We start from the raw sequence: 67,934 nt of genomic DNA on the forward strand, positions 1-67,934 counted from the left end.
AAACTTGAATAAACCAATTAAAACCCAAAATCATAATATATATGGGTTATGAAGAAACTAACCTCGCATGTCTTGAAATCGAAGCAAACCAGAGTGGGATTAAAATTTGGGGATTAAACGAAATGATAAAATCGTTTTATTTATGGAGGAAGATGAAGTCGGTGTGCTTCAGACAATCAAAGGATTTAGAAGATTGGACGATTTCAGAAAATCTAGGGTTCTTAGACATTGTTGTTTGAGGGGTTGGCTAGAAGAGGAGAAAAATGGGTCTTTTGTTCTTTATGCTAGATTAGGGTATGACAGCGACGATGTGATTCGGAAAGCTGAGAACGGGAGGTGTTTTACATAGGTAAAATCAAAAGGAGGAAAGTGTGAAGAAGATTAGTGAGAGAGGATTTAGGATTTTGAGAATTAGTGAGAGAGATCGAGAGATTTTGAGAATCACCGCAAAAGTTGTTCAGAGAGAGGCTGCTACTTTTCATGAAAAATTAGGGTTGGGAAACTGAATTCAAAATGAGTTTGGTTCAAAAAGTAAATCGAAAAAAATATTTGACCGGTTTGATGGATTTGTTTGGTTTCTGGGTTTTCTATTGGAAGAGGGCATATATGACATTCACTATCTTGAAAGGTTGTCACATGTTGAAAGTGTCTTGGAATGTAATTTCAAAGTGATAAAGTGTCTCAGAAAGTAAAAAATTCTATTATTAATACGTTAACGAGGCTGTTTGGGTCACACAGGAAAGGAAGTATTCCTAATCGAAAACTTGGAGGATGTTTTGTTTGAGGAATCGTTCGTCGACAGAACATACACATTTAGCGGTTTGGTCCACAACCGCCTTAACTGTTTTCTTGATATTTTATTCAAGATGTCTTAAATCGAAGGCTTGGCACAAAGCTACCAAATAAGTAATTTAAGTAAGTGTGAGAATATTACAGCTTCTGCAGTCTTGCAGATAAATATTAGTCCAAGAGAGTTAAACATTTTGTTTGTATTGATAAGCGCTTTCAACATGATTTGTCACATGATTAGCTAAGAACTTAAGCTCAGAACACTAAGAAGCTAGCCATGGCGACTTCTGCGCCTTTTAACCCGTAATCAAGACTAGGGTTTCTCCCACCGGATAAATTAGAAGGCAAGCCATTGTTGTAGAAAGTATTGACGAGTTCTTTGAATTTCGAAAACATTATATAACGCCCCGACGCCCATGGTTAATGGGCCATCCACGCCCGCTCTCTCGGCCCGGGGACCTCATCCTGTTCTAACGGTCGGTGCATTAATTTTTTTGAAGCTCGAAATCATTGTTTACTGACCCCTGCAATTACCACATGACCTTTCCCCGTGCTTTGCCTCACTTACACGGTATCGCGAATCACTACCCGATAGGTCACCCATCGTTCCACTATTCCAGCTCAAGCACGCTTAACTCTGGAGTTCTAAACGGATATGTGACAAAAAAAGCTAAGTGAAATTTGGTGACATAGGTAGTCAAATCAATTCTCTTAAGCATTTCCATATATCACAACTCGGGATGTTACAATTCACCCCTCTCAAAGAACGCAACGTCCTCGTTACGCCCCACGACAGGTCTCAAGACGCCTCTTGGGTCAGAACCGAGATGGCTAACCAGCTCTGATACCACTTATAACGCCCGACCCGTCCACGGCTAATGGGCCACCCACGCGCGCTCTCTCGGCCGTGGGCCCCATCCCGTTCCAATGGTCGGTACATTAATTTTTCTAAAGCTCGAAATCATTGTTTACTGACCCTGCAATCACCACATGACCTTTCTCCGTGCTTTGGCTTCACTCACACGGTACGCGAATCACTTCCCTATAGGCCATCCATCCTTCCACTACTCCAGCTCAAGCACATTTAACTCTGGAGTTTTAAACGGATGTGTGGCAGAAAAGATAAGTCAACTTTGGTGACATAGGTAACCAAATCAATTCTCTTAAGCCTTTCCTTTTTTTGAATTATACAGAGGTATCCTGGCCCCACATAAGTGATCCAGACTAGTCACGTGTTGCCACGTGTCGGTCCTCTGTCCCTGGCGATGCCGAAATGTTAATTCCCCAGTGGCCGGGATTCGAACCAAAAAGGTGTTTTCACCTCTTTGTCGGGAACCCAAGCAATGTAAATAGTCCCTCCCAGCGCGAATCGAACCCGGGTGACGGAAGTTACAGCCGCAACCCCTTTACCACCAGAGCTGACTCTTAAGCCTTTCCATATATCACAATTCGGAATGTTACACATTAGTTTCATGATCAAACCGCGCGCGGGCTAGACGAGTGGTGTTCATGGACACACCTATCGATGTCCTTTGGAAAGTCCCACCGTGGATAGCTTTGTTCCGTGATACATTTATTAAAGGGTATCATTGACACTGTTTGTCTCTCCCCCAATCATTTTAGTCGTGGTTCTAATCACCTTGATTTGCAGTCCTAGCCACTGTGGTGATGTTCGCAGCGCGTAACTGTTAGTTCCAACAAAAAAATGTTAGCAGATCTAATTACAAAGGAGAACTAAAACACATACTTTAGAAGCAAGAAAATAGTTGCTTCAAAAGCAAGAAACATACCGATCATGGAAGTATATGTTTCTTTGCACGTGGGTGTAGTTATTTTGTGTTCTTTTTCTCTCTTGGAAGTGATGCATGACATAAAGCTCGGGTCGATGGAGGTTGGTGGTCAGACGACCGAAGGTGGTCGATAGGTGGTTGGATGGGTGTCTTGGTGAACTGAACGAGAACCTGAAAACAGAGAGAAAACAAATGAGATGACGATAAAGACTACTAAAACAGAGAAAGGTCAAGATATAATATGGAATGGTCGAAGATAATGATGGATGGTCGATGGATGATTGAGACAATCTCAACTTGCGTATGACACTCTTTAAGAAGGTCAATGGATAAGGATTGGCCACTCAATCTGGTGGGTTGATTGACTCTCTCAATCTGTCATGTTCAGTGGCTGCTGAATCACACAAAAATCTATGAATCACGAATTAATCACAGGAACACCCTTTGATAAAAACGGAAACAACTTATATTTATTTTGCTTGATTGAAAGGTGAATATTACATGATGACTGTAAGAGATTATATGCTCAGATACAATGGTCTAACTCAAGAAGAAAAAAAAAACAAATCATAGGAAATGAAAAACTAGTCGTCAAAGAGAATAATAGGATTTTGGCCAAAATAGGGGATGATTTGATTGAATTTGGAAAGCTTGGGCATTAATTCATGATATCTTAGGACGTCCATGTTCATCGGAAAGAGATTCAGAAGGCTGTGGTGGAAGTGATGAAGTTGTTGGTCTTCAGACCTTGCAAATGTGAATGCTTTCAGAAACGGCAAGTTTACAAATGTGAAGATCCTTTTAATCCCACAGTTGCTGGTTCATGGTAGGATGGTGTCTGACCCTCCTAAATGTTTAGATGTGTCTTCTATATTCTTAGATATCTCTCCTGGTCGCCATTGGAATTGTTTGAACTCATGAACTTCCAAATAAGGCAAGTTGAGAGATCATTTGACCGGTTATGGGAAATGGTTCATAACATGAAATTTCCATGGACATTTCTTCTGGTTGTAGGCTTGTTGGAAAGCTAAAAGACCCGTATTGTGGTTCACATTTGGTTTTGGGGGAAGAAGTTTCATGGTTGTGCTGGAATCTAAACTATACTAAAAGGAGAATAAACTCAACAACTAAGGTGTCCACATCAGATTAAATAATCCACCAATCAGAAAGATTTAATTAGCCACGTCACAAGAGCTTTCTCTTTTTAAAACAAAAAAAATGGTCTTTTTTTGGGCTGAGTTTACATTTTTAAATATCACAATTCAAGCCCAAGCTTACTTTAGTCTCGGAAGCGTTGGTTTTCATCTTCTCCGACTCTTCCATCTGCACTTCGCCGTTATGCCGTTAGGGTAACCCACTCTTCAACAATCTGTTATGATCTTAAATCCTTTTTAGTGGTTTCTTTCCTCACCAATCTGTTATGATCTTAAATACTTCTTTAATGGTTTCGTTCCACATCCCCTTCTTCTCCTTTTATACAAAGCGTTTCATCTGATCTATACTCCAACCCTAATTGAAAATCTCCACTGAAGAAAGCTACAGCCACAGCGCGCCATGAAATCCACCGGAAGTCTCCCGTCTCCACCGACAAGTCTCCCGTCTCCACCGACAAGTCTCCTATCGCTGTGTATATCAACGACGTCCCGGGGCCAGCCGATTGCAAAAGGTGGGACATTTAGTCTATAACAATGTCCCTAACCGCTGATTGAAGTTTTCCATTTCAACATACATTTTTTTTTCTTGACGCAGGAAGCCCAAACTCCAAGACAACTGGGAGCATCGATGATGGAAGTTCATGTTCATGCGCTCAAGCTCCATCGCGGATTTACTAATGCTGTAACTCTGTAAGTCATGAGTTTGAGATTACCATTTACTTCCACCGTTCCACGTATTGTACAACCTGATGTCCTTAGTTTACATGAAGGTTATTTCGTTAGAGGACACAAAACATCGGCATCTTCCCAGATCAAACCAGTCGCATATGGTTCACAATTCTGATTCTTGCTTCGGTACGTCTTATATGCGTCTTCTGAATAATTCAATGCTCCTGCCAGAGTTATAGTTGTCTCTTATTGGAATATGAATAGATAATATCATAATCTATAAATGTGATCCAATTAGGATCAACTAATTGTTGTCTTATTTAAGTTTTTTCTATTATTGTGGATTTGTAATGATTTTTACTGGCTGGTGTTGTTTTGATAGATTTGATGAACTAATGAATAGGCATGAGCACCTTCTTATCATGTGCTTACAGGAAGAAGGGACGGTGGGCGTTTAATGATGACGGTGTGGTACTACCGTCACCGTCCACCTCAGTAGAGAAGTCATTGGCATATTTCAATTCCAATGGTCTTGACGTTTGGTACGTGACTACTTTTAGGTAACTTATCATTTTCCCCTTTTGATCTTTCTCTAGCTTCTTTTACAAGTCTAGGCTCTCTATTCATTTAGTTCAATAAAATTTGTTCTTTCTTTGATCCTCCTCAGATGCTCAGGTTCAAGCTAGATTCTTAAGCTTGCTATTGGCTACGGGAAGTATGTCAAGTCATCCTATTTGAAAAGGTGATTTTCTCTGGAATTAGTGTGTTTATATGTACATAATTTTTCAGTGACAGGACTCTTTTTTTGGGTCCAAATCATACATTGAAATTGGAAGAGCTTGGCATAAAACTTTTATGGTCGTTGCATCTTGGAGCTAATTTGGTTTCTCTAATCTAGAAAACCACACTACTTGATTTGACATAATCACGCAGATGTACAATATATTTTATTGGTTTTTTGTCAGTTATTTCTTTTTAATTTCGGGCCATCTCTTATGTAATCCATGATATATTGATTAACAACAAAAATGAGAAATTTGTGACATGTCCATTGCTAAGCCAATGTTTTTTTTATTTATATAAACTTCTTATTTTACAAAAGAGTGTTTATTTTTTGTTGAAGATGTCAAGTGAACACCAAGGCCGTAGTTAGTGTTATAATTTTCACCCTCGAAACTAAGGTTATAATTTTGTCACATTACTTTGATTTCTTTGTTTTAAACTATACCAAAAACTCAAGATTACATTTTATAATTTGCGGCTGTATATGACCTAACCCTTAAACATTATTACTGTTATATAATCCCTAAGAAGAGGCGGCTCTGTATACAATAAAGAAAGAGTATAGAGAGGAGAGGGAAATAAAGAAATACAGAAAAAGCATGTCACAGACGTCGAGGTAGTGTGTTTCTCGCTGTCAGTCCGTATGATCGGAGATTCGGAGCTGAAGGCAAATATACAATTTGATTGGGCAATGAGATCAGACTGGACAGCCAAAGGAAAAAGCGGAGCAGAGCGGAGCTGGGGGGGAAAGAAGCCGGCGAAGAAGAAACAAATTTCACTGTCAGATCTGGTCACCAAATATTAATATCAGAGTATAGGAAGCCTCCATTCTTTTTTTGCTTTCTGTGCAAGAATCATCAGAATGTTAAGCGCTATATTCCCTTATGAATGTTATTGACCATTGTACCTTGTATTAAAGTTTTGTATGAATTGATTAAAACGTAATGAATAGCTTGTAATATACCCAACATTTGATGGAAGTTGTAAAAATGTACATGATTTTAACAATCTATAAATCATTGAGATAATAATTTAGTAAAAACTATGACAAACCGTAACTAGTTATGAGGGTTCTAATGCTGATATTTTAGTAATAAAACATGACAAAATTGGGACTATGAAAATGGTCGTAAAAGGATACAGATTAGATGTTTTTTCAGACTTCATTTGTGACAATTTAATACTAAATTTCTGTTGTAATAAACGACTGAATTAATACGTAATCAGTCACATAATATGACAGTTTTGTGACATTATTTTTAGTTGGTAATTGTAACAAATTTGTTACTTTTTTATATTGTTGCTATTTGAAACGGAATGGTTACTGCAGTAATGCGTAGCAAACACTGTGACATTTTTGTTACCAAAAAAGATTTGTGACGACGGTATTGTAACCGTTTTAAATGGTCACAGATACGTCATAATATTATTATTGTGACGAAATATTTATTATTGTGACTCCAAAATTCGTAGTAATATAGCAATTTTCTTGTAGTGAGTTTGTCACAGCAATCCGGATTCAAGAGATTGGCTGAAGGAGCATTGTGATGCATCAAAACTGACAAATTAAAATGGGAATGCTTCCTGATCGACAAAAGTCCATGGTGAGTATCATTTTCAAAATTTTGTGTAGGAAAGTCTGAATTGTCGTTTATCATCCTATATCTAAACTTACACTTAATTATTTAGTTTTCTCAGCTACAAAAGTTTAATATGATTGACCTATTTTTCTTTTTGTATGCTGTTATTTTTGTTTCATGGTTTTCTTTCTTGAACGTGCCATCAAAACATATCGACAACATATGTGTCTGAATTGTATATGTTGTGTAAATGAGAGTTGATTGTTTTTTATTTCTTATCCAAGTTAAATCTAAAAGTAACTTTTGATGCTAATAAACTATTATTACATATGTGAGCCAGGGGTCGAAACGGTGGCTATGATGCAGCCAAAGACATGGTAACTGTCAAAGGAACGATGGATGTTAAAGAACTTGTGCCTTTTCTCGCCAATAGCTCAAATGAACCATAACATTTTCTTCCGGTCAAATAGATGAAAGTGCCACCCCTCTCGCCGTAAAAAAAAGAAGTCCCGACTACAGGAACTAAAGAGGGTAAGATTGAAGTGAAGTTTGAGAGAAGAAAACAGAGGGTGGCAAGAAGAAGGAAGAAGTTTTTGACGGCAGAGAAGATAGAAAACGAAAGATGTCGGAGATGGCAGAGAGAAGAAGAAAGAAGCCGGACACGGTGAGAAGTAAGGTGGCGGCCTGGGAAGAGGTGCTCTTGTGACGATGGTGAATAAGATGTAATATAGGTTCTTAAAATATTGTGAAGGTCAGACTTATCCGATAAGAAGTCAGAGTTGTAATCCAGGTTTAGGATATAATTACGTGAGTGAAAATTAGGTGTTGTACTCATCGTAACATGAACACGCTTTTTGGAATGATCACCGATGATAATCCTAACGGTTGCACTCCATAGCAAAACCATGCACACGCTGATAATGTTTGTAAAACTTGGGTCACAAAGATCCATTTCAGAATATAAAAATTAAATAAACCAGCTTAAATTAACCATGTATGATGTACTTTAAAACTATTCAAAGACCGTAGGAAAACTAATCACCCTCAATAAAATACCACAATAATCTACAAAACATTATTAGAAACTCTAAAGGGAAATTTAAGGAAAATTAGAATATGTAAAAACAATTCTGCGTCACACCTAATAATAGAAAAAATGGATTGCAACATTAAAAAAAATACCAAATAATTTCATCTTTAGTGTGTTAATTGTGCTACTTATATTTTGATTCTAAAATTGTATGCATATTTTATAATAACCCACAATATGTTCTAAAGAGAAAAATTAAAAATTTATATTTAATATTTACAACAACCATCAAGCAAATTATTTTTTTATGAAATACTCAATTAAACCTGATAAAAATATAACTACACAATATTTCAAGAAACTATATAAAAACTCAAACAAAACAATTAACATAGTAGTATGAATGACAAATTAAACCACAAACCTCCATTGATCAGTATGCATGATTTATTTCTCACACTCTCTTATTATATTCAAAATTTCCAAACTTTAATTCACTTTTTTGAAATTTTTTGTAAATATCGAACTTAAATGAAAGATGTGCCTTTTTTTCTTAAGGATGCGATGTAAAAGAATTTTTTTAGTAATAACAGTCTTTCATCCAATTCTAACTGATATTTAAAAATTTATAAATTTAGATATACTAATTTTAAAAGATTAATATTCAATACTAATATTTATTTGTAGAACAGAAATACACTTAGTGATAAATATTATCATTATATACATGTATGTGACATCATTTAAATATTTAATTTTAATAATATATATATATAATTATTTATGTTTAAGATAAATTTGTGAGTTGAGATAAATATGTTATTTTATCTTTTAAAATATTAAAATAACAAGGATATTATAAAATACAAAATTATGATTTGTTTTTCTTCTCCAAAAACTCCAGCTATATGCAAAATAATTTTCCTAAAAGAAAATAAAACAGAAGTATTTTAAGAATAAAATAGAAGCAGAATTAGAAACTGAAATCTGAGTCATGAATTAGCAAATTTCTTACTGAATTGCGAGGAAAGAGGAAGAATCTATGAAACTATATAATTTTATTTTTTTCAGAAATGAAAGATACAGAGAAGGTTGCTTTCTTTTTTTCTCAATTTTTTTTAAAGATATATTAAAAGAGTATATAGTGTAGATAAAGATGAATAGTTTAAGATAAATATTTCTTTTTAAAACAATCTTTTCTTTGTAAAACCGTTACTTTAAATATAAAATAAATTAGGAGTTGAGAAATATTCCAATTGGACAATTTAGTAAATTTATATATACATAAGTGTATTTTTCAAAAAAAACTTACACAATGGTGTAGTTTTACGGCGGCTTGAGCAAACCAAGCCTCCGCCATTTCAGAATCTCCTTGTTGAATGGCCTGTTCTCCACGGTCGGAATAGGCGGGTCAATTCCCTCCCTGAGAACCGTACTTGAGAGTTTCCTACCTCATACGGCTCGACAACCAACTCTTTTGTTTTGGTGTACCAGTTTTTTTCACTTTAACCTACTTTCACTTAAATTAAAATCTTACTGTAGTGTATTTCTCCAAATTTTCCCATTTAGTTTTTATCATAAACCAAAAAGCAGCATATAAAATTAATGAATTTAGGTATATTTATATTAAGTTTGAGATCTTATTTTGAGATAGAAAAATTTCCTGACTGAACGTTTATAATCCAAACTTATCGCTAAATATTGTTTCATATTTTATACACACAACTGTATCTAGAGAAAAGTAGAATATCTACTAAATAGAAAGTAGGTTAAATTGTTCATAATGAATAATAAAATACAATAAATTATAAATATATACATATATATTAAGTAGGTTTTTTTGTCCTTTTTATTAGATCATCAAAGCAAGTAATGTACCAAAAATTAAATCATAAGCACATTTCTTAAAAACAACCAAGATTTTAGTTAACTGTCTATACATCATTTATCGCCAAGTGATATGCCTCTGGTTACATATTAGTTTTAAACATTGAGTTGGTGATAGTGATACTACTAAGCTACTTCGAATAATTTTATTATTTCAAATAATGTGAAAATAACCTTTTTAAGTGTGAGAAATACTTTAGAACATAGATTTTGGTCTAAGCGAATGTCATACAATTTTGGTTATCAGGTACAGAAACAACGTTAATAAACATTTTTTAGTGTTTAAATAATCGAAATGCAGTAGTTAGACACCTTTTTAAAAACTATTTTCTGAATGCCTAAACAGATTTCTTAAAAAGTTATTCTATAAAAATCGTTTTGTTTAAATCCAATTTTTAGAATATTGCTTTTAAAAAATTAAACTTTCTTGAAAGATACTCAGTACATATTATGATCTTTCAACTCTTTGCAGTTGCACATACTTCAGAATAATATTTTTATAAGTTTATAAAAATAAATATTCTCAAATGTATGAAAATTACTTAAAACGTACATTCAAAAGACATAATCCGCGCGTAGCGCGGAGAAAAGATCTAGTTCACTTTAATAGGATGATACTCGCAAGCAATCGCATGGACCAGAGAATCTCCGGTTTGTAAATTGCACAACACATTGGTCCATGCAAACTTCACAAGTAGACAAAACCGGGTTATTGGTCGTCTGTCTTTTATTTTCTCATTTCTTGCTCACCTGCCATCTCCATTCTTTTGTAATAACTCAGCCAATACGAATCAAACTGCCTGCAGAAACGTAAATCTATTCCATTTTGATTCTTTTATTAAACAATAAATCTGGAGGAAGACCAAAAAAGAAAGAACAATGTAGTTGTTAGCTCTGCTAGACTTACAAAACTTTTGAAGCTAAAAATCAAATCATCACAACACGTATAACTCCCCTGCTTTTGCAGGCTTTAACAGTGTACAATCCTCCCTTCTTGTTAGAGCGGATCATGTTCTTGAAGCCTCTTCTTTTTCCATTAGAGCAGCCAGATTGTGCAGAACGGAGTAGATCTCTTCTTTACGAGGGTGATGCCACCCGTCTGAGACTGTGAAAGTTTCAACTTTCTCCCCGATTCCAATCCAACTACGAGCTTTCTCTTTGTTCACCCTTCTCTTCTTCATATCCCCTCTCAGCTTCTCTACTGGTTCCCAGTTTCCCTGATCTGCGTGAATGCTCGACAGTAATACGTATGGCGCAGACGACTCAGGGTCCAGTCTGATCAGCTCTTCCGCTGCTCTCTTTCCCAATTCTACATTCCCATGGATCCTTGATACTCCTAGGATCGCATTCCAGATATGCTCGTCCGGTTTAAAAGGCATTTTCTCCATCCTGCTCATCAACTCTTTAAAACAACCAGCACGACCTAGGAGATCTATCAGACATGCGTAATGTTCTTGGTCGGGAACGATCCCGTAATCAACAGTCATTGAATCAAACCACCTGACTCCTTCCTCCACCAGACCTGAGTGACTGCAGGCACTGAGAATCACAACCAGAGTCGTCCGGTTCGGATTAACTCCGATCTTGATCATCTCATCAACCATGCGCAAGGCCTTGTGGCCACGCCCGTGATGCGCTAACGCGGAAATCATCGTATTCCACAGGACACAGTCTCGCTTGTCATCACCGTAAAGATTGAAAACTCGCTCGCTGGACTCTAAACTCCCTGATCTGGAGTGCATATCGATCAAAGAACTAACAACAATCGCATTGGGTACAACATTCGTACGGATCATGTACCCATGAATCTGCTTCCCGTGTCTAAGAGACGCAGAGGCGCAGAGACAGCTGCTGAAAGTAAACTGCTCTGGTTTAACCCTCAAAGCAATCATTTTTCTAAACAAGTCGAGCGCGTGGTCCCCTGAGCCTTGTCTAACATATCCAGCAATTAATGCAGTCCAAGAAACTGGATTTTTCTCTGGCATCTTCGTGAATAACTCGTTAGCCGATTCCATATCACCTAGTTTGGCGTATCCAGAGATGAGAGTAGTCCAAATATAATTATCCTTCACTACCATCTCATCGAAACGTCTTCTAGCGCTCTCCATCTGACCACATTTAGCATAAGCATCGATGATAGAACACGAAAGCACCACATTTGATAAAAACCCAGCAACAAGAACCTGCCCGTGAGCTTGCCGGTTAAGCCCGAGCTCCCTCGATTTCACACAAGCAGTCAAAACCCCCGCGAAGCTGAACTCGTTGAACTTGATCCCAGATCTCCTCAGCTCTCTATAAAACCACAGAGCCTCGTTTAGATTCCCACTCTGAGCGTAACCAATCACCATCGTGTTCCACGAGACGACATCCCTCTCAGGCATACCGTCGAACACCACCCGCGCACGAGTCAACATCCCCGATTTAACGTACCCGGAGATCATATTGTTCCACGAGTACAAGTTTCTGAAATGCATTTTGTCGAACACTTTGCGTGCGTCTACGGGTTTACCGCATTTCATGTACATTCCGATCAGATGATTGGATAAAAGCGTGTTGGGGGTGGTCTTGAATCCGGTGATCTTCAAGTGGCGATGAATCCATTTGCCTTGTCTCAAGGACCTCGTGTCTCCGCAGCGCTGGAGGAGAGAGGCGAGGACTTGGAAGGGTAAGCGAATCCCTTGCTTCGTGAGGGACTCGAGACGAGACACCGCTTGAGAGAGCTCTTCCTTGGCGGCGTGGCTGCTGAGAAACGATCGCGCGACACAGATGGGCCGTTTCTGAGGGTTACTGATGGGCATTGGAGGGAGAAACCACCATGGGAGGAGGAGACTTGACTCCTTGGATGTCCACCGGCGAGTACAAGTCTGAGAGGTTTAACGGCGGCGAGATTCGCCGGTACGAAATCATATGACGAATGTTTCGGCCGTCGGATCGGATTAGAAAACCGGATCTGGTTTTGGGGTATTGGACCATACAAACAAAGACCATCCTTTTTCAGTTTTGGGCTTCTTCAGCCCACGGGCCTCTGTTTTTAAGGTATCTTGTATTTCGATGGAAATGTATTTATTTATCTCCTAGTCAAGACAAAACCAGGTTGAGGAATGTAAAGTACTGAAAATGTTGTATACTAGGTGGGGGAAGGATTGATGCCGAGTTTAATGAAACAAAAGCCTTTCTAGTGAATAACGGTAAGTCGGTAACGTTGTAGCCGGCCATGGCATCACCGGTCTTGGGATCGAACCAATTGGTCTGATCAAATCCGATACAACACAGACGATAGACATTTTATTGAATTTAATGGGTTTCCAAATCATAACTCATCTAGCTTATCAAGATATTCAAAAAGCTATTCAATTATGTATATTTCTATACTTTCTGTACATTGATAAATACTAATCTTCAAATTTTTATTGAAAACAAAAGCTATGTATTTCCGTTTATAATTATTTTTTTCTGCGAGCAGCTACAAATTTTATTGATAAAATAAAAGAATTCAGATGTCATTTAATTATAAAAACATATGACATCTTTTATGGAAACGAATTACTGCTACTTTTATTACAAGATGTGTTTCAAAGGGCATTGTGGGTCTGGATATATAAGAGCAGCCAAATCTGAAATTGGTTGGCTGATATATAAGAGCAGCCAAATCTGAAATTGGTTGGCTTTGGAAATCAAATCCATTGTTATTCCTTTGGAAAATTCTCCTAAACAGCCTTTTTAAAGTTTTTGTCAACTATTTTTGTGAAAATAAACTAAAAAAAGCTATCTTAGAAAATTTCTCTATTCTATTCTCCTTTCCTTATGCAGTATATGAATCTTTTAGCTTTCCTAATCATAGTAAGATTATCAATTCTCTTTATAGCTATTGGTTATAAATCAAAAAGGAAAAGGAGATAAAATTGTTAATTCTGATCTAACCTTAACCTATTGTTTCTTCTTTCCTTTCAAAATAATTTCATTTATCCTAGAAAAAAAGAAGATACATATATATTGGGACAAAAGTCCATATAAGAAGAAGAAGAAGAACCTGTTCTGTGTGTGTACTAAGAAGAGATAAAGAATGTGTTGAGTTTCAATTAGACAAAATTTTGTCTGTACAAAGAATATACAACAAAAACAAACATATCATCCTTTCATTACACGAGGCACCTTCTTTCTAGTATTCAGGGCTGTACAGGGTTATCAGGTGTTCTTCGTTACTGCTCTTTCTTGATTCGTACCATCTTACTGTTCCTGAAGACCCAAATATCAAATCTGCATTGCCACCACAAGAATCAAATATAATGGATGATATCCAAAAGTAAAATTAGACTTTATTTTTTGTTATTTTACCTGAAGAAGCTTGCTGTTCCTCTTCCTTGGTCCCATGAAGTATCATTGTGCCTGTGAGCACAGTGATGAATCCACATATCTCAGAGGCTATACTGGCTGCGTCTTGCCCAGACCAGTCCTGTTAGAAGCATTGGATGCCATCTTTACAAATCGAAATTTTAAAAACACAATTGCTGATGGAGAGACCCTGTATAGTTAATAAAACGTACCTTGAACATAATGGCACTAGCAACGATTGTGAGGGTTGTGAACATTACATAGTACACGGGAGAGACAATTGCTGCATTGAATGTATCCAACGCCTGCCAAAAGGAATACATATTAGAACGAATCATAGGCCAAAAGTTTCACTGGGCATTACAATGTACCTTGTTGAGATAAATTAATTGTATAACGACACAGGTTGCTGCAACCATTAAAAAAATCCATGTCTGCGGATACCCGATCTGGTTTACTCCTTCCATTGTTAACTTTATCGCAATTCCAATGGCCTTTATGCTCATAACCTGTTTAAAAGACATTAGAGAGGCACCAGCAGCAAGAAAAGAGCTCAAAATTAATTAAAGCTAAGCTGAAGCAAGCTTACAGTGAGAGCACCCATTAATGAACAGATTCCAATATAAACCAGAATGTTGGTTTGGCCGCAGAGAGGTTCAAAGTGGAGAATCAAAGCAAGGACAATCGACATGGTTATGGCTACGTAAACTAGAAAAGCTGGCTGAGTGGCCAGATTCCATATTTCTTGGACGGAATCAGGAGTCTGCTCCTTAGGAGCGTGAATGACAATAACAACGGAGCCGACGATGCAAGAAACACATCCAAGAACCCCCATTTTCTTAAGCTTTTCTTTTAACAAGAAATGCGCCAAAACAGCACTGATGATTATACTTAAAGCACCAAGGGGAGTGACAAGTACAGCTGGTGCATAAATGTAGGCCACAAAGTTTGCAGCTTCTCCAACAATCACTAAAACAATTTTTGAGCAATCTTGTTTAGACTATGTTGTGATCTGACAATAGGGCCGGCCCTGAGATTTTAGAGGCTAGAGGCCAATGTTTCATTCGACTTTACCCAGGACCGGCCTTATCTAACATATATTAATATAAATAAGATGAGAAAGACTCACTAGTGACCATGCCCGCCCACCAAAGAGGCTCGAGTAAGTATGTATAACCTCCATACCCTGCACCATCAAGTGAATCACAATTACATATGATTCCTTTTCATTCAAGATAGGCAAGTTTGTTTGTTATCAAGTGAAGACCTGCACGGGTCCCGTTGGCAGCAGCACGCTTGAGACCTTTCTTTTTAACGATGAAGCTGGAGCCAATGAAAACACTAGACGCTACTGCTAGTATCAACCCCTTCCCATTGTCCGACTCCATATTCTTTTTTTTCTCCGAATCGGAAGAGGATTCTAGTTCGGTTTCAGGATGAATCGCGGATTGGTGTTGGTGATAAAGAGAGAATGGATGACGAAAGATGCAACGCTGCCGTCGGCCGTCTCAGACGACTTGTGCGATTTGCTTGATGAATTTCAAAATGAGAGAGAAGAGTCTTTGGCTTCTATTCAACTTTCACACGTTTTACTCTTTGATTTGTCTACACACCTCGCCATCTTCGGTTTATTTCGGTTTAAGATAATATACCGAGTAAATTGATTTGTGCGGTTTGGTCTAATAATCAAATTCAATTTGATTTATTAATTGCTGTATTTTTTGTTTACTTTCGATTTGATTTCAAAAGATCGATCAATTTGATAAGTTTTACTTCTTCTTTTTTGCCGTCTGTTAAGTTTTAGTTATTTCAGTTTATATGTTAAAAAGTTTTAAACCAATTGGTTTATAAATACCAAACCAAACTGAGTGTCGGTTGAAAACAATATGTTTACTGATCGGTTTTGTGCTGTGAACCGATTTGACTAAACATCGGTTCGATTGGCCGACTCGTTTTGGTTTTATACCTATGACTTACTTCTCTTTCTATTTTTTTTCTTTATTGTATGAATAAGCACATGCGTATCATAAAGGCTGCAGCATTAGCCGCCGGGACTTTGTGAATTGATTTATTAGTACAATAACTACTTTCTAATTAGCCAACTAATTGATGACTCTGTTGTTCCTAGTGGACTAGTGAGAGAGTATTAAAATGCCGAAATAAAACTTTACATAACACCGAGCCGACTCTACAACATTTGTTACTCTTTTACCACCCATTTCAAATTTAATATTTGTTGAACTTCAAGTCAATTATCTTAGGCAGAGTTACAAAATTACAAATGGAACCAGTAAGCCCACCATAACTTCCTTTTTTTGTCGGCCTTAATATTAAAAGCTACTAACGAGCCAACAATTACAGACGAAAATTGAGATAAGCGTTAGTGAAATCCCAAGAAAAAGATGAAAATGCTTGTGCACCAAGCCTCGGAATCGGGTATTTGGATTTTCTTGTATTTAAGTTTAGGGGTTCGTACCCATGGGATAGTTTTACGGATTCAGATACTTAGATTACGAATTAGGATTTACCCCAAATAACTGATAAATCGTAGACGTAAAGTCTTTGGACTGATACAACGAATACAATTCATCCCAAACTCATTTCTCATCAAACACGTCAAAACTATTCCCACTCCCGTCAAGCACCCAACTATTATTTTCGTTAGTGTTATTGTTCTCTCCAGACCCAACATCAAGATTCTTAAGCCAACTGAATCTCTTATATTGATTCGAAAATCGTGACTTCTGGTTTTAGCCGTAGTTCTGTAATCGAGGTAGAGAAACTTGAAGACTAAACACAAATCCACCAAAAAACCCAAGAATCCATTATCCAAGTGATGGCTCAAAAACGAGCTTTAGACCCTTGAATCTCTTGGTTATTTAGATGGTTGTGATGTCTTGCATTTTGACCTCTTTTTGGCATTCATTTTCATCACATTTACGTTAATTTAGAACTTGCTTTTCTTGTATTTTCATCGATTTGATTTGGAGTTGATTTTGTTGACTTTTCTATTTTCTTAGTTTAGCCTGAAAACCTTAATGTATTTCTATGCAATGCGTTTACATAAAAGTTTACACCACGTTTACATGAAGGTTTACTTCCCAATAAAAATGTTATTCTTTGGCCAAAACGAACATATACGTACATACAAAAGGTTTACTTTCCCAATAAAATGTTACTACATCACGTTTACATAAAGCTCTTATTATATTTCATAAGCTTTAGGTCGACGGTCGATACAAAGGATATACTGGGTTAAAATGGTCGGCTAAAATGGAAGCTTCATACACGTCTCCTAGATTAAGCCTACCACATTCTACAATATTAACAATTTGTTGCGATAAAAGAATAAAAGGAATTGATACTTCTCGTACATCAAAGATCTTTAATAGAAAAGACACAAAGAGATATTACATATTTTATTTAAACATAGAGAAAAAATTACAGAGCTTGTTTGGCTGGAACGTAAAAATAGAAACATGGAACATCTACGTAGAATTAAACAAAGCAACATGCAAGGGAATATTATTTTTTTGGCATCATTCACTTCAAGGATGAGAAGGGAAATGAGGCCATTTCCCAAACTTAGGGTGTGGAATGTATTTAGGTGGGAAAGGCGGAAGCTTCGGAAGTGGTGGACACGGTGTCTTTGGAATCACCACTGGTGGTTTGTAGATTGGTTTGTATATGGGCACCGGCGGCTTGTAGATTGGCACCTTAGCTTTAGGCGGACACGGCTTCTTTGGAATCACCACCGGTGGTTTGTAGATGGGCACCGGAGGCTTGTAAATCGGTTTGTAATGCACCGGAGCTTTTGGCGGACACGGCTTCTTTGGAATCACTACCGGTGGCTTGTAGATATGCACTGGGGGCTTGTAGATCGGCTTGGGAAGTGGCGGACATGGTTTCTTTGGGATCACTACTGGCGGCTTGTAAATAGGAACCGGTGGCTTGTAGATAGGTACTGGCGGCTTGTAGATGGGCACTGAAGGTTTGTGTGCGATCTTTGGTGGGCACGGCTTCTTGGGGATCACCACCGGTGGCTTGTAAATTGGGAGGAATGGTGGAAGCTTTATCTTTGGGGGACAAGGCTTTTTGATCTTAGGAAATGGAGGAAGTTTAAGTGGTGGGGGCAAAGGGAACTTAGGCATATCCCACAAGAACTTCGAGAAGCAAAGTTCCGGTGAGAATTTAAGATTTTGTTTTATCCCCAAAACGTATTTTTCTCCATCCTTCGATAAAGTCACGATCTTAGCGGCCTCGAGGCCGTCGTTGGCTGGGCAAGGGTTTCCGGAAGCGCTGTGAAGCTGAGCATAGCAAGCTTCTTTTAGGTTTCCGTCTTTTCCAACCATGTCATCATGTGGAATATTGAGGCTAAACTTTCCTGTCTCGTCAACTTCTCCGCTTCCTCTTGTAACAAAGTGATCTTTTGTCTCAGCTGCCTTGCATTCTATGGTTACTCGGAGTCCTATTCACCAGTTCAGTCCAACAAAAACCGTAAGCTGAAGGGTTAAAGATTCCGAATGCAACGAACATTCAGATTTGAATAATAATTAAGAAGAATACCATATTCATTATCAAAAAGAAGTATAATATATTAACTTTTTCATTTTCATGAATCATCAAGCAATTATGTATGTGGACCGAGAAGGAACATTTATCGACCGGAATAACAGTAGCATGCACTCTGTACAAAGCATACATATCATCACGTGATAGGCAGCAATCATATGTTTATAGAGAGGTGTAATACAATACCTGAGTATGCATGGGCGCTCTTTATTTTTTTGTTACTTTCTGCGTAGCCAACGACATCGACGTCACGACCGAGAGAACGAACCGCGGAACAAAGAACAAGCAAAAATAGGAGGCAGAAAGCACCTCCCCCACGTCCCGGTAGTATCCTCATGATCGGATTCGTATTGAAGAAGGTATATGTTATTATTGGAGGAGATAATAGATGATATGATTCTGTGAGATCGTCTCTTGTCTATTTATAGGTCTTTAGGAGTTGGAGCATTTCTGAACATGGCACTGAACTCCATGATTTATTAATTAAGTTTTTCTTTTCTGCTAAAAGTTGCAAGTCAAATAAATACTTGGTGTGTATACCGTTGCCACGTGAGTGTACGAGTTTTTTTCTTTATCATCTTTGTAATTAGATTCGTACTCAGTTTAGGTATTTTAATTTATTTTGACTAAAAGTCCACTGATCATACATAAGTACGAGAGTATAAAGGTGTCTACGTACCACCAACCCCGAGTTAAATCCGATCACATGAGAGGATAGTATAATTTCCACACAAAAAAATAACAGATAGGGAGATTCACGCATGTCAACACTCAACACATTCCCTTTTATACTCATCACCTTAATTTGTGAAGAAATTAAAATGATAAAAGTTATATAGTTTGTGGTGAGTTAAGATAAATTAAGTTTGAGCACCAGGTGTCAGGCAAAGGCAATAATCTAGATTCTAGACCCATTTACGAATTTTTAACCGATGGTATACTATGAATAACTCGCTAGATAAACTAGGTCCATAACTTGTTGATTAACAAAAAAAAACGAATTTCTAACTAATATATATTAGAGCAACTCCAATGGTTTACCCACCATTGGAGTACTTAGCAATAGAATAATTTTTTTTTTGAATTGTATATCCAATGGTGTTATTCATTATGGAGTTTTTAGAATTTTTTTTTTAAAATTGAATTAAATCTTAGAAATTAAAAATTATTAAATTTGTAAAACATTTAAATTTAAAATTTTAATTTATTGAATGATTAAAAACAATAATTAAACTCGAACCAATTCCGTATTACCAGTACATTAAGGACTTGGCCCTTAATCCCATTAAGTAATGACTCTTTCTTACAGGATTTTTTTTAATATTTTTTTAATTCTTTTAGCTTAAGGATTAATGCTAAGGACTAGATTTTGACCCGCGCAACCGCGCGGGTGTTTGTTTTTACTTTTTTTATACATAAATTATTATTTTTAAACATTAGTGATATTTTTTTTAACATTAATCATATACTTAAATGTTTATATAACTATTTTAAATATAATAATTTTATAATTTACATGTTATAATTAATCATTTGGTTAAAACCGTATGTATTTTCACTTCTTATTATATATTTATCTTATTGTATTTGCATTTAGTTATCAAGCAAATTATTATATTCATGAGAAAACATATTTGAAAATTATTTTGTATTTAATTTATGCTAAATTATGACCCGTGTTTCAAAGCTGTATTTCTTTTTACTAATATTTTTTATACTTATTCATTTTAGATAATATATTATTGTATATACAAAAGTATAAGATATGTTAATTTTTAGACATGTATTATAAGGTTTGTTAATTTTAAGCCGTTCTATCATCATATTATATTTTTAAAATAAATAATTTATATTTATGAAAATAAAATTTATAAATTTATCAATTGAATATACTTTTATCATATTTATTTAAGTATAATAATTGTATTTTAACATGATCATGACTATAAAGTGGGTAAAATAGGATATAATTTATTTATTTTTCATTTTATAAACGATAACTTAAAATATATTAAATTATTGTTAAAATACTTTTACACAGATTTATTAGAATTTTTAAATATAATATATAAATATATATTATATTTAAAATGAAAATATATTATGATTAAAGTAGTTACAAAGATTTTATATTATAAGCTTTAAAGAAATACATGTTAATTTTTATACATGTATTATATATTTTGCTTAATCCATCTTACCAACATATTAGATTTTATTTTTGAACATAAATATTTTATACTTATGAAAATAAAATTTATAAATTTAATACAATTTTATTATACTTAGCTCTATATAATAATTTTCTTTTAATATGATTGATTATGATTATATAATATATAAAATATTACAGAATTTTTTATTTTTTATTTTATAAATGATTACTGAATTTATTAATGTATAATAATATTTCAAACTAATTTCGAAATTAATGAAAAATATTTAAATATAATTTCGAAAATAAAGATCTTGTAAAAATCTTTTAAAACAGATTTGTTAGATTTTTCAAATAAATATATTTATATTTTAAATAAAAAGATATCAAAAGATATTATGATTAAAGTATTTTAAAGATTCTATGTATTATTATTCTTAATAAAATACATTTAATAAGATTTCTAAGTGATGGTCCAAATAAAAAAAATCACACATGAAAGAAGTCATGACTTCTCTTTTAATATATAAGATTCTGTTAACATCCCACGTTGCGGGTGGTCTTAGTATAGTAAATATATGAAAAATGTAATTAAATATATACAGAATTTGAGATGTAATTATGTGAATAAATGTAGTTGGAAGTACGTCCACACCTCAAATGCTTAAATGGAAAAGTCATGTATTTACCACTATGGCTAAAAGGCCGCCGGCATGTAGAGCGCATGATCTAAGTAACAACCGTAACAAATCTTATTAAAAAAAAAACATATATAGTTTCAAACTGGTTAGAGATGATTTTTTGTAATCAATTAATAATATATGGTTATTGGTTAGAAGGTAGAAATGAACAACATTACTTTCTTATTGTCTTTTAGAGCTGGCAAGTCCCCTCAGCCACTATTCCTTCTAACAGAAAAAGCCAGCTCAAATGCATTGCCTGTTATTCTTCTTCCACCTACATATTCTCCCAACTACTTCATATGAATTGTGTATATATACACCATATTTATTATATAGCTTCACACTATTTGTTATCCTGTAATCATTCGAAACCCAAATGGATAATCGGTTTCACTATTGTCCATCAAATTCGGGAAGCATATCTTCTGTTCCAAGTGAAGCTAATTTGGTAAATGTTGGGCGACTATAACTCGTAAAGTACTACTACTATGTAAACAAACCTTATTTGGTAAATGTGCCCCATGATCCATAGCTTCAACATAACGAGCGACTATAGCCTTATAATGTTGGGCGGATTGACAATTTTCTAACTATTATGAATTAAAGAATATAACAAACGTTAAACAAACGTTTAATAAATAGCATAATTTTGTAGATGGTGTGTCTAATCAATCTCCTCCTAAAGGCTACCATAAATTGTTCATTACTTTTCCAGCGATCCACAAATCATCCACTAAATCTCTACTAAATAGCTTATTTTTATAAGTTTACATTTATAATGTTTGGTGGTGACATAAAAAAGAGTTTGTGACAGCAATATTCTTTCAACCAGGCCGCATCAATGGGTCGTTCATGCAGCATGCTCACAATAATGTTGTTTATATATAAACCGGGCTAATCATGTGAGGTGTTCTACTATATGTTTTTACAGCATATCAAAATGTAGACTGCATTCGTCTTTTTTTTCCATGGTGTATTAATCTTCAAAAATCATGTAGAGACAATCATAGTATGTGATTTGTTATTGAGCTGTAAATAATTTTCCTCCTTTCCGTGAATCAGCAAAAGTTTCCAGCCTTTATTCTTTACGTTTTATTGTCCAAAAGCAGTAAACAGGATCACCATTATCTAGATTTGATAAATATATTCAGATATAATGCGTTTCACAAAGTTGTGTTCGGTGCAAAAACTGCTTATAAGCTGCATTGCATTGCATGCTTCGAAACCGGAATTAGAATCAGAACTTTGTAGAAGCTTGCGGAATCTCGTTTCTAAAACGCTTCTAAAATTTTCTCTTTAAACAACGTTAGAAGCTTACGATTCCGTTTTGGAGCCACGCTTTTATTTAAAAAAAATGGAATGTACAACAATAAAATATAAAACCATAGTTTTTTTATTTATATAAAATAAAAAATTTAATAGTAATGAATATAGAGTTAGAAATATACAAATATTAAAACTAATACTATAAATTATCTTTATGCATTGGGATTTTTTTATATTAAAGATATAGCACATATTGAAATATATTGTGTAAATTATTTATGAAGTTTTAAAAATAATTAATATAATATTTTTTGTTAACTTAATTTATGTGTATTTTTACAGTTTTAATTTAAAATCATTTCAAAATTATTATAAATGAATAAATGCTTTAGTTCAAATTTAAATCATATAATTTTTAGTCCTATTTTTTAAAAAAAATCTTATATATATATATGGATATATGGATATAGGTTCCAACATGTACCCGCTTCCTAATATTTTAAAAAATCTTGCTTCTGCGCTTTTTTTATGTTTCCGCTTCCGTACCCTCTTCTGTTTCCATGCAGGCCCGGCTCAATAATATATGGACCCTTGTGCAGATTTTTATTTGTATAAGAATAACATACATAATTTATGAAAATAGGGTCCTAAAAGTTTTTAGAAAAGGGCCCTAACCCTCACCTAAAAATTGGAAAAACAAATTGGACCCAGTGCAAATGCACTCTGGGCACTACCCAAGGGCCGGGCCTGTTTCCATGTACATATCTTATAAGTGAGGATGAGAAGGTGAGTTACGGTATAGACTGCATAGATATGTTCAGGGCCGTGCCTGAGAATTACTAGCCCAGAAGCAAAATATTTTTTTTTGGCCCCTTACTTTAAAAAAAACATGAAAAAACACTAAAAATTGAAGTAAACACATTTGACCCTGGCCCCCATTAGATAATATAATGTATCATTTCCACTAGACCAAATATTATCCTATGTATTTTTGGCTCCTAAAATTAATAATCATTGTCCGGCCCTAAAACATATGCTTTACCTACCTCTATTCAGGCCCGACCCTGGATATGCTAAAAGGCTATATGTGCGGCTTCTTAGAGCATCTCCAATCCATCTCTATAATAGAGATCTCTAAAATAGAAGACAAAATAGAGATAGTGTTTTTGCTCCAATGTGTTCCTCTAAAATAGAGGAATGCTATATTTGTCTCTATAAATAGAAAAAATGCTATTTTTTTCCCTTATTTTAGAAATCTATATTATAGAGATGGGTTGGAGATGCTCTTATGCAGCTTTTTCTTGATCATAGCAATTGTGGCCAAATTTGCTTGTAAATAAGATTTCTTATATAGTAGTAGATTATCCTTGCCGTACTCCCCAATTCTCATTAGGTAACAATTTTTTTTAAGGTTCAAATCAGTCTCTTGCAAGGGCAGTATGCAATCATAAATATTCCAATGAAAAAATTAAAGAGAACATTATAATTGTCTTGGTTGTTTAAGCTTAATATACAATCTTTTCAGAATAGTAAGAATGCCAAGGATCAAATACATCATACATGGACAAATGCAAAAACGACTACCTAGTAGTTAGAGACTAAACGTGTATTAAAGTGTTGAATTTCGACAATAAAGTATGATCCATATCAATTTCTAGTAAGATGTGCCAACTTACCACCGACGCTTAGGCTTTCTCTCTCCTGTTCTAAAAAGTGCGACTCCACCGACGAAAGTGAGTTCATTCGCATCTCATCTCCGGCGTCTTTCACGGCGTCGGAATCCGGCGCCAATTCCAGCGTCTTCTCTCCCTTTCATCATGCCAAAGAAGAAGAAGCCTAAGCGTGGTCTCTCTGGCAAGAGCGCCTCGTCCTCCCCTTCTTCCTCCGATTCAACTCAATCTTCTGGCGCAACTAAGCAAGCTTCTGGAAAGATTCTAGCTGGTTCGTCTCCGATTAAGCTTGACCTCGCAGCCGCTATTGCAGACGGCTCGGTTGACCTTCAAATCTCGGATCTGGATCTGGCTCTGGAATCTAGGGTTACAGAGCAAAACACAATTGATGTCACCAAGCAGGCTTCAGACAAGACTTCTGCTACTGATGCATCGAAGCAGCTTGACCTCGCAGCCACTAATGTTGTTGGCTCGGTTGACCTCCCAAATACGGACCTGTCACAGGAGCCTCAGGCTTCAGAACAGAACTCACCCGAAGTAATCGAGACTCCCACCAAGGATTCGCGCTCGAGTTTATCAATTCCAGCGGTAGCACAAGCTAGTGCAGGACTGGAAACACCATCTGCGCAAGCTGCCATCGCGGCGAACCCAGAGAATGAAACAGCGGTCGCTCGCTCCGAGCCTCCACATGCTACAGCTACTGCTAACTCGACACCGTCCCCGGTTAACAAACCCACTGACCAATGGGTTGGCTTGTTCAAAGGAAAAGGAAAAAAATTGGAGAAGAAGGGTACTCCTTTTGCTCTTCCTTCGGGTGAAATGTGTATCAAGATCCCAAACTCTATCATCGAAAAGAACAAAAAATCTTGGGAAGCTTTTGTTATTGGTCAGTTCTATTCAGATCCACCTGCGCAAAGTCTCATTCACACCATTGTAAATGGAATTTGGAGCAAACAGTACAAGGATATTACTGTTTCTAAGCTTGAAGGCAATGCTTTCCTGTTTCGCATTCCCAACGTAGGCACTCGGAACCATGTTATCAATCAACGGTTATGGCAAATCGAAGGCCAAACAATGTTTGTTGCTCATTGGGAACCTGGAAACCTGCCTGAGAAACCAGCCCTTTCTTCTGCTCCCATCTGGCTCGAGCTTCGGAACGTTCCCCTTCAGTTCTTCAACGAGGATGGGTTAGAAAGGATTGCTGGCCTGGTTGGACATCCCAAATATCTCCACCCTGCGACGGCAAATAAAACAAATTTAGAAGTGGCTAAAGTGCTAACCCTCATCGACCCAAGGAAGCCTCTACCGGAAGCGGTTAATGTGCAGTTCGAGTCTGGTGACATCAGTAGAGTGACGGTTTCCAGTCCATGGATGCCGCCTGTCTGTTCCCATTGCAAGGAGATTGGTCACAGCATTAAGCGCTGCCCGTCTGCTCCCATTACTTGCACCACCTGCAAATCAACCTCTCACTCCACTGAAGTTTGCACTCGAACTCGGGGACCTGACATGAAGAAGGCTAAGCGTCCCAGGCGTCATGCCTCCAACTCAAAGCATGCAGATCCTCCTAGAGGAAAATCAGTCCCTCCTCGCCATGACATCTCTCTAACCGGTGATGACTCTATAGGACAGCCTCCAGACCCTGATAAGGGAAAAGGAATTGCTACCTCAGATCACCCACCTAATAAAACCGCTTCTGCTAAATCTCCAGCTATAGCCAAGGGTAACGCAAATCAGGCTGGAACAAGCAAGGCTAATGGTCATACTTCGGTCTCTGAAGTCGAATCCGATTCTGATGACATTCCCTCTTCTGATTCTGATGTCGAAGAAGGACAATACATCCCAGTGAAAACAAGACACAGGACCAGGTTTGGTCGGGACAGAGGTCCCAAAACCAACTAATATTTTTTATGTGTACAGAAATTTTTTGTTGGAACGTGCGTGGTTTCAATAAATCATCGCATCGTAGCGGATTTAAGTATTTCATGCGGCGGAATAATTATCTTTTTGGGAGTTTAATCGAAACTCATGTTCAGCAACGGAAGCAGCAGAAGCTAGTCAACGCTGTGTTACCGGGCTGGTTCTTTGATAATAATTACTCTTTCTCGGATTTAGGAAAAATTTGGATTTTGTGGCATCCTAGTGTGAAGGTGGATGTTTTTCACAAATCCTTGCAGATGATTTCCTGCGAGGTTCAGCTCCCTAGCTCGACCACTCCTATGGTTGTCTCTTTTGTTTACGCTTCTACAGATGATCCTGTCCGAAAACACCTTTGGGATGAGTTAATCACTCTTTCTAATGATCAGCGACTGTCAGGGAAGCCGTGGGCTGTGCTTGGAGATTTCAATCAGGTTTTGCGACCAGAGGAAAATTCAGCTTCTACTAGCCCCAACGTTGATCTCCCAACTCGTCTTTTCGCTGATACCTTAATTCAGTCTGGCCTCGTTGACTTAACTTTCAGAGGCTCTTCCAATACTTGGTGGAATAAGTGACGTCTTCAGCCGATCGCAAAGAAGCTTGACAGGATTATTGTTAATGAAGAATGGTTTCTGGCTTTCCCTTTATCTCTGGCTTTCTTTGGGGAGCCAGCATTCTCGGATCATGCCTCCTTGAGTCTATCTCTCCAGTCCGGGGACCCAAGGCAGAAGAAACCCTTCCGGTTCTTCAACTATCTCCTGAAAAATGAGGACTTCCTTCCGCTTGTAGCTGATCATTGGTTCTCGTTTCCGGTCTCTGGCCATTTTATGTTTAGAGTGGTCAAAAAGCTTAAGAGTTTGAAGAAGATAATCAGAGAGTTTAGCAAGAATAATTATTCTGACATCGAAAAAAGAGTCAAAGAAGCTGCAGATGCCTTAGCCATTGCTCAAGTTCGCACCTTAAACGATCCTTCAGTTGTCAATGCTGCCTTAGAGCTGAATCTCCAGGAGAAGTGGTTAACGCTGTCCATGGCTGAGGAATCATTCTTTTATCAACGGTCTAGAGTTACCTGGTTGCAAGTTGGAGACCGTAATACACCGTACTTCCACCGTATGGCAAACTCAAGGCAAGCCATGAACCATATTCATTACCTTGAGGATGCAACTGGGCAGAGATTTGAGTCTCAGGCGGACATTCAGAATCACTGTATTGACTATTTTTCTCATCTCCTTGGAAAATCTGTTGACCCGCCTTTGTTCACCCAAGATGACATTTCAAGCCTATTTCAGTTTACCTGCTCAGCTGTTCAGAAAAACTCTATGGTTATACCTTTCTCGGCTGAGGAAATAAGAGCAGCTTTTTTCTCTCTGCCTCGGAATAAAGCTAGTGGCCCAGATGGTTACTCCCCTGAGTTCTTTATGAGTGCTTGGCCTATTGTGGGAGGTGAGGTTATCGCAGCAGTCTCAGAGTTTTTCTCTTCGGGATCCTTGCTGAAGCAGCTAAACGCTACCAACCTGGTCCTCATTCCTAAAATCCCTAACGCCTCTAAGACAGCGGATTTTCGGCCAATATCATGCTTGAATACCATCTACAAGGTGATCTCAAAGCTTCTCTCTGATAGGCTGAAGCAAATCATTAGCTTGGCAGTTGGACACTCTCAGTCTGCTTTCATACCAGGGCGTCTTCTTTCTGAAAACGTACTTCTCGCTACGGAAATCATCCATGGTTACAATACCAACGCTGTTGAGCCGAGTGGAATGCTGAAAGTAGATTTAAAGAAGGCCTTTGATTCTATAAGATGGGATTTTGTTGTGGCCTCTCTGAAGGCAGTAGAAGTCCCGGACAAGTTTATCAACTGGATCTACACTTGTATTAGCACCGCGTCCTTTTCTATCTGTGTAAACGGACATACGGGAGGATATTTCAGGAGCACCCAAGGTTTGAGGCAAGGGGACCCCCTCTCTCCATATCTTTTCGTGCTGGCTATGGAAGCATTTTCAGGTCTACTACGAGTTCGCTACAACTCGGGATATATCCGTTACCATCCTCATACCGAGGAGCTGGAAATATCACATCTTATGTTTGCAGACGATGTGATGATTTTTTTCGACGGTAGTGGCTCTTCTCTCCATGGTATAAATGAAACTCTTGAAGACTTTGCTGGCTGGTCAGGTCTTTATATGAACAGAGACAAGACTCAGTTATTTCATGCCGGTTTGACACAGGCAGAAACAAATGAGCTTTCCGCCTATGGTTTCTCTACTGGCTCGCTACCTATACGCTATTTAGGCCTCCCGCTTATGCACCGTAAGTTAAAGATCTCAGAATACTCACCCCTTATTGATAAGCTTAACGGCAAATTCAACTTTTGGGCAACAAAGTCACTGTCTTTCGCGGGCCGTGCGCTGCTCCTAAAGACAGTCATTACAGGAATGGTGGTTTTTTGGATCTCTACTTTCTCTCTGCCTAAAGGCTGCATTCGCAGGATCGAGTCTCTATGCTCGCGATTTCTCTGGTCAGGTTCTACAGATAGGCGAGCTCAAGCTAAGGTCTCTTGGAAGATTGTGTGTTTGCCCAAAGATGAAGGGGGCATTGGTCTCAGAAGCTTCAGATGTTGGAATACTACCCTTCTCTTGCGCTTTATCTGGCTCCTCTTCTCTGGAAGTGACTCCCTTTGGGTGGCTTGGCATAAAATGCACCACTGCAGAACATCTTACCACTTCTGGGTTCAGCAAGAATCTCCTACGCAAACTTGGAGCTGGCGCTGTCTTCTGCGGCTTAGAGATCTAGCATCAAGATTCTTGTTCAGTGAGATTAAGAATGGTCAAGACACAAGCTTCTGGTTCGACATATGGACCCCCCTGGGCCCACTGATAAATGTCTTTGGCCAGACAGGAACCCGCAGACTCAGGACTCCAATCGCAGCTTCTGTAGCTGATGCTTGCAACGCTAGCGGCTGGAGACTTCCCCATCCCAGATCAGATGACGAAGTCACTCTTCACACATACCTGTCCACACTAGCAATGCCCTCGATGGAACTCGGACCGGACTCATTTAGATGGGTCACAGGACCAGTCTCCAGCAGCTCTTACTCCTCTTCCAAGACTTGGGAGGTTCTCCGACCTAGGGACGCAATCCAACGCAGGACAAAGCGCATCTGGTTCCCTGGCGCGACACCGAAACATGCTTTCCATCTGTGGGTAACAAACTTAAACCGGCTTCCAACCCGGGATAGATTGTTGTCTTGGGGAATGCAGGTATCTCCAAGTTGCTGCATATGCTCAACTCACCCTGAGTCAAGGGATCACCTGATGCTTTCTTGTTCCTATGTCTTGATACTATGGGCTGAGGTTCGGGTCAGGCTTCGGTGCACTGTTCCCACATTCAACACCTGGTCTGAGCTTATGGAGTGGACGTGTTTGTCTACTGCAGGAGCACCCTCTGTTTTAAAGATGCTTGTAACCCAAGCTTTGGTTTATTCTGTTTGGAGGCAGCGAAACAACATGTTGCACAATCAGTCTCTCTCTCCTCCGCTCGTTGAGTTTAAGGACGTCAACAGGCAGGTTATTAACTCAATCAATGCACAGAGGAACAAGAAGAATTTCAAGGACCTCATGTGTAGATGGCTTATCTGATCCTTTGAGTTCACTCATAGGACCTATCTTGGACCTCTTATGAGTTCCTTCTTCCTAAGTTTATCAATCCCCTGTTTTTTACTTTCTTTTTGCCAGGGTTTGATTTGTATAGATTAACTACGCTTGTGGACTAATCTTTCATTTAATGATATTTACATATTTAGCAAAAAAAAAAAAAAAATTTCTAGTAAGATGACAACATTTAGTTAGATTCTTTTGATACATATTTCAGTGTTTTTAGCGAGATTATAAGAATCTTGTAAGTTAGGTTTGCGGCTACGGCTCTCTTTGTTTTTTTCTTTTGCTAGAAATGTAAATAATGAACAAATGATACAAGTTGTTAACTTGGATCTTCCTACTTATAAAGCTCAATGGTTGCTAAATGCCCAAAAAAACTATAAGAAAAACAAATATAGCCCAGCGATATCCAAAAGGGACCAAAAGCTAGAGCAAATATGCAAGATGACATAATCAGCTAAATGAAAACTGGTAAGTCAACATGGTAATGGACCAGAAGATGATGACTAGGCTCCGAGCACAATAATAGCACAAGATGATGGCAACTGAAACTAAAAGAAAAGCATTACAGAAACATCCTTAATAAAAGAAATAGTATGGGGTTAATAGGCCCAATAGATATTTAGAAGGCCCAAAAGAAAACATTAAAAGCCCAAAGAAGTTTACATAAAATAAAATAGCTTTCACTCAACACCAATGGCGGTCGGAAGTGGGAAGAATTGAATTCCTAGCGAGCGAGAGAGAGAGAGAGGGAAGGAAGATGTCGGGAATGGGAGACGGGTACGTGGGTACGTCGCAAGATGGGGTGAGGATACGGAGGCTGCAGAAGCAAAGAGAAGCTGAACGGCGTAAGATCCAGGAGTTGAAGAGCAAGACTGCCTCCGGGCAGGAGCAATCAGGTCTTCTCCAATTCGGCTCCAGCTCTTGCGAGGTGGTTCCTTCTTTCTCTTCTTTCCCTAATCCTAGCTTAATTATCTGCTTTTATCCCTTCTTCCCAATGGTAGATTGTTGCAGGAACTAAATTAACATCTTCTTATGGCTCTGAATTATAATTCTCAAGTATTTACATAAAGAAACTTTGAAAAATCATTAGATAAAATGAAGTTGCACTGATTGGCCAAAATGTTTTTCCATAAGTGATATTTGGGTTTGTGACTACTAGTTAGTTGTTTAATAATAAATTTGTTCATTCTTTAGATTCTTGACACTGCTTTCAAGAAGGAAACGGTCGGTTTAGTCACCAGAGAGGAATATGTGGAGAAGGTAACGGCTTCTCCACTTATACACTTCTATATTATTTACATAGTCATCTCTAGCTTATGGTTGTTGCTTGTATCCGCAGAGGGTTAATATTCGTAATAAGTTCGAGGAAGAAGAGAAGGAGAAGTTGCAGAAGCTACTCCAAGAGTTAGTTTGCTTTCTTTCTACCCCTCCTTTCTTTTTCTTTTTTCCTAAATGAGATCAAGCTTCATCGACTTTGTTTCTACTCAGGGAAGAGGAGCTTCAACAACAGAAGCGTAGCAAGAAGAGAAAGATCAAGGGAAGCTCCCGCTTATCTTTTTCTGAAGATCTTGACGATGACAGTGATGCAGATGATGGAGAAAACAGTAAGTGAATTCTCGTGTTGGTTGCGATACTTGTTTAAATTCTTCACTAAGTTAAAACCACTGTCCTATCTGCGATCTCACATGTATTAGAGACTTTAGTTCTAGAATTGTAGATTGAGTCTTTCTTGGAGCTTTTTACATGCAAATAGAGCTTGCTTGCATAGCCTCTTTGAGTTATAACATATTTGGTAACTTCTGGGACAGCTAACTTGCGCTTCGGAAAACTTGGCAAGGACCCCTCAGTCGAAACCAATTTCCTGCCTGACAGGTGATCTCTAACTCTCTCTCTTTCTGCCTTCATTCTCTTCTTTTGCAGCAAGTCTTAAACTTAAGCTGTGGCTGTTTCAGTGAGCGGGAGGCAGAGGAACAAGCTGAACGCGAAAGGCTAAAGAAGCAGTGGACTCGTGAACAAGAGCAGATTAAAAGTTGTTCCAATTTCCATTAATAATACTTTATTCAAGGAAGATTGTCTAACAAGTACTTTTGTGTGTATGTGTGTGTTTTCAGACGAGCCTCTTCAGATTACTTACAGTTACTGGGATGGGACGGGCCATAGACGAGTTATCCAGGCAAGCACAAGCTAACATCTTTTGTCTTGCTGGTTTGAGCTTAGGTCATATATTCTTACCCTTTATGATTTATACAGGTCCGAAAGGGTGACGCAATTGGGAATTTTCTAAGGGCAGTTCAACAGCAGCTTGCCCCAGACTTCAGGGAGATCCGGACGACATCAGTTGAGAATTTGCTATACGTAAAAGAAGATCTTATAATCCCACATGTGAGAACCATTTTAACGCATATCGAGTTTGATTATTGATATCTTGCATATTTCCATTGTTTTATTCATTCACCCATGTGCATTTTGATCATATAGATTAGAGTTTAGCTATGTTTAGGTTGCATTTTGCATACATGAGTCCTTATTAGGTATTGGAGTACCACATGGAGTTTTTGGAGACATTTGGATGCATTTGGAACTTAAAAAAATGTTTAAAGTGATCTTGGGACGAGCAGTGCATGAGTCCTTATCAGGTATTGGAGTACCACATGGAGTTTTTGGATGCATTTGGAACTTAAAAAAAATGTTTAAAGTAATCTTGGGACGAGCAGTGCATGGGAGCGACCTCACCGGAACGACGTTGTGAAATCGCTGTGGCTATCCTCTCAAAGCGACCTCACCGGAGCGACGTTGTGAAGTCGCTGTGGCTATCCTCTCAGAGCGATCTCATTGGAGCGACCTCGGTTCGTCGCTCCGACAAGTCGCTCCGGGCTTCGGGAGCGACCTGGATGGGTCGCTGCGAGAGGTCGCTCCGGGTCCGATTTCGTGTCTCCAAGAAGCAAAAGAGCGAGCGACTTCGGGGCGTCGCTCCAATGAGGTCGCTCTGAGAGGATAGCCACATCGATTTCACAACATCGCTCCGGTGAGGTCGCTCTGAGAGGATAGCCACAACGACTTCACAACGTCGCTCCGGTGAGGTCGCTCTCATGCACTGCTCGTCCCAAGATCACTTTAAACACTTCTTTTAAGTTCCAAATGCACTCAAATGTCTTCAAGAACTCCATGTGGTACTCCAATACCTGATAAGGACTCATGTATGCAAAATGCAATCTAAACATGGCTAAACTTTAATCTATATGATCAAAATGCACATGAGTGAATGGATAAAACAATGGAAATATGCAAGATATCAACTCTCCCAAACTTGTTCTTTACTTGTCCACAAGTGAATTTTCTAGAACTCATAGGGAGAGAGGTTTGAAGGTGGGAGCTCATAGTCAAAAGAAACACAACTAGCACACTCTTTTATTACACTCTAGCTTCTCTAGGCCTATCTCAGCTCTCTTTGCCCTTACACCTATCATCAAGCATCCACACATTCAAATCAACCACCTCTCACATTCATTAAGCACAAAACATCAGGTGAATTCTTGCAAATAGTCAGTCGGTCCAAGTCATTTGGTTGGGTAAGGGAAGGCTTTTATTCAAGCGAGTCAAGAGGTTCAAAATATATGATCTTTAAGGTGGTTTACTCTCGAAACAAGTAGCCTTGACATTGCACATAATATATCTAAGAAAGGGATCAACTCATGCATACAATGCTCAATCTCTATTGTTCTACCATTTTCCCAAACATACAATTACACAATCATTCCCCAATGTCAAACCCAACTCACATCTCTCACCAAAAGATTCTAAAAACATCAGCTATTTCTCTTTGAAATCTACAAGAGATTATTCACAACCTCAAAACATTTCTTAGCTCCTAACAACTTTGCTAGCCCCATTTTCTTTCTTTTCTTTTTCGTTTCTCTTTTTTTTTTTCGTTTTTCTTTTCCCTTTTTTTTTAGGCTGGGGGCCAAGACTTTTCATAATTTGAGCTAGAGGCTTCTCTACTTATCCCAATAAAACAATTCACTTAAGCACAAAGAGTCTATTCTTTTCCTTTTTCATTTCTCCCAAATCATAATCACAACACTCACCCCCCACCTATAGCTAGACAATAGAGTGCCCAATCTAGCAAAAATGAAGATCAAACATTGTCGTTCCCGATACTCTCAACATTATGCACATGTAAGACTTTCCGAAGAAGACCTTACTCATCAAACAATGAAAGCTTAAAAGGAGGAAAATGTTTTGAGAGTGGTCTACCACTAGAGTTTGTCAAAAAAAGATTGGCATAAAGGATGTGACAACTCAAGTGTGTATAGCCATGACTCTGTACACAAGGGACCATGAGCAAGAAACATTAAGTTCATTCAGTTCAAATAAGGTTGTAGTTGGCTTCAAAAACTGAGTTTCTGCAATCAACAAGTTTCAAGAAGAGTTTTCAAGGCTCGAAACATACAAGTCTTTTTGAGAAGTGCATAGCTACTCAGGTGCAACGTAGTGTTCTTTACAAGGCATTTTAAATCATTGCTTCCAATGCAAGTGAATGCAACATATATATGCTCTAGACTCTCCTAGAAATACAAATGATGCAAACTAAATGATTTTTTTTATATATGCAAATAGGTACGCAATGTATGACTCCATAAAACAACATCAAAGCAAACATGATCAAATGCTTGGTACCTCCCCCAAACTTGAGTTACACAGTCTCTGTGTTGTCAAGTAAAGAGAGATACCGAAAAAAACTAATATGCAAAAATGAAATGGTATATACAAGGAAAAGAAAGAAGTACCTCATACGGATAGTAAGTGGGGGCAGATGCCCCAGCATCGTCGTCGTCAGGTGGGAAGGTGGTGTAGTAACCGCCAGATGCTGAACCGTAGCTTTCATACCATGGTTGGCTCTCAACCTCGTCAATCTCGACCTCACTATCAGAAGAAGCGAGGGATGGGGACTTGTTACCGGAGGTGGAGGGTTGAGTGGGTGGGTTCCTCCACTTACGCTGAAGCTGCGCAGCAGTGAGGGGGAAACGAAGAGCATCAGGCGGAGGTGGAGGCTGGGGGTTTGATGTGTTCGCGAAAGCGAAGTCTGCTGAGCTACATCCAGCTGCTGAGCTACATCCAGCTATTCCTCCCCTAGTTAAGACATCAGCTACTTTTTTCATGAACTTGGCTGAAGTCTTTGCCTGCTTCATGAACTCCGTCATGTGGCTTGAAGTAGTAGCGCGGAGGTCCATAGATAGGCTCAGATGTGTCTGCAACAGGTGAGTCAGGTCGCGTAAGAACACTCATTTTCCTTGGTGGAGCAATGGGATCGAGAGACCCGTGTTCTCCAAGAAAGTTCTCTTGAGATATGTTGAAGCTGATAGCTCCAGGTCTCTCTAAGCTCGTTAGGTTCCGGTTTGGAAGAACCACTTCGACCGGCTTGCCCTGCAAGTAATAGTGGTAGACGTATATCTTCCCATACATCCCACTGAAATAGGTGGCAATCCTCAAGTAGGTGCCATCAATGAACTTAGGCCCTGCTGCGTCTTTTCCCAAGGAAACTTTCAGAAGCTGGAGCAGTGGTGTGATCATCCCGCCTATCCCAACGTTTGGGCGCGAATCAGAGGTGTACCACGCCCAATCTCTGTAGTGTTGGAGACGACTCACGAAGAAACTGACCATCCCAAAAGTAGCATAGATGTCGGTGCTGGGAAGGGGCAGCACTCCAGGGGGAGCGTAGAGGCGGATAGCCGGGCAGAGCAGTCGCATGTCTTCCTCAGTGACTCTACCAGCTTGCTTCCGTGGGTAGAATGCATGGACGAGCATCCTGTGGAGGTAGCGTACTGACGGGTGTCGGATATGTGAGTTTTTATCAGCCCCGGTAGAGTGTTTGTTTCCAGTGATCAACTTCCAAAGCTCGGTGGGGAGGTTCTCACACTTGGAAAGGGAGTGGTCTTCTAGGTCTTGGAACCCCATGACTCTCCCAATGTCCTTGAAGTTCATGTTGTATTCTCTTCCATTGACCTTGAAACGGATTTTTCCCCATCCTTGCCTCACAGGCGCAGTGTCGTGGTAAGTGACCACAAGGGAAGATAAGAACTGACAAGTGACATCCTTGTAGAGAGGGTAAGCCATGGTGAGGAGTTTTGGCATCTTCAAATGTCCTAGCATCGCCTCAATATCAGACTCAAGACCCAACTCATTCAGCAAATCAAGGTCGGCGAACCTGGTTGAAGTCCAAGTGACCCCATTCATCAAGTGATCATACAGCTCCTCCACAGAAGGAGTTTTCGCCATGTCCCGATCAACAGAAACCACCTTCCCTTTGGACATCTTGGCTTTCTTTATAGGTGTCTGCTCATCACCACTCTCAGTTTCACTCTCCTCATGAGTGGGGACTGCTACACTTTTCCCTGCCCTCTTCTCTTGTTCTTGTGATTTCCTTGCAGCCAAGGTCTGCCCACTTTGTCAACAAACCTTGGCTGCAAGGAAATCACAAGAACAAGAGAAGAGGGCAGGGAAAAGTGTAGCAGTCCCCACTCATGAGGAGAGTGAAACTGAGAGTGGTGATGAGCATACACCTACAAAGAAAGCCAAGATGTCCAAAGGAAAGGCGGTTGCTGTTGATCGGGACAGGGCGAAAACTCCTTCTGTGGAGGAGCTGTATGATCACTTGATGAATGGGGTCACTTGGACTTCAACCAGGTTCGCCGACCTTGATTTGCTGAATGAGTTGGGTCTTGAGTCTGATATTGAGGCGATGCTAGGACATTTGAAGATGCCAAAACTCCTCACCATGGCTTACCCTCTCTACAAGGATGTCACTTGTCAGTTCTTATCTTCCCTTGTGGTCACTTACCACGACACTGCGCCTGTGAGGCAAGGATGGGGAAAAATCCGTTTCAAGGTCAATGGAAGAGAATACAACATGAACTTCAAGGACATTGGGAGAGTCATGGGGTTCCAAGACCTAGAAGACCACTCCCTTTCCAAGTGTGAGAACCTCCCCACCGAGCTTTGGAAGTTGATCACTGGAAACAAACACTCTATCGAGGCTGATAAGAACTCACATATCCGACACCTGTCAGTACGCTACCTCCACAGGATGCTCGTCCATGCATTCTACGCACGGAAGCAAGCTGGTAGAGTCACTGAGGAAGACATGCGACTGCTCTGCCCGGCTATCCGCCTCTACGCTCCCCCTGGAGTGCTGCCCCTTCCCAGCACCGACATCTATGCTACTTTTGGGATGGTCAGTTTCTTCGTGAGTCGTCTCCAACACTACAGAGATTGGGCGTGGTACACCTCTGATTCGCGCCCAAACGTTGGGATAGGCGGGATGATCACACCACTGCTCCAGCTTCTGAAAGTTTCCTTGGGAAAAGACGCAGCAGGGCCTAAGTTCATTGATGGCACCTACTTGAGGATTGCCACCTATTTCAGTGGGATGTATGGGAAGATATACGTCTACCACTATTACTTGCAGGGCAAGCCGGTCGAAGTGGTTCTTCCAAACCGGAACCTAACGAGCTTAGAGAGACCTGGAGCTATCAGCTTCAACATATCTCAGGAGAACTTTCTTGGAGAACACGGGTCTCTCGATCCCATTGCTCCACCAAGGAAAATGAGTGTTCTTACGCGACCTGACTCACCTGTTGCAGACACATCTGAGCCTATCTATGGACCTCCGCGCTACTACTTCAAGCCATATGACGGAGTTCATGAAGCAGGCAAAAACTTCAACCAAGTTCATGAAGAAAGTAGCTGATGTCTTAACTAGGGGAGAAATAGCTGGATGTAGCTCAGCAGCTGGATGTAGCTCAGCAGACTTCGCTTTCGCGAACACATCAAACCCCCCAGCCTCTACCTCCGCCTGATGCTCTTGGTTTCCCCCTCACTGCTGCGCAGCTTCAGCGTAAGTGGAGGAACCCACCCACTCAACCCTCCACCTCCGGTAATAAGTCCCCATCCCTCGCTTCTTCTGATAGTGAGGTTGAGAGCCAACCATGGTATGAAGGCTACGGTTCAGCATCTGGCGGTTACTACACCACCTTCCCACCTGACGACGACGATGTTGGGGCATCTGCCCCCCACTTACTATCCGTAGGAGGTACTTCTTTATTTCCCTTGTATATACCATTTCATTTTTGCATATTTGTTTTCTTTTCGGTATCTCTCTCTTTACTTGACAACACAGAGACTGTGTAACTCAAGTTTGGGGGAGGTACCAAGCATTTGATCATGTTTGCTTTGATGTTGTTTTGTGGAGTCATGCATTGCATACCTATTTGCATATATAAAAAAAAAATCATTTAGTTTGCATCATTTGTATTTCTAGGAGAGTCTAGATCATATATGTTGCATTCACTTGCATTGGGAGCAATGATTTTAAATGCCTTGTAAAGAACACTACGTTGCACCTGAGTAGCTATGCACCTCTCAAAAAGACTTGTATGTTTCGAGCCTTGAAAACTCTTCTTGAAACTTGTTGATTGCTGAAACTCAGTCTTTGACGCCAACTACAACCTTAATTGAACTTAATGCTTCTTGCTCATGGTCCCTTGTGTACGGAGTCATGGCTATACACACTTGAGTTGTCACATCCTTTATGCCAATCTTTTTTTGACAAACTCTAGTGGTAAACCACTCTCAAAACCTTTCCCTCCTTTTAAGCTTTCATTGTTTGATGAGTGAGGCCTTCTTCGGAAAGTCTTACATGTGCATAATGTTGAGAGTATCGGGAACGACAATACTTGATCTTCATTTTTGCTAGATTGGGCACTCTATTGTCTAGCTATAGGTGGGGGGTGAGTGTTGTCATTATGATTTGGGAGAAATGAAAAAGGAAAAGAATAGACTCTTTGTGTTTAAGTGAATTGTTTTATTGGGATAAGTAGAGAAGCCTCTAGCTCAAGTTATGAAAAGTCTTGGCCCCCAGCCTAAAAAAAAAAACAAAAAAAAAACGAAAAAAAAAAGAGATGAAAAAAAAAGAAAGAAAAGGGGGCTAGCAAAGTTGTTAGGAGCTAAGAAATGTTTTGAGGTTGTGAAAAATCCATTGTAGATTTCAAAAGAGAAAGAGCTGATGTTTTTAGAATCTTTTGGTGAGAGATGTGAGTTGGGTTTGACATGAATGATTGTGTAATTGTATGTTTGGGAAAAAGGTAGAACAAATGGAGATTGATCATTGTATGCATGAGTTGATCCCTTTCTTAGTTATATTATGTGCAATGTCAAGGCTACTTGTTTCGAGAGTAAACCACGTTAAAGATCATATATTTCGAACCTCTTGACTCACTTGAATAAAAGCCTTCCCTTACCTAACCAAATGACTTGGACCGACTGACCATTTGCAAGAATTCACCTGATGTTTTGTGCTTAATGAATGTGAGAGTTGGTTGATTTGAATGTGTGGATGCTTGATGATAGGTGTAAGGGCAAAAAGAGTTGAGATATGCCTAGAGAAGCTAGAGTGTAATAAGAGAGTGTGCTAATTGTGTTTGTTAGTTGTGTTTCTTTTGGCTATGAGCTCCCACCTTCAAACCTCTCTCCCTATGAGTTCTAGAAAGTTCACTTGTGGACAAGTAAAGAACAAGTTTGGGGGAGTTGATATCTTGCATATTTCCATTGTTTTATCCATCCACCCATGTGCATTTTGATCATATGGATTAGAGTTTAGCCATGTTTAGGTTGCATTTTGCATACATGAGTCCTTATCAGGTATTGGAGTACCACATGGAGTTCTTGGAGACATTTGGGTGCATTTGGAGCTTAAAAGAAGTGTTTAAAGTGATCTTGGGACGAGCAGTGCATGAGAGCGACCTCACCAGAGCGACGTTGTGAAGTCGATGTGGCTATCTTCTCAGAGCGACCTCACCGGAGCGACGTTGTGAAGTCGCTGTGGCTATCCTCTCAGAGCGACCTCATTGGAGCGACGCCCCGAAGTCGCTCGCTCTTTTGCTTCTTGGAGACACGAAATCGGACCCGGAGCAACCTCTCGCAGCGACCCATCCAGGCGCTCCCGAAGCCCGGAGCGACGAGCCGAGGTCGCTGCGCGTCTTATTTTTACTCGAACTTATGATTTCTCAAGGGCCTTTTGGTCATTTCATTATGCACGTTTTTACTTTCTAAACCTATGTTTTAATACTTGGTAAGCCACCAAGAGGAGATTATCTTTTGTTCTTAAGAAAACCACCAAAAACTTTTGGAAAGTTTATCTTTTTGAATCAATTGATCAGTTTGTTATTGCAATTCTGTGTTCTTATATCTATTTTATGTATTTCTCTACATGATTAATCTGAAATCTAACATGGGTTTAAGAGGAATCATGGAGATTAGTGAGTAATCACCTTTTGAATTCATGGGTTAGAGAGATTAAGGGTGATTATGTTAGAGATAGGATGTTTTAGTGTAGATCATTTTTATTCCTTGCTAGTAGAGTATTCATAATGCATCCTCTGAGTTGGTCTCTCAGAAGTTGACCCTTAGGCATTTCCCACCCGAAAGGTGTTCGAGGAAATGCCCGAGACAACTCTTCTAAGCTTTTAGCATACTTTGCCAACGACATTTGTTGTTAAAGGTGCTAAGATAGCCATTAGACTTGTTAGTAATGATTGCTTTCATATTATTCAACCAAAGACATTTGATGTTTGAAATGTGTTGGTAAATGAACATTCATCTAGACATAGAGTTTGTTTAGGATTGTGTCTAAGCTTAAAGTTGATAGTTTGATTGATCGTTTGCCATCCTTAGTTCGAAACTTGATCACCCAAGGTTTAATCCCTATGCCCATGAGTTCTCTTTTCTCATAGTCAAGAAAGTATCATTCAGTTATTACTTTTTAGTTTTAGTCATAGCTTAAAACCCATCTAAATCATTGGTTGCACTTAGATTAAGTGAATACTTGCATTCTCGGTGTTTTGATATCTTTCAGAACTGGTTCGACAATCTTTTATACTACATCATTTGTCTTAGGAACCTTGAAAACTCCTAACATCAATTATCTAGAACATAAAAGATAACACAAGGGGATGTTGTGTGTTGGTGTTTATTTGCAAAAATGCAGCAACACAGTTTCTACGAGCTGATCATTAACAAAGCTAGGGGGAAGAGTGGACCGGTAATGCCTTGTTCACAATGTTCATCAAGTTTTATTTAGAAAACACTGTAGTAGCTGAGACTCCTCGTGCTCTTCTTCTTAATAGCTGTTTCACTTTGATGTGCATGAAGACGTGAGAACAATTGCAGATGCAACGATCGAGAAAGACGAGGTATGTGATCTAATTCCATGAGAAAACAAAGTAGTTTGATGATGATGATGATGATGATAGTACTACTGGTTTCTAAAACACTGTAAAAAAAAATATGTGTGCTTGGAAGTCGCATGCGGGTAAAGTGGTGGAGAGGCATTGGTACGAGAAGAACAAACATATATTTCCTGCTTCCAGATGGGAGGTAAACTACTAATAACCCTTTTCTCGGTTAATAATAATAATAATAATAATAATAATAATAATATATGTCTTGGAGAATGTTAAAAGTCAAAATTCTTGGCTTACAATCTTTTTGTTTCTTCTTCCTAATAATAATATTTGGGGGGCAGATATACGACCCGGCGAAGAAATGGGAGCGGTACACAGTCCATGGGGATTGATTGATAATTTGGAGCAGAAACATATGCTTTTATTGATGGATGGATGGATCACTTGGAATCTTTGTTCACATGATGATGAATTATCAGATAGTAGTAGCAGTGGAATGCTATTTTTTTTTTTAAAGAATGCTTATTGTCGCTCCTCCTTGATACCATTTCTTTATGACCTCTCTTTATTACTTAAAAAAAAAGAAAAACTTGTTTAGTTTTGTTATTCTTTTTCATATATATGATAATAGTATTTGTGTGAGATGCTGTTGTGATTAGATTTAGAGTGGGAGGGGGCATGCACATATATTAAAAGAATGTTTCAGATGATTATACTTTTGACATAAAGTAACAGATTTGATATTTATTTAAGAAGCGTGAGTTACTAACCTCCTTAATGGAAATCGAGAGGATTAGAGAGATTGAGATGAAGAGCACCAAAGGAAATCGAAAGCTTCAAAGGCTGAGAAACGTGCTGTGAGAAAAAATATATATATTTATGTGTGTTTATTTCATGAGTAATGAACCAATTTATATTTTAAAGATACAACGTAAAGTTATAATTTTATGAAGACTTGCAATATTTTTTTTTTTTGGTTCAACTACAACTTTCATTAACCAAATGAAATTACATGATTTTGATCTTACGAAAATTAAACTACACATACAATAAAATGATTTAATATCATATAGGAACACAAAGATGGATCCTACGCTACCCGAATCGATACTCCATTATATTTGCACCCAAGGAGAACAAGCTCACTCCATATAGAAGACCTACGATATTTTAGAAGATAAACATCATAGTTATGTAATTATCGATAAGTGAAACAAGTAATTGTGTGATGTATATTATTATAAACAAAGTAACAAATCCTCAAATGAAAGACAAAAAAAGGGAAACGCTGTCGTTTCGTCGAGTTTCTATGGTTGTGATTTTTTTCATTCAGAAATAATAATAATAATCTTATTGGTTGCATTAGCATAAATAGCATCATCGATGGAGGACGAGTGTTTGTTGTTCTCCTTGTGAAATTGCCGTTGACCAGAGGGAAACAAGAAAAAAGAAAAAGAGAGAGGCGAAGAAGAAGATGAAGATGAAGATGAATGTTAGGGTTTTGTTTCTGGCTCTCCTTCTCCTCGCATCTCCTCTGCTCCAAGGTCTCCCCTCCTTTTCTTTCTCATTGGTTATCTTGCGTTGTGGATCTAGATCCGTTTTTAAAAATCGTCGCATTCTTCTAGTTTCGGGGTTGGTTCCGATCTGATGTTCCTGAACGGATCTAGATCCTGAATCCTAGTTATTGATCCGATTGCTCGCGACTTATAACAATAATAACAATCTGTCGTTCTATGTGTGTTGCTGCTGCCAATCGCAAGACTGTCGTTGAGAAATTTACAAATCTAACTTGTATATTAGATCGAATTGCCAATTAGTGTATTCGTGCTGCATGTGTTTGATTCACAAAAATTAGCTAATTAACGGTAACGTTTTGAATTGCAACTTCTTCTATGTATCAGGATATATCGGTAGATCAATGATTTGTCTTCTTCTTTAATACAATGGACCTGATGCGTTTTGTTTCTTATTACTATCCCGTTTCACAGTTGCTAGAAGTCAAGCGGACGATGATCATTCCAGTCTTGTTGACGATGTTGTCGGAGAACACAGTGATTCTGGTGCTGACGAAGATGACCAGGACTTGGATATCAACTTGACCTCAGCTCCAGGAGTTGAAACTGTCTGTGTTTTCCCCCAAAACAGTGCCAGAGGTAACACATTTTTCCCCGTTGTTTATCCATCCATTGTTATTGGGATTCCTTAAAGATAATTCCCATTTGTTTTCCCCCTGCTGCAGTGGTTCCAGCGGGTGAAGAGACTGAGCTCCTTGTTGCTCTCAAAAACGATGGTACCTGTTCCCCCTTTGTGTGTTTCTGTTGCTTGTTAACAAAAACAATCTTCTAAATATACCCAATATCGCCTCTGTGTGTGTGACATTACAGGGAAACCTACCGTTGGTGTGATGGGAATTAGAGCTAGCGTCCATCTTCCTTATGATCACAAGTTGTTGGTTCAGAATCTTACCCTGCAGGTAACTTTCCTCTTCCAAAACACCTTTCGTCTCTTCTTGTTTTGTAATTTCAACATAATTTGCCATCTTCTCATGCTGCCCCCTCCTTTCATTTTTGCAGAGATACAACAATGCCTCCATCCCAACTTCGGTTCAAGCAACATTCCCCTACGTCTTTGCAGTTAGCCAGTACCTGCAGGTACACACATCCCACAACTAAACACATTTTTGAAAAAAAACAACAGTAATCTAACTCCGTTTTGCACAGCCTGGAGCATTTGATCTGGTGGGTTATGTCATCTACGACGTGGAAGGGAAGCCATACCAGAGTGTCTTCTACAATGGAACCATTGAGGTTGTTGAATCTGGAGGTCTTCTCAGCGGTGAGTCTGTCTTCCTTATCACACTTGGGATTGCTCTCCTCCTCCTCCTAGGTCTATGGGCATACAGCCAAGTTCAGCGTCTCACCAAGGTAAAACCCATCACCGATGCTATTCCCAACAACCTGTTTTGAGCATTTCTTATTTTGTGGAATTTTAACTGACAAATCTCCCTCTGTTTCCAGAAAACCAAAAAGGTGTCAAAGGTGGAAGTAGGAACAAGGTCTACGGACGCATCAATGGACGAGTGGCTCGAGGTTTGCATCTCTCTCTTTCTCTCTCTCGTTTTTAGAGTTTGTTTCCTCTTCGTTGGGATTGAAGTGTGTGTTGTTGTGCCTTCAGGGAACTCATTTGGCCAAGTCATTGTCTGGGAAATCAAAGAGCAAGAAGAACTAGAAAAAGAGCCTTTTTGCTTCTTTGCAGTTACTATAGACTCAGTCTTTTTTTGGCGTTTTGAAAGAGTTTTAAGTTCAGTCTCGAGTAAGTTTAGAGTTTATAAACGACTTTTTTTTTGTTCATGCATTGTACCATCTAGACAATCTTTCTTTTTCTTCTTGTCATACGTATTCTACTCAGCTTAACTTACTATGATTTAGATCTCCCCTTTACAAGAAAGAAGTGGACCACATTAGTTTGAATTTCACACTACACAACTGCAAAAAAAAAAAAAAAAAAAAAAAGAGAGAAGAAAACAACATTAACAAGAGGATAGATTGTACATAATTCTTCTTCAGAAGACAATTTAACTATCAAGATCCATCACAAAAGACTTCAACATTGACATCCGTTGTGAGGGCTTATTACACTTGCAAATGTGTGGCTTGAGAATTGTTTTTAAGATTTTATAGAAAAGGACTCTTAAATTCACAAGTAAATAGTTTAAACACTTTATAAGTTACAAGATCTTAAACCAAAGACCTTTTTTTCTCTGTTGCAGAACTAAACTTCCTTCAAACCAGAACTCATGAATCAATTTTTGTTTTCATTATTAGTTCAAGAACAAGTGAGAACACAACAACGACAAGCTCGCAAACCTCCCTTTTATTTCATCATCTCATCCGTTCCGTGGAGACGTGCGGAAAGTTGTCTCAATCAAGCAGCAACTTTCTTTGACGTGACTGAGTTCACAATGGTCGCAAACTCAGGTCCCTATAGTCACACATCAAACGTGGGGTTACATTATATTCAACCAACCAACCAACCGCAGTATTCACAACTAAACTAACACTAACCTTCAAGGAGGCACCGCCGACAAGAAAACCATCAATGTCTTCTTCTTTGGCAAGCTCTGCACAGTTGCCTCCATTGACAGAACCTGACAGTTGTAAATGAAAACAATCAGATCATACAGTTTGCTTCATGGGGGTGGACAACTAAACTAAACTAAAACGCACCTCCGTATATGATCCTCGTTTTGGAAGCGACTTCTTCAGAGACATTCTTCTTGAGCCAATCACGGACAGCTACATGGACTTCCTGTGCTTGCTGAGGAGATGCAACTTTGCCAGTTCCAATTGCCCATACTGGCTCGTACGCAACCACTACCTTGTCCCAGCTAGGCACTGCATCTGAAAAACACACAAATAAATAAATTGAAACATTATTTAAGTAATAATACAAAAAACAGGGAAACATGAGTGTGTGTAAATACCAGCAAAGGCCTTTAATTGGTCGAAGCAAACATCAAAAGTCTTGCCTGCTTCCCTCTCTTCTAGCTTCTCCCCGATACAAGCTATTACTCCAAGACCCTCACTCAACGCGTAAGCAGCTTTCTTCCCGATAAACTATTGAGAGAACATAAAGCAAACATTGCCTTGACAAAACTTTTTTTTTTAATGAACAAACTCACTAGTTGTAATATTCATTAACTGACCTCATCCTTTTCACCGATGACATGCCTCCTTTCGGAATGGCCAAGAATGACCCACTTGCAGCCAATGTCTTTGAGCTGTTCCACGCTGATTTCACCAGTGAAGGCACCACCTTTACCAACCCAAGAGTTCTGACCAGATATTTCAATACGGTCCGTCAAGGATGATTTGACTTGGTCGATGTACACAAATGGAGGCGACACAACCACATCTACCACATATCATTAACAAACAAATGGTCCTCCCATTAAATAACATTACATAGGGATTCAAATGATAGGAAGGAAGAGTGGAGCAGAAACTCTCACCAACATCTGATTCCAAGGTGGCAGTGTTGAGATCAGAGACAAGCTTGGTGATGGTGTCCTTAGTCCCGTTCTAGAACACATACATGCCACAAGAGACTGTTAGTTTCAGTGAGAGAGAAAAGAGAGATGAAAGATTCCTTAGGGACAATTGTACTTACACACTTCCAGTTTCCTCCAACGAAAAACTGCAACATAAGAGAGAAACCAAACCAAGTAGGGATCAGACATGATGATAGCAAACTAAAACATGTTCTCTCGAGAAACCAAAGCTAAGCATTGAATCATATGATTCTTTATAGAGATGAAAGCACCTTTCCGGATCCGGCCATGGCGACAACGCCTCTAGGAGACCGCTGCGAGGAGGAAACGAGACGGACAGAGGAGTTGACGCGGTGGGAGAAGGAGACGGCGGCGTCGAGCTTGGGGCAAGTGCGGCGGAGGCCGGAGAAAGAAGGAGCAGAGGGCTGAGTGCCAGCGGCGGTGAGAGAGGAAGCCATAGAGAGAGAAGGTATTAAGCTTTGGCGTGTAGTGAGTTGGAAAGAAAGGCGATAGAGACCAGACTATGACTCTCTCAAGCAAAACAGAGGTAGAAAGGCGATGAGGGTTGGTGTGGTGCTCCTGCGTTTCTCATGAAAGGTTACTTTTGTCTTTTTATTAATAACCAGAGTTGTTCTAGAGTTTGGAATCCATGTCACATGCGCCTGAGGACGTCTGTCCCTCACGCTCTTTCAATTCGGATAGAAGCCTTTCCCAATAGGCCCATTTTCAGAGGGAACAAGTATTTTTTTATCCATTTAAACCTATTTTTATTTTATTTGTGGTTGGTCTTTGATATCTATTTATGTGTGTTTGTTTTTGTTGTATATATATGTTCTATTGTGGATTGTAATATTTGTGTGTTCTTTGATTTTACACAGTAATAACAATGGATTGGTTTGATGTCATGTTTTGTGTGTATTCAAAGCTGTTACTTGAACTAAATGAAGTTTTGTATTTCTGTATGTGTGTCAAGAATTGATCCTTGTGATAGTAATGCCTTTGATATGGAGCTTCAACTTAGATGCATATATATTTTTATTTATGTTTCTCACTCATGTTTTAGTTGAAATTTGTGTATATATGATAAACCTGTCTCTTTTAAATTTTAACATTTTATATATTACTTTTCACGTTGAAATTATATTTTGTTATACTTATTATTTTAATTAGTTTTATATATTAATTTTGATTATATGTTTAGTTAGTTTGACGTCTATAATTTCAGACACGGATGACAAATGAGAGATTATGTTTGAAAGATCATTTAAGGAATATATCTAATATATTAAAACAGAATTACATTTTAGAAATAGCCCTGAGTTTTTCATTATATTTACCAACCTCTGCCACTGAGTTAATTTTTTCATTTTTAAAATAAACTAAATCAGAATAAAATCAAACCGTTGAGTCACTATGTTTTTGATTTATTAAATACAAATATATATTGTACACATAAATTTCGTGAAAGCTAATAACAACTTTCCATACATACACTTTTCGAAATTACTCTTAAACATGCTTACACTTTTCTAACGTGAATCAATATAAGGAATATGCTCAGTAAAATTTTCAATATTGCAATATTGTAACCTCAAATTATGGTACAAGAAAATATTGCCATATAATACATTAGTTTAATTTCAAAATATCTAAACAAGATTTAGGAATGTTGCAAAAAAATATCGCAGATATATATACCTATAATCTCTCCATATCTGACTATTAAATTCAAAAATAAGAGTTAACCTATTTTCACCATGTCAATATATATAGCTATTCCAATTACGTACTCCCCATTCATATTCTGAAATCACAAAATAATGTCGCTTACTAAAAATCTTACACCTCCTAAGGATGTTAAACCCTACAAGACTTGATGGGAGTACACATGAAGTTACTTCATTCGTGAAATCAGAACAACGGTTATGGGGGAGAGTCTCTTGAGTGCATTCTTGAAATCAGAACACCGGTTATGGGGAGAGTCTCTTTGAAAGAAATATCCTAATATTTCTGATGTCTTGCATATTTTCATTGTTTTATCCATTCATCCATGAGCATTTTCATCATATAGATTAGGATTTAGCCATGTGTAGGTTGCATTTTGCATTCATTGTCTTTATTAGGTGTTGGAGTGTGCCATGGAGTGATTTAAGATGTTTGGGAGCATTGTGATCCAAAAGGGGGTGAAAGATGAGCATGGATGGAGCCTTTAGAGAAATCTTCTGTTACTAAGATTTTGTGGAGACACATAAAATTGAGTTAGCTTTCTAATGGAAGTGGTTTCAAGTCATTTGAAGATGTAATGAAGGAGTTATGACCAATTTACTAGAGGCATATCCACCCTGTTCGAGCATCCTGGAGCGACCTCTCAGAGCGACCTACCGAGGTCGCTCCCAGCCAGAGCGACCAGCTCAAGTAGCTCGCGTTTTGACGGGGCGAGACACGAAGAAACGCGTCAGGAGCGACCTCCTGGAGCGACTATGCTAGGTCGCTCCGCATGTTTTGCTTGGACGATTTTATGTTATTTCAGGGGCCTTTTGGTCATTTGTTTTGTTGTTTTACATTGCCTAAACCTAAGTTAAGTACTTTTGTAAGCCATTTGGAGGCAAATAATCTCTTTTGGGGGAGAGAACAACTAGTAAAACTTCTGGAGATTCAGATTACTTTCATCTTGTGTTCTTGTTGATTTCTTATCTATTTCTCTACATGATTAATCTGAAATCCAATATGGGTTTAAGAGGAATCATGGAGATTAGTGAGTAATCACCTTTTGAATTCATGGGTTAGAGAGATCAAGGGTGATTAGGTTAGTTCTAAGATGTTTTAATGTAGATCATTATTGTTTCTTGCTAGTAGAGTATTCATAATGCATCTTCTGAGTTGGCCACTCAAAAGTTGATCAATAGGTATTTTCCACACAAAAAGTGTTTGATGAAATGCCTGAGACAACTCTCCTAGGCTTTTAGTATACTTTGCCAAAGACATTTATTGTTAAAGTTGCTAAGATAGCTAATAGACTTATTAGTAATGATTGATTTCATATTATTCAACCAAAGACATTTGATGTTTGAGATATGTTAGCAAATGAGCATTCATCTATACATAGAGCTCGCTTAGAATTGTGTCTAGGCTTAAGGTCGATAGTTTGATTGATCATTTGCCATCCTTAGTTCGATACTTGATCACCCAAGGTCTAATCCCTATGCCCATGAGTTCTCTTTTCCCTAAGTCAAGAAAGTATCATTCTGTTATTGATTTCTAGTATTAGAAGTAGTTTAAAACCCATCTAAATCATTGATTGCACTTAAATTAAGTGAGTACTTGCATTCTCGGTGCTTTGATATCCCTCAGAATTGGTTCGACATTCACTTATATTACAACATTTGTTTTAGGAGCCTTGAAAACTCCTAACATCAATTCCTCAACATAACTTTGAACAAATTCTTAAAATATACAGATAGTTATATAAATCTATCTTATTAAAGTAGAATTAATTTAAGGTTTTGTTTGGCAACATAGATAATAATTAAAAATATATAGTATTGTTTGGAAACATCAATATCAATATATTTAAGAAAAAAAGTAATAGACTTATGTTATCAAGAAAAATTGAAAATTCATTATATTATGAAAACTATATATATGGGCCAGCTTTAATATATACGAAAAATGGTTGGTCCAATCTAATTACCTAAAAACATCTTTGTCTAAAATAATCATAAGACAAAATTTAAAATTGATTTATATACATATTTCAAATCAAAATATTAATTTAAAATTGATTTATATCAAAAATTGATTCAAAAATATACATATATTCAAAAATTGATTTTACTAAAATGTTTTTTTATAACCATTATAAAAATGTTTTAAATATATTTAAGAAAAATACAATACAAAGCAATTTCAAACACCAACGTAAATTACTATTTTTATATTTCATATTAAGTTTTAAAAATATAATATATATGATTATTTATATGATGATACGTATAAAATATGATTACTTATATAATGGTAGGTAAAAAACATGATTAATTATATAATGACACATATATGATATTTAATAGTGACATGAAAAAAAAATAACAACAAACTTTTGCAATATTATATCTTCTATCTTATTAAAATAGAAATACCTTTGGGAATGTTTAAAAACAAAAATAACATAATTAAAAAGAAATATAATGTTGTTTGAAAATATAGAAAAGCATTTGTGTCCGGTCCAAAAGTATATTGTTACATTCCCAAATCAGGGTACAACTTTTTTATATGATATCCTGATTTAAATGTATACCGTCTGTGGTCTGTAAAATGCCATCCAAGTGAATCCGGTTTGGATTGGCGACTAATCGCTATGCTCTAAATAACATCTGAATTTTCACTTTTTAGCATGTTTTAAGTACATATATTAGTTAAATGAAAGATAGGGTACTAAAATTTCTAAAAGTATTCTCAAAATAAGTAATATTTTGGGATGCATTCTAAAAAACAATTAACTTATTTAATATATGAAGTACACAATATTTGTTTAGCGCTGAAAATATCTTTTTATTTAAAAACAAGAGATTAAATAAAAACAGGTGAGTCTCTCTCTCTCTCTCTCTCTCTCTCTCATCTCTCTCTCTCTCTCTCTCTCTCTCAATTCTTATATATCTTTTAGAGAGAGAGAAAGCAATTTTTTTGTTCTTTCGATCTTTAATCAAAATCAATTCCGGTGTCATCTAGATATATATATATATATATATATATCTTTTTCAATGTATTCTGATAATATAATTTTAATTTAGTTTGGAATTATCTTTTTGGTGTGTATGTTTTCCTTTTACAGATTTGACTTCATATTATTAATTTCAATTTAATCATAATGGGTAAGGTTCCAACGGTAGTAACAAAGTCTACCCACTTTTGATTCACCACGGTGAGATAACGAAGAACGAATAATCGTCTGTTTTATTAATGATTTGGGCGAGTTTTTGAATAGGGATGAAAATATAAACTAATATAGTAATATCTGTAGAAGAAGAAATGTGTAATAAGTTGGAGGGTCATATGTAAATGTGAGTTATCTTATACATGAACTAGAAAACACAATAACACAAAGGAAAATTCATTTCAATACGACTAGATTAATCTTTTGAACATACAAGTTTCATTTAAAAGCAATTCTTCATCAATTTTAATACAAACATTTACTTATTGAACTAGACATTTGTGTTCAAAGACTTGTATTAGGTCTCTTGAACCACTCACGCTTCCAAACCCTTAGTATTTTGCTTCACCTAAAAATGACTCACAAAAACTCTCTCGACTAAAAGCTCTCAACACATTCGATGTCCACACCCTCTTTATACTTTAGAGGAAAACTTAGACCCAACGATCTACAAAATAGATTCTTTCATTTTATATTCTTCAGCGAATAAATCAATCTCCCTTATTACTTAATGTTGATTATTTCTTCTACAATATTTCCCTTAAGCTGCTTCCAAGGTTAATATCCCTTGAAGAACACTCCAAACGGATTCCCTTCTTATGTCACTTCAAGAAAACAAACTAATTCTCTGTCTCAGTAAACTAAAGCCAAGGTTGGAATTTTGGTTAGCTTGTAAGGCTTTTAAGCACAACAACGTATTATGGGGTAAAGTCTTGTTGGGTCCTTAGTTATCAACAAGCCCATTATGATTATTATAGTGTCCACCATATATCTGTTACCTTTCTATCGGTGGGAGGCTGTACCTGTCCAGCAGGAAAGAGAGATGGAACCGCCAGCCACCGCAGAAAAACGCTCCTCCAGACGCCTTCTCTTTGACCGCCGTTACGGCTGGGTGTAAAATTTCTACACTTTTTTTTTATCACTTCTTTTATCAATTTCCCAACTGATTCTTCTGGGTTGGCTTCTAGGGTCGACGAGTGGAAGGAACCATCTGATGAAGCTCTCGCCGGCGGAAGAGGAATGTAAGTCAGACCATTTTATTCTTCTTAGAAATCTACGAAACCCTCCATGTATAAACTGAATTATCGGTGGACACAGGTTTTGTGTAGTTCCTTTGGGCAAAACTCTGTTTCAGACTGCTTCACAATCAGTAAGTAATCTTGTCTTGTTTGTTCCCATTTCGTTAACAATTGAGATTTTAATCAGCTTATGTTTCGGACCTCTTCTTACAGATTAACTCGGCCGTCAAAATTATAGATATGAAGCTTCAGAAATGGCAAAATCCTATGCACAACCCAAGCTCTAGTGTTGTAGACAGTAATGGAGATTCAGGGTGAAAATGCAAAACCTGAATCAAATGTTTTTTTTGGATTTGACAAAACTAGTCCATGTGTTTAGTGTTTGTGATTAGTCACTCAGCTAGATGATGATCTCATCTATGTACTCTTGTTTGCTTGTGTTCAAGACTATTCCAAAGACATTGTGTGGTTATATGACCTTTCCCTTGTGACTAATCTACAAAATGATAGAGTAGAGTTAGTGGCAGATATGATGTAATTTCTTATCAATCTATAAAATGAGTTAATGGCAGATATGATGTAGTCGTTCTGTCACAAAGTTGTTACAGATGGATCAAGGAAAAAGGAGGAGACGAAGCTTCAGTGAGCAAAAGGGGTTAGTTAATACGTAAGAGAGAATCAGTTTCAGTTTCATAGACACTGCTTATGTTGTTGATCAACTGAGAAAGACTAAAACTTAAAGAAAAAAATGAAATAATTGTCTCAAAGAAGTTCCAAATCCCAACTGTATTTTATGTATCTGTTTCTCTTCAGGATAGACATACTCTTTATATATATATATGTTTCTTCAACAATTTTCAAACACGGTCTCTGCACATAACATGATCTATGTAACTTGCGGATCACACTTCTTCTTCTTCTTACCCTATTCATTTGATCTGTGCTTTGGAATGCTGCATCTGCTGCTGGCTAATGCTTAGCTGCTGAAACATCTCCGGGCTTAGTGTCGTCTTTGATATGTTAGATTCCCTCCTGCTGCTGCTGCTGCGGCTGCTTGTCTCACCTATCACCATCTTCAATCGCTGGACTTCTTCAGTCAGTTTCTCAGACAGAGCTGCACAAGATAGAAAAATAATGGGTTTTTGTTTATAGCCGCTCTAAGGCTAAACACAAACAAATGCTACTTGTCTAGGAGAGAATTGAGTGATGGACAAGGATCACGACATGCAGTTACTACATTCCCAGGAGAAAGACGCTAATCGGGTATGTTAAGTTTTTTTTTTCATACATAGAAACAAAAAAAAACTTGTTCCTACTCAAGGCTAGGGACATGACAGTGACGTGGTTCCATCTGCGTTCGGATATAAAACAACACTCGAGTAACTCTAATATAACACTGTATAGAACATTATTAAAAAAACGTTGTTCCTACTCAAGGCTGGGGACATGACTAGAGCAACCCTAAATATATTGAGTTATGATATTAATAAGCGTACGTACCATCGCGGAGTTGTGCCTGCTGCTCCATAGCTTGAAGACGGAACTTGAGCTCATTGTTCTGGTTCGTCAGCCCCATTGAATCTCTCTGAACCGCCAAACAAAGTAAAATATAAGACTATTCAAAAATAGGACATATTGTGTGGTGGTGGTGTTTTTCTCTCACCTGTAAATGCGTGAGCTGAGCTGATAATGTAGTGGCCTCACTCTGAAGTGTCTGCACCTTGTGTTCTAACTCCGCCATGTATTGCGTCTTCCGCTCCTTTGAACGTGCAGCAGACACACGGTTCGCCAATATCCTAATAACAAACAAACAAAACACTCACGTCACACAGAACAAAGGGGATGAATCAAAATGTCACACCACTACCTCTTAACACGCTTAGGGTCAGCCATAACAATCTCAGCGAGTTTCTCATCAGCTGAGATCTTCTTCATCTCAGCTGCAGTGAACTCACTGTTTCCAAATTCCACACTCGAGTTCCCTTCACCAGAATTGGTCGGGGAAGCTTTTACCGGAAGCTTCTCATCACCACCGAAGTCCAATTTTCCCATGAAACCACTATCCATTGAAACACTCCTACAGTGTCTACCCGTCGGAGCAATGTCTCCGCCGGCTCTCCTCTTCACCCCTGAAGAAACCTTCGCACTGCTCTCTCCTTCAGAGTCACTGCTGCTCTTCCTAGTCCCGCTGCTGTCCACCGTCTCATTGCCTCCAAATGAATTCAAGACATCAATGTTATCAAGATTCATATAAGCCCTGAAGACATCATCCATAGCTTCACTCTCTGATTTTTTTCTTCCTCCTCCTTCTCCAGGCTCTTCCTTGACCAAGTTAGACCAGTCCGAAGAAGCCTCCCCTCCGCCGGAGACGGATCTCTCCAGAGACCTCGATGGGATCAAAGGAGGTGACATTACCGAACTAAACCCGAATGTAACATCGCTGTTGGAACGCCTATGAGACTTCCTCGGCGGTAGATTCTCTCCATCTCCGCCGCCGCCGACCATCCTAGAGCTGGAATGACACATCGTGAACGGCGACGGAGGGAGAGACGGGCTGAACCCGGCGCCGTTTCTCTCATCCACCGAGACCGGAGAAGGGTTTAACGGCGGTAAGGAATCGAAGGAGAAGAAGGACGACGGTTGAGACGTAGACCGGGAGTGTTTGAGTTGTAAGGTCGCCGGGATCTGAGAATAGGAAGGGATCGGAGGCGGAGCTCCGACTCTATTTCCGGCGCCGTCGGCGCTGAAAGGCTGTGGGGAGCGGAGAAGAGGTGGATTCAAGTGGTGGTTAGGGGTTATCGGGAGTGGCTGTTTAGGGATGGAGGAAGATGAAGAGGTAGCTCTCTGCATCGTACTTGTATCTGTGCCGCCACCGCCACCACCCATCTGAAGAAGCTCCGAAAACCCTAAAAGTTGGAAGCTTTCGAGGGTGAATAGTTTTTAAGATCAGTTGACTTTCCAAATCGAAAGAAGAGATTAGTCTAAGGAATGAAAATTGAATGCGAAATCTATCGTCTTCTTCGTATTCTCACCCAAATCAATGGCGCACGAAGACTTCTCTTTGAACGTTGACCAAACCCCAATCAATCATATCATCCACTGGTCGGAAAAAAGGAACATCCCAGAACACCACTTTCGTCTTTTTTTTTTCTTTTAAAAATAAAAAATAATTTGGATAAATACAAAAGGACCCGGCTTTTACTGAACAGAACTCTTTTTCTTAGAGCAACCACAACGGTGTATTTATCGAATCCTTAAGCCCAAGTCCTTATGGGTTTTCGATTATAATAATAATAAATGGGCTCGGATTGAGAAGGATTAATCCTTATGGAAGAGGTATTCGATACCCAATCCTTATCGACGTGGCATTTGAGACAAACCACAACGCTGTATAATCTCGTGTTTTTTTGTGGTCAAAAAATCATCTCGGTGAAGGAAAAACAAAAGCTCAACGGCGATTCCGATCCTCGGCGAAGATCTGGTAAATCAGTGGGTTCCTCTCTTGATTCGTGGGTTTATTCGATTAGGGTTTCTTCTTGGGGAGATTGATTTCGTTCTCATTTCTGTTTTCTATTTCATATATGGATTTTGATTCGATTAGGGTTTCTTCTTGGGGAGATTGATTTCGTTCTCATTTGTGTTTTAGATTTCATATATGGATTTTGAATCGATTAGGGTTTCTTCTTGGGGAGATTGATTTCGTTCTCATTTGTGTTTTAGATTTCATATATGGATTTTGAATCGATTAGGGTTTCTTCTTGGGGAGATTGATTTCGTTCTCATTTGTGTTTTCTATTTCATATATGTATTTTGAATCGATTAGGGTTTCTAGTTGGGTCGCGACTTTGGGTTCGGTTTAGGTGTATTCGAAAAGATTTGGGGATGTTTTGATAAACGGTTTTCAATCGATTATGGGGTTCAAACCGAAAATAATTTGATGGTTTCAGAGATGGATCGGGTGGTCATACATTTGTTTGTTATATGTTTGTTATGTGTTGCTATTAATCTGTTCATGTCTTTTGTGTTTGTTTGTCTTATCCTCACTGCCTAAACATTTTTTTTCAGGTTTAGTCATCATGGGACAAGATTATTCATACACGCAGCCTTCTTCATCAGACGAGCTTGACTTGACGTATCTTCTTGAATCAGAAGCTCAAATTTACAAGGATGAAGCTGAGAGTAGTTTGTACATTGCAGAGTCGTTTCAGTACACACCTTCACCCGAGGCTGACGATGGAATACCGACGACTTGCTACTGTGGTTCTGAGCCGGAAATTGCCACATCTCACACGCATAAAGATCCAGGGAGAAGGTACTACACCTGCCCCAATGTGGATGATGGGGAATGCCACATTTGGAAATGGTGGGACGTAGCTGTTACGGAGGAGATGACTGAGGTTAAGAGACAAATGAGGCTGCTTAAGGATCAAGCTTTTCAGTGTGATCAGAATGTGGTTAAGCTACAGAAGACAGTTTGTGAGCTACAGAAGACCGTCTGCGAGCAAAAGAAGAGCGTATGGGAGGTCAAGAAGCCCTATATGAGGATAATGGTCTCAGTCCTGACCGTTTTTTTAGGTTTCGCGGTCATGTATATGTCTGGTAAGTATGTGTACTCTGCTTTGGTTGTTGTTAAAGCCATTTTGTATAACGTTGTGACTGTTTGATCTCATTTATTTGCAGGAATAAGTTCGAAGACGTAAAGCAAAGTCTAGAAAAGCAGTGTCTCTTTAATTAGGTACAATACTAAACCTTCATTCTCTCTTTTGTTTCAAATATAAATGCAAGTAGCTACCAAATATAAATGCAAGTACCTAAACCTTCATAGTCTCTTTAAAATTTTCAACGCCTCGGATTTGATTGGTTTTAATGTTTTCCAGCTTTACAAATGGGTCTTAGGTTGATTTGATTGGTGTTTAATAGAACTAGTTAGCTTCCCAACTGCAACTTTAAATGTCTCTTAGTTTAAGCTCCCCTACTTAAGTTAGCTACCACAATTCTGAGTTAGACAAATCTGAAAACATGGCTGCGAACAATACAAGTTATGTTAACCTCCTGTTTAGTCAATCTCAGTCCCCAGTGGACCTTGATTCACCCGAACCTTTTTGGTTCGGGACCCAAGGTCCTGATGCGTCTCCTACTGTCGAATCTGCTGTGGACTCTCCTGTTAGGAAGGAGAGGAGGCCTTGGTCTACTAAGGAGGACAAAATCCTAATCGGAGCTTGGCTTAACACGAGTAAGGATGCGGTGGTGAGCAATGAGCAGAAAGCTGCTAGGTTCTGGAGCCGCATTGTTGACTACTACAACAAAAGCCCTCAACTGGTGGGAACAGTGCCTAGAGAGCTTGGTCAGTGCAAGCAGAGGTGGGCTCGGATTAACGAGCAAGTGTGCAAGTTCGTAGGCTGCTATGACACAGCACTGAGGGAGCAGAGTAGTGGGCAAAACGATGATGATGTCATGATAGCTGCTTTGGATAACTTCTCCAATCAGTACTCGGTCAAGTTTAGCATGGAACATGCCTGGAGAGAGTTGAGGCATGACCAGAAATGGTCCTCTACCTATTTGGCGAAGGGGAGTGGGAAGGAAAAGCGCAAAGGGGTGGAGGTTGTTAGAGAAGAAGAAGTGGTTAGACCCGTGGGGGTCAAGGCAGCTAAAGCTGCTACGAAGAAGAAGAAGAAGAGTGTTGCAGAAGAGTCCTTGTCACAAATACAAGTCATAATGGAAATGAAAGATAAACTCTCTAAGCAGAAGTTGCTCGATTTACGATTGTGAAAAACCCAGCTCTTTCATGGGATCAGCAACAGATAGGGATGACAATGAGAGCATGTATCATACTGCACAATATGATAGTCGAAAATGAACGAGATGGATACGGCACTCAGTACGATCCATCTGAATTTGAAGAAGAAGATGTAGCCAGCAGTTCACGGGTGCATAAGTCTCGTGGTACCGACATCCCTCCAAGCATCAATGAAATGCGTGCCACTCGGATTCAGATTCGCGAGTCGGAAATACATCATCAATTGAAGAATGATTTAATTGAGAATATTTGGAACAAATTTGGAGATGAAAATTAATAATTATTGTAATTTTATATGTTTAATCATGTAATAAATAAATATTAAAAAAATTATCTTATTATCCCATGTTTTAAAATTTATTAATTTTTTATTCTTAAGGATTCCATTCCTGGTAACACTATTGGACATACAAATTTCATTAGAATCCTTATCTCTTAAAAAAAAAAATATAGTATAATAAACTTAAGAACTCCAATGGTGGGAACACCATTGGAGATGCTCTTACTCAACTGGATAAAAAGAAAGACATTTTCAAAAGCCTTCACCTTTTTTTAGTTTTTACAGATAGATTTTTTTTTTTTTAACTTGACATGACTTTTTTTTGTTCAGTTCAACTTAACATGACTCTATTGCACATATTATAGATAAACTGAAACAACTTAATTAAACTATATATTTATATATACTATTTCAATCAATCCTTGATACCAAAGACGCCACTTCCTTGGATCCATGATCATCATGCATGCATTTCTTCATTCGAAATTATAATCTGTCTCTTCAAACTGGTTGATGTTGAGTTGCTCCAACATGTTTGCGTTCATTCTCTCACTTTCCCTCCTCCGGTATTCGTTCACCTCTTCTCTTAGCCTACTTGCCTCTTCTGTTAGCCGACGAACTTCTCCATTCAATTGTTCGATCAAGTCTGCAACAACAACTACGTACGTATCAGAAGAAATGCAACCACAGATTCCACGTTTATACATCATATTCGAAAATCTTATCTTTACAATACATATATGTTTACACCTTTCTTTAGTCATAAAGATATATATGAGTTATATTTAAGAAATATCTAGCACTTGATAAATGGTCAACCGCTCACTTTTTAACTCGAGAGTAAGATATATCATTTAATGGTAACAGAAGTATCAGATCTTGCAAGTAACGATCGAGTGAAAAGTCTCTTCAAAACCCTAACCTATATCTGACATTCTCACCAAAAAAAAAAGATTAATTTGCAGATGAGTTTACCATGATGAACTCGTGCCTGCTCATCCGCTCCATCAAGACTAGTCCTCAGTCGCGCGCACTCGTGATCCGCCGCCATCCTTTCTGCCATTCTTTCTCTCTGCATACAACGTCAATAATATATATACAAAACTTTTTAATTAACAAAAATATATCTCTCACACAGGAACAAACCGTGACAAGTAAGATGGTAATCACCTTCTCAAGCTTGAGCACGGCAGTCAATGTATCAATCTGAGTCTCAAGTCTCTCGACTTTGACTTCCAACTCGAACTTTTGCAGCGCCTTCTTCTCCTTTGAACGTGCAGCTGATTCCCGGTTTGACAAGCGTCTGAAATTATATATATATATATGATCACATGGATATATATATATATATATATATATATATAAATGTCATAAAAACAAATATTTTGATTAAAAAAAGAACAAATATTTACACAATCTAAGCTAAGCTATAGGAGATTACTTACCTTTTGAGACGCTTAGGATCAGATGCTGCCATCTCTTTGAGTTCGTCAGAGGAGGCAATCTTACGCAGTTGTTCTGGAGTAAACATGCCTCCGAAAGCAGTATCGTTCCCCACATCAACCGAAACACCCTGAGGAAGAGAAGGAGCCTCGTTGAGACTACTACCGGCTGAAACACTCCTCCAAATTCTTCTTGGAGGAGCAATTTCGTTGGCAGCTCTTCTCTTGTTCCCATTCGGAACATCAACATTCACATTCACATCCTCATTGTGAGACGACGACTTGTCTCCAACGCTTTCATTTTGGGTCCTCACGCCAACGGGCATATCTATTGGATTCGGGTAGGTTCGATTGCTAGCCATCAGTGAATTTAACCTGATACTATCACTGCTGGCCCGTTTATGGGCCTTACCCTCTGCGGAGGAGGAGTTAGGCATCATGTACGCAATCGGAGGTAATGCCATGTCATTGTTGGCCACCGTTGCTGACGGAAAACCTCGGTACGGCGGCTGCACTGAGAAGACAGACGACGGCAGACTACTCCCTGAGCCTCCCGTGTATGGAACCGGAGGGTATGCCATTTCTTTGTTGGCCACCGTTGCTGAAGGAAAATCTAGGAAGGACGACGGGCTCAACGGCGGGAATGAGAGGAGAGACGACGACGGCTGAGGTAACGTCGACCACGAGGGGGTTGATCCGTACTGGGATGGCTGACCGGTCGGTGGGATCTGAGGACACGGAAAGGGTGGGAGTGAGCTTCCGCTAGGCGGCGGCATGGTTGCTCTATTGGAACTCTCGTCACCAAAAGGGTTAGCCCTCGGGTATTGGCTGAGACCGGAGTATGAAGGAGGAATATCGGCGTGACCATCCATCGATACGGAGACGAAGAACGGCGTCGAGTCTCTGCATCATATCGGAGTTGTCTCTATCAATTATTTTTTCTTACGATAACCAAATAAAAATAACTACAGATAAACTGCGAAAAAGGTTACATATATACTAGCAGGCTATACATGACTAGAATCATAAAAGGTTCAAAATTAGTGTCATCATCAGTTAGTTTATAGAGAGAGAGAAAAATTACTGAAACGTTGAGTAAGAAAATACCTTGTTACCTGAGCTAGGGAGGGGAGATTACACCTCAAATGGTTTTCGACAATGCTTTTTTGTTTCATGATACTTGCACGAGCTAGCTATTTTATATTTACCGTTTCCTGTTTGTCGACAAAAGAAAAATTACGGTTTCTTGTTCATTTCCGGAAAGAAAGAAAAAGATAAAAAGACTAGTTAGGAATTTTGTGTTGGGGACTCTCATTGGGTCAAGAGGAAAATATATGTTTTTGTCATCATCCTCCAACATTAATTGTGCGTAGTCAATCAATGATTATTTCCCTCTTCAAGTTTCAACTTAACTTTTCTGACCAGTTATTTATATTTCCAAATTATATTTAAATGTATACTTTTACAAATGTTACAGGAAACATATATCAATGTTTTTGCTTCCTTTCATGTTGGATTAATCTAAATATATAGGTAGTTTAAAATTACGTTCTACTTAAACTTTATAAAATCATTCAACTTTTTCATAGCAAAATTATTGGTGAAACTATAAACGTTGCAAAAAAAAAAAATACTTGGCTTCTTACAAAATTTGTTGAAGGAAGTTTCTTATTACTTCCGTTTTTGGCAGAACATTAGAATAATATCTAAAATTTTATGTGGTCGTCCAATACTTTTTAACTAGGATAAGATCCGCGCCTTGCGCGGAATTAAGTTATTATTTTTATTATATTTTGGAGAATGAAACAATAGTTTGGCTTCATTTGGATTATGGGTGTTCAATCCGGATATCGGGTTGGTTTCGGTTCGGTTCGATTTTTTTCAGTATTTGGTTAGTAAAATATAACTACTATTCTAAATCCATCTTTACTTTGACTTTAGTCTTTCACATACTTTTGAAAGATTTCAACTGGACGACTAAATTGATCATCCAATTTTGTTGCTTTAAATCATTAGTGTTTATATATATATATTATTTAGTTTGAATATTTATTAAATAAAAATTTATATGTGTTATATTTTATGATCATTTGTAACTTATTATAACAAAAAATAATCTATTGATCACAAAATTTTCAGAGTGAGAATATTCAAATTTCTAATAATATATAGACGTTTTGACCTAATGTGATTTTTTAATATCTTTCAATAATATAAAATTAAAAAAAAAGAACTAAGATACCAAAATTGTTATCAAATATTTATTATTCATAATAATTAATTTTCATATATACGTTAATCATATTAGGTTATTTCGTAGCTTCTAATTAAGGAAAGTGCAAAAAAATTTTGGTAGATTATTTATCAATTCGATAGTTAGTTTAATAAAAAATATAATGTAAGTCAAGATGGACCAACCTATTTTTCTAAGAATAGTATATTTTAAATAGTCATTTATTAAATGAGAATTTATAATCATACAGTTCTATGATCATTCATATCATTTTATAACTGAATATTTAAATCATCGATAACAAAATTTTCAATGTGAAATCTTTAATAAGTTTATAATTTATAAATGTTTTTGAAAATTCATTGAAAGTTTTAATATTAAAATATTTATGTAATCTTATGGTATATAGTATAATCTATATATATATAAATATATGTTTTATTATTAAATGATATTTTTTACTCATATGGTTTTAAAATAATGTGTATCTTCTTATAATATTAAATAAAAGTTCATATTAATACAATTTTATGATCATTTGTAACTTATTATGACAAAAAAAAAATCTATTGATCACAAAATTTTCAGAGTGGGGATCTTCAAATTTCTAATAATATATAGACGTTTTGAAAAATTCAAAATATAACATATAAGAAAAATTTTAAATGTTTTTATTATATATTTAATGTGATTTTTAAATATATTTTAATAATATAAAATTAAAAAAGAACTAAGATACAAAAATTGTTATCAAATATTTATTATTCATTATAGTTAATTTTCACATATACGTTAATCATATTAGGTAATTTCGTAGCTTTTATTTAAGGAAAGTGCAAAACATTTTTTGGTACGTTATTTATCAATTCGATAGTTAGTTTAATAAAAAGTGTAATATAAGTTAAGATGGACCAACATATTTTTCTAGGAATAGTATATTTTGTATAGTTATTTATTAAATAAGAATTTATAATCATACGGTTCTATGATCGTTCATATCGTTTTATAACAAAATATTTAAATCATCGATAACAAAATTTTCAATCTGAAATCTTTAATAAGTTTATAATTTATAAATGTTCTTGAAAATTCATTGAAAATTTTAATATTAAAATATTTATGTAATCTTATGGTATATAGTGTTTAATATATATATATATATTTATTTTATTATTAAATGATATTTTTTACTCATATGGTTTTAAAATCATGTGTATCTTCTTATAATAAAAATGTTAAACCATTGATCATTAATTTTTAACATAATAATTTTAATAGTTTTAGTCATTTATTGTCGTTTTTAAAAATTCAAAATATAACATATACGAAAAAATCTAAATTTTATTTTTATAGCTAATTTGATTGTTTAATTTATTTTAATAATATAAAATTAAACAAAAAATGATGGAGGAGATATACTTTGTTATCAAATCCTTATTATTAAACTCATTAATTGTCATATATATATTAGTCATTTATGGTAATTCCGTAGGTTTTATTTAAGGAAAGAAAATATCAAATCATATCATTATATCATATAGTTTGACCAACTTATGTATCTAACAACATATAAAAATCGAATGTGGACCTACTTATTTTTCAATTGAATGTAATTGACTACCTAATTGATTGCCACCTATGCATTGGGGCCTCTTTTAATTAATACAAAATTGAGGTTACATCTTTTCAAATGTTCCTCAATTAATATATAAGGGATTGGCTACCACTCTTGTGGATACTGACATCAGTTACAATAATGTAAATTAGCTATTCATGAAATATATTCAACATACCTAGTATTGCGAAAAAGATGCTTTTAACTAGGGCTAGACACGGATTAGATATCCAGGTTTTTGAAGTATTTGTGATTTGCTTTGTAGTTTGTATGTTATGAATATCTAATTTTTTGATTTGTTTTGCTTCGGAAAAATACGGATATCCGAAAAAACGGATATCCGGAAATAAATAGTTATTTACGGATATTTACGAATACTTTCGGATATTTCATCCGCTTTTATAATACAAATAATCTTAAAAATTTAATAAAAAATTATTTTAGTATATTTTTTTGCATGATATATAAAATAAAATCTAAAAGAAATAGTGAAACAACATATTTTGTAAATTTTAAACTTAGTTAACAATTATAATAACACAAAACTTAAGAAAAAAGTTATAATTGTTTTATAAATTTTTTTCTCTTCTTTTTATGTAATACTTTTATATAAGTAATAATGTGAATAGAAGTTTATCAAATCATATGTTATAATAATAATTATATAAACATATACATTTAAAACATTAAGTATAATCAAGACTAGATTTTGACCCATACGCCCGTGCGGGTGTATTTTTTTTAAAAAAATATGATGTTATTTGATTTTTATGTCACTATTTAGGGTTGGGCAAAAAGCTCGAATTCGACGAATTAAACCGATCCCAATTAGTACTAAATCCGAACCGGAATTGATTAAATATCCGAATTATTCAAAATTTTAGTATTTTAGTACTTATATATATTAATTATTTTTAGATTTTATATATATAAAAACATCCAGAATATATATGATACTTTTAAGTTTGCTTAAATGCTTGAAAATATATACAAATAATCAAACGTAAATATCTTAAATAGTTAAAATATACTCAAAACTCCAAAAATACTTAAATAATTATTAATTCTCTATTCAAATATTTAAACCAAACCTATTTAAATTGATTATCCAAATCCGAACCAAATCCTCAAAGATCTGAAATGAACACGAAATCTCAAAAAGACCCGAAAACGAACCTGAACGCCCACCCCTGATCACTATTATATATATATATCCTATATATGTCATCATAGATTACAAAATATATGTTATCATATTATTAATCGTATTTTATACGTACCATCAAATAAGTTTTCTTATAATTAATAATATTTTATACGTACAATCATATAAATAATCACATAAATTATATTTTAAAATTTAATGTGAAATATAAAAACCATAATTTAAGTTGGTGTTTGAAATTGGGCTTTGTATTATATTTTTCTTATATATATTGAAAACATTTTTATAATAGTTATTGGAAAATATGTTAGTAAAAATCAAATTTTGAATATATGTTTATTTTTGAATGAATTTTTGATATAAATTAATTTTAAATTATTATTTTGATTTGAATATATATATCAAGCAACATAGACCCATTACTTTTTAATATAATGTAATGGATTTCCAAATTTTTAGTACCATAAGCCTATTATTATTTTTTCTAACTTACTCCTATCCATGTTTCCAAACACTACTATTTTTTAACTACTATGCATATTGCCAAACAATCTCAATGTGTACTTTAACTTTAATAATATAGATGTACATATATTTTATATATTTCTGGATCGTAGCAGATATCCGCTTTCCAAAATTTTGATATTTGTGATTTGCTTCAATTTTAACAGGATATTGATTTTTAGTATTTGCTTTGCTTCGAAAGTTTACGGATATCCGGAAATTTCGGATCGAATCGAGACAAATAACGAATCAATTCAAATTTAACGGATAAAATATCCAGCCCTACTTTTAAGTTTTAACTCTGTAAAACTTCTATAGTATAATGTAATTATGTGTATATATAGAAAACAACTTTCTATATAGAAAACTTAAATACAACTATTTATGTGAATAATGATTGGTAACAAGTTTATACGTGACAAAAAGAGCATTATACACTACTCCATTGTCATTCTAACTTTTTTTTTCTTGTTACTCAAAAAGTATCACTTTAAAATTTCAATGTAAACTATATTTACTTTCAGCTGAAAATTAATTGTAAACTGCATTGGTTTTATAAATAATTTTATTTATCTCAAATACTATTGGCCAGAAAAATGTAATTAATAACAACTTATATATATTTTCACTACTTTCTTAATTTGTGTAAAAAATGTCAAAGTGACACTTATTCAGAAATGGAGGAGAGTATAATGCTATCAGCACAATTAAAGTTTCTTTGCAAGCGTCATTTACTTCACTGCTAAGTGTGTTTAGGGAAAAATGAGGAATGTAATTGTTGACTATTAGCTACGAGTAATTTAAGTCAGGCCAATTATCGAGATACACGTGTAGTGGGTTTCTTCCATGTACCGATCAGTTTGCAAGTAATAGATTTCGTTATGATATTTAAGGTAGTTATCTTGGTTTTTTTTTTTTTTTGTAAAAAGCTTTGCTATTTAAATGCGTGAGAAAGAAAAGTTTTACAATTTAATACCCAGTAGGCCAAATGGCCTTACATTTCCAAAAAGATACAGACTTGAATCAGAGATTTAGTGAAAACAGGGGATCTAGAGTCAGGTAGAAAACCATAACTGGAGCAGTGAGGAGGAGAACTATGGTCTGTTAATCCGCAAGCTTGAGATTCTATCTTTTACGATGAGCTTAATCTGAGCAACTAACCGGTTAGGAGATGAGTAGCGGGTATTATGGAGCCTCTCGTTCCTCTCAGTCCACAGAGTGTAAAGAGTTGCTTGCCAGCATAGAAGAAGTAGCGTCTTTTAAATCTTGCCAGAGGGTAGGCTTTTCAGTTGAGGAAGTATTGTAGCCCACTGTCTCGCCGACTGAACGCCACATTTCGCCGCCATCTCCTTCCATACATCCCAAGTGAAGCTGTAGTCGAAAAAGCAATGCACAATGGACTCGTTTGGAGCGTTACAGTATAGGCAGCGAGGATCAGTTTGCAGGCCCCAACTCAGTATTCTGTCACGTGTAGGGCACCTGTTTCTGACTATCAGCCAGACGAGGAACATATGTTTAGGGACACCGCCGGAGAACCACACCTTTGAACTCCAATTAACAGTAGGGGCAGTAGGGCGAAGCAAGTGGTATAGTGCACCCGTATGGAATCTAGTTTGCCTTTGGTTTCCAGGCTACCACTCATGAACCTCGCCAGAGTCATCAAGTACCATAGCAGAGAGATAAGAAATGACCTGAAGCTGCCGATTGGAGCGAGCATTTGGGAGGATCCAATCTCCATTTTCCCAAAGTTCTGCAAGAGTAGAATTTTTGCTTACGGGAAACCGCGTTGAGGTCGATGCCTGCAAGTAGTCTGTGAGCTTTCCGAACGGCAACCAATTGGTAGACCAGAAGTATGTTGTTTCTCCATTGTGGACTTGCTTACTAATCCAAGGGTATACGTTTTCTCTAGCATCAAGAAGTTTATTTATCAAGCATGAGTGTTTCTGCCTTGTGTTAATTACCCAAAAGGTCTCTATATTTCCACCAAGAATTTCTTCTCTAAACCACAACGACCAGATAGACTGTGGGGGCAAAAAACAGAAACCATATCATTTTTACTGCACAAGCCAAAGTTCCAAGCATGTAAGTTCCTCAGATCAAGTCTTCCTTCCTCTTTTGCATGGCAACAAGATTCCCATGAGACCTTTGCAGAAGTCGCCGCCGCGATGTCTCCTTTCCAGAGGAATTTGGAACTTAGGGAATCGATCTCCGCAGTGACAGCTTTCAGGATGATAAAAGAGCTTGTCTAGAAGTTAGTAATTCCATTAATCACAGAGGTAACCAATTGCAGTCTACCAGCATAAGTGAGCTTTCTTATGGTCCAAGAACGTAGCTTCGATTTTATGGATGGGAGCAGTGGCGCACATTGTGCAAGCGAGGTCCGTTTTGTGTGCAGAGGGACACCCAAGTAACGATCGGCAGCACACCTGAAAGTGATATTTTTCTTGGAGTTCTCTCTCCTAATTGAACAAGACCGTTGATGGATTCGCCATTGCTTGTACCTGCAGCATTTTCAACAAACTGTTAACCTCACACACTCCTTTTTGAATATCAGAGAAATTATCTTTGTGTAGAGTTTTTAGGGGGCACTTTATGTTTTTAAGCTTGAAGCCCAGCGAAGAGAGATCTGACGCTTTGCTTCTGGCCAATGCCCACGCTGCCTCAGTCGAGGATAGGAAGTTTGGGTGGCTAGTGAGGTGGTTAAAGAACTTGAAAGGTTTAGTCATTGA

The 67,934-nt window shown here is 37.5% G+C and overlaps 11 protein-coding genes and 1 pseudogene across 13 annotated transcripts; 5 read left to right on the plus strand and 7 right to left on the minus strand.

Moving 5' to 3' along the window:
• Positions 1 to 857: 857 nt before the first annotated feature.
• LOC125608186 lies at positions 858 to 4,254 on the minus strand (annotated as a pseudogene).
• Positions 4,255 to 10,325: 6,071 nt separating this feature from the next.
• LOC125607972 (pentatricopeptide repeat-containing protein At2g21090-like) lies at positions 10,326 to 12,994 on the minus strand. Of its 2 annotated transcripts, XR_007339015.1 has the most exons (2): positions 10,590 to 12,994; positions 10,326 to 10,482 (listed from the first exon to the last, which is right to left on the minus strand). XR_007339015.1 is itself a non-coding variant. In XM_048777579.1 (1 exon), the coding sequence occupies exon 1, from the start codon at positions 12,478 to 12,480 to the stop codon at positions 10,690 to 10,692; it is 1,791 nt and encodes a 596-aa protein (XP_048633536.1). In that variant the 5' UTR covers positions 12,481 to 12,993; the 3' UTR covers positions 10,490 to 10,689. The 2 variants fall into 2 exon arrangements, 1 of the variants encoding a protein (XP_048633536.1); XM_048777579.1 differs by lacking the exon at positions 10,326 to 10,482 and having other exon boundaries at positions 10,490 to 12,993.
• Positions 12,995 to 13,737: 743 nt separating this feature from the next.
• On the minus strand, positions 13,738 to 15,595 carry LOC106420589 (probable magnesium transporter NIPA6). The gene is made up of 7 exons (XM_013861450.3): positions 15,282 to 15,595; positions 15,144 to 15,200; positions 14,604 to 14,983; positions 14,386 to 14,523; positions 14,227 to 14,319; positions 14,018 to 14,135; positions 13,738 to 13,939 (listed from the first exon to the last, which is right to left on the minus strand). Exons 1-7 carry the CDS (start codon positions 15,400 to 15,402, stop codon positions 13,842 to 13,844), a joined length of 1,005 nt encoding a protein of 334 aa, XP_013716904.2. The 5' UTR covers positions 15,403 to 15,595; the 3' UTR covers positions 13,738 to 13,841.
• Positions 15,596 to 17,385: 1,790 nt separating this feature from the next.
• Positions 17,386 to 19,081, minus strand: LOC106420776 (proline-rich protein 2). The gene is made up of 2 exons (XM_013861621.3): positions 18,773 to 19,081; positions 17,386 to 18,482 (listed from the first exon to the last, which is right to left on the minus strand). Exons 1-2 carry the CDS (start codon positions 18,921 to 18,923, stop codon positions 17,563 to 17,565), a joined length of 1,071 nt encoding a protein of 356 aa, XP_013717075.2. The 5' UTR covers positions 18,924 to 19,081; the 3' UTR covers positions 17,386 to 17,562.
• Positions 19,082 to 24,507: 5,426 nt separating this feature from the next.
• LOC125608187 lies at positions 24,508 to 29,909 on the plus strand. The gene is made up of 4 exons (XM_048778151.1): positions 24,508 to 26,242; positions 26,394 to 26,437; positions 26,535 to 26,708; positions 26,859 to 29,909. The coding sequence occupies exons 1-4, from the start codon at positions 24,508 to 24,510 to the stop codon at positions 29,907 to 29,909; spliced, it is 5,004 nt and encodes a 1,667-aa protein (XP_048634108.1).
• A 697-nt stretch (positions 29,910 to 30,606) lies between these two features.
• Positions 30,607 to 43,303, plus strand: LOC125607973 (protein XAP5 CIRCADIAN TIMEKEEPER-like). The gene is made up of 13 exons (XM_048777580.1): positions 30,607 to 30,858; positions 31,125 to 31,190; positions 31,270 to 31,334; positions 31,419 to 31,534; positions 31,739 to 31,802; positions 31,883 to 31,959; positions 32,042 to 32,103; positions 32,181 to 32,312; positions 40,972 to 41,025; positions 41,111 to 41,176; positions 41,286 to 41,360; positions 41,509 to 42,711; positions 43,156 to 43,303. The coding sequence occupies exons 1-12, from the start codon at positions 30,688 to 30,690 to the stop codon at positions 41,557 to 41,559; spliced, it is 999 nt and encodes a 332-aa protein (XP_048633537.1). The 5' UTR covers positions 30,607 to 30,687; the 3' UTR covers positions 41,560 to 42,711; positions 43,156 to 43,303.
• Positions 42,533 to 44,590, plus strand: LOC125607975 (translocon-associated protein subunit alpha-like). The gene is made up of 8 exons (XM_048777582.1): positions 42,533 to 42,711; positions 43,156 to 43,320; positions 43,407 to 43,457; positions 43,552 to 43,640; positions 43,741 to 43,818; positions 43,888 to 44,091; positions 44,185 to 44,256; positions 44,342 to 44,590. Exons 1-8 carry the CDS (start codon positions 42,642 to 42,644, stop codon positions 44,393 to 44,395), a joined length of 783 nt encoding a protein of 260 aa, XP_048633539.1. The 5' UTR covers positions 42,533 to 42,641; the 3' UTR covers positions 44,396 to 44,590.
• A 237-nt stretch (positions 44,591 to 44,827) lies between these two features.
• On the minus strand, positions 44,828 to 47,009 carry LOC125607974 (triosephosphate isomerase, chloroplastic-like). The gene is made up of 8 exons (XM_048777581.1): positions 46,490 to 47,009; positions 46,337 to 46,363; positions 46,179 to 46,248; positions 45,873 to 46,081; positions 45,651 to 45,783; positions 45,394 to 45,567; positions 45,232 to 45,314; positions 44,828 to 45,148 (listed from the first exon to the last, which is right to left on the minus strand). The coding sequence occupies exons 1-8, from the start codon at positions 46,673 to 46,675 to the stop codon at positions 45,092 to 45,094; spliced, it is 939 nt and encodes a 312-aa protein (XP_048633538.1). The 5' UTR covers positions 46,676 to 47,009; the 3' UTR covers positions 44,828 to 45,091.
• A 4,895-nt stretch (positions 47,010 to 51,904) lies between these two features.
• LOC125607977 lies at positions 51,905 to 52,664 on the plus strand. The gene is made up of 4 exons (XM_048777585.1): positions 51,905 to 52,044; positions 52,119 to 52,172; positions 52,249 to 52,300; positions 52,383 to 52,664. Exons 1-4 carry the CDS (start codon positions 51,974 to 51,976, stop codon positions 52,485 to 52,487), a joined length of 282 nt encoding a protein of 93 aa, XP_048633542.1. The 5' UTR covers positions 51,905 to 51,973; the 3' UTR covers positions 52,488 to 52,664.
• Positions 52,665 to 52,905: 241 nt separating this feature from the next.
• LOC125607976 (bZIP transcription factor 30-like) lies at positions 52,906 to 55,417 on the minus strand. Of its 2 annotated transcripts, none has more exons than XM_048777583.1 (5): positions 55,202 to 55,417; positions 54,037 to 55,075; positions 53,833 to 53,965; positions 53,670 to 53,754; positions 52,906 to 53,283 (listed from the first exon to the last, which is right to left on the minus strand). In XM_048777583.1, exons 2-5 carry the CDS (start codon positions 55,053 to 55,055, stop codon positions 53,099 to 53,101), a joined length of 1,422 nt encoding a protein of 473 aa, XP_048633540.1. In that variant the 5' UTR covers positions 55,056 to 55,075; positions 55,202 to 55,417; the 3' UTR covers positions 52,906 to 53,098. The 2 variants fall into 2 exon arrangements, with proteins under 2 accessions (XP_048633540.1, XP_048633541.1); XM_048777584.1 differs by having other exon boundaries at positions 54,037 to 55,089; positions 55,202 to 55,316.
• A 1,771-nt stretch (positions 55,418 to 57,188) lies between these two features.
• LOC125608188 (glutathione S-transferase T3-like) lies at positions 57,189 to 57,938 on the plus strand. Its single transcript, XM_048778152.1, has one exon. The coding sequence runs from the start codon at positions 57,189 to 57,191 to the stop codon at positions 57,936 to 57,938; it is 750 nt and encodes a 249-aa protein (XP_048634109.1).
• Positions 57,939 to 58,722: 784 nt separating this feature from the next.
• On the minus strand, positions 58,723 to 60,698 carry LOC106420627 (bZIP transcription factor 29-like). Its single transcript, XM_048778153.1, has 4 exons — positions 59,692 to 60,698; positions 59,417 to 59,549; positions 59,222 to 59,318; positions 58,723 to 58,892 (listed from the first exon to the last, which is right to left on the minus strand). Exons 1-4 carry the CDS (start codon positions 60,558 to 60,560, stop codon positions 58,723 to 58,725), a joined length of 1,269 nt encoding a protein of 422 aa, XP_048634110.1. The 5' UTR covers positions 60,561 to 60,698.
• Between the last annotated feature and the right edge of the window lie 7,236 nt (positions 60,699 to 67,934).

The sequence above is a fragment of the Brassica napus genome, chromosome A4 (genome assembly GCF_020379485.1).
Source record: "Brassica napus cultivar Da-Ae chromosome A4, Da-Ae, whole genome shotgun sequence".
Classification (NCBI taxonomy): domain Eukaryota; kingdom Viridiplantae; phylum Streptophyta; class Magnoliopsida; order Brassicales; family Brassicaceae; genus Brassica; species Brassica napus.

Excerpts from the sequence above, each read along its gene's own strand:
- LOC125607972 (XM_048777579.1), bottom strand. The coding sequence starts at position 12,480 with ATGCCCATCAGTAACCCTCAGAAACGGCCCATCTGTGTCGCGCGATCG.
- LOC106420589 (XM_013861450.3), bottom strand. The coding sequence starts at position 15,402 with ATGGAGTCGGACAATGGGAAGGGGTTGATACTAGCAGTAGCGTCTAGT. Across the intron at positions 14,524-14,603 it reads CATTAATGGGTGCTCTCACT|GTTATGAGCATAAAGGCCAT; the intron begins GTAAGCTTGCTT and ends TCTTTTAAACAG. Across the intron at positions 14,136-14,226 it reads CTAGTGCCATTATGTTCAAG|GACTGGTCTGGGCAAGACGC; the intron begins GTACGTTTTATT and ends TGCTTCTAACAG.
- LOC106420776 (XM_013861621.3), bottom strand. The coding sequence starts at position 18,923 with ATGAGGATACTACCGGGACGTGGGGGAGGTGCTTTCTGCCTCCTATTT. Across the intron at positions 18,483-18,772 it reads GAGCGCCCATGCATACTCAG|GACTCCGAGTAACCATAGAA; the intron begins GTATTGTATTAC and ends ACTGGTGAATAG.
- LOC125608187 (XM_048778151.1), top strand. The coding sequence starts at position 24,508 with ATGCCAAAGAAGAAGAAGCCTAAGCGTGGTCTCTCTGGCAAGAGCGCC. Across the intron at positions 26,243-26,393 it reads CAGGTTTGGTCGGGACAGAG|CAACGGAAGCAGCAGAAGCT; the intron begins GTCCCAAAACCA and ends ACTCATGTTCAG. Across the intron at positions 26,438-26,534 it reads AACGCTGTGTTACCGGGCTG|ATGATTTCCTGCGAGGTTCA; the intron begins GTTCTTTGATAA and ends AAATCCTTGCAG.
- LOC125607973 (XM_048777580.1), top strand. The coding sequence starts at position 30,688 with ATGTCGGGAATGGGAGACGGGTACGTGGGTACGTCGCAAGATGGGGTG. Across the intron at positions 32,104-32,180 it reads GCCATAGACGAGTTATCCAG|GTCCGAAAGGGTGACGCAAT; the intron begins GCAAGCACAAGC and ends TGATTTATACAG. Across the intron at positions 41,026-41,110 it reads CTAGGGGGAAGAGTGGACCG|CTGTTTCACTTTGATGTGCA; the intron begins GTAATGCCTTGT and ends TCTTCTTAATAG.
- LOC125607975 (XM_048777582.1), top strand. The coding sequence starts at position 42,642 with ATGAAGATGAAGATGAATGTTAGGGTTTTGTTTCTGGCTCTCCTTCTC. Across the intron at positions 43,819-43,887 it reads CAGTTAGCCAGTACCTGCAG|CCTGGAGCATTTGATCTGGT; the intron begins GTACACACATCC and ends CGTTTTGCACAG. Across the intron at positions 44,257-44,341 it reads CAATGGACGAGTGGCTCGAG|GGAACTCATTTGGCCAAGTC; the intron begins GTTTGCATCTCT and ends TTGTGCCTTCAG.
- LOC125607974 (XM_048777581.1), bottom strand. The coding sequence starts at position 46,675 with ATGGCTTCCTCTCTCACCGCCGCTGGCACTCAGCCCTCTGCTCCTTCT. Across the intron at positions 46,082-46,178 it reads CACCTTGGAATCAGATGTTG|ATGTGGTTGTGTCGCCTCCA; the intron begins GTGAGAGTTTCT and ends GATATGTGGTAG. Across the intron at positions 45,149-45,231 it reads TCGGCGGTGCCTCCTTGAAG|GGACCTGAGTTTGCGACCAT; the intron begins GTTAGTGTTAGT and ends GTGTGACTATAG.
- LOC125607977 (XM_048777585.1), top strand. The coding sequence starts at position 51,974 with ATGGAACCGCCAGCCACCGCAGAAAAACGCTCCTCCAGACGCCTTCTC. Across the intron at positions 52,045-52,118 it reads GACCGCCGTTACGGCTGGGT|GGTCGACGAGTGGAAGGAAC; the intron begins GTAAAATTTCTA and ends GTTGGCTTCTAG. Across the intron at positions 52,301-52,382 it reads TTCAGACTGCTTCACAATCA|ATTAACTCGGCCGTCAAAAT; the intron begins GTAAGTAATCTT and ends CTCTTCTTACAG.
- LOC125607976 (XM_048777583.1), bottom strand. The coding sequence starts at position 55,055 with ATGGGTGGTGGCGGTGGCGGCACAGATACAAGTACGATGCAGAGAGCT. Across the intron at positions 53,966-54,036 it reads GACCCTAAGCGTGTTAAGAG|GATATTGGCGAACCGTGTGT; the intron begins GTAGTGGTGTGA and ends GTTTGTTATTAG. Across the intron at positions 53,755-53,832 it reads CTCAGCTCACGCATTTACAG|AGAGATTCAATGGGGCTGAC; the intron begins GTGAGAGAAAAA and ends TTGGCGGTTCAG.
- LOC125608188 (XM_048778152.1), top strand. The coding sequence starts at position 57,189 with ATGGCTGCGAACAATACAAGTTATGTTAACCTCCTGTTTAGTCAATCT.
- LOC106420627 (XM_048778153.1), bottom strand. The coding sequence starts at position 60,560 with ATGGATGGTCACGCCGATATTCCTCCTTCATACTCCGGTCTCAGCCAA. Across the intron at positions 59,319-59,416 it reads CCGTGCTCAAGCTTGAGAAG|AGAGAAAGAATGGCAGAAAG; the intron begins GTGATTACCATC and ends CGTTGTATGCAG. Across the intron at positions 58,893-59,221 it reads GCAGGCACGAGTTCATCATG|ACTTGATCGAACAATTGAAT; the intron begins GTAAACTCATCT and ends TTGTTGTTGCAG.